The sequence below is a fragment of the Pinus tabuliformis genome, chromosome Q (genome assembly GCF_031772625.1).
Source record: "Pinus tabuliformis cultivar Carrire ecotype Pingquan chromosome Q, CPIR1, whole genome shotgun sequence".
Classification (NCBI taxonomy): domain Eukaryota; kingdom Viridiplantae; phylum Streptophyta; class Pinopsida; order Pinales; family Pinaceae; genus Pinus; species Pinus tabuliformis.
Window position 1 is genome coordinate 821,520,875 of NC_142296.1, and position 72,089 is coordinate 821,592,963.

The 72,089-nt window shown below is 40.2% G+C and overlaps 1 pseudogene; it reads right to left on the bottom strand.

Moving 5' to 3' along the window:
* Positions 1-12,703: 12,703 nt before the first annotated feature.
* Positions 12,704-38,836, bottom strand: LOC149222162 (ras-related protein RABA1f pseudogene; annotated as a pseudogene).
* Between the last annotated feature and the right edge of the window lie 33,253 nt (positions 38,837-72,089).

A 72,089-nucleotide genomic window follows, 5' to 3' on the forward strand; every position in this document is an offset into this window, starting at 1 on the left:
GAAGCCCCTTGACATCACTGGAAACAATTTGTTCAAAAGAGTGTTATAGGTGGAAGTGTGATTGAAGGAAAGGAAGGTGTTAACCTTGAAGAACTATTTATTATGTGTTTGTTGATGGTTCTAGACCCGCCAACATGTCAAGGGATCTCCTCGGTAAGAAGTCCCAACTAGACCTTAAACCGTTTAGTGTAGGAGTCCCATCAGTGGGTAGTACGGTATCGCCTTGATCGCAGTTGTGCGCAGATGTGAGTAAGATGTCCTTGTTGGTGGCAAGGGTGTGACATATGAAGCAAGTCAAGGAAGGTACATGAATGGCTCTAACACACGGAACTGGGGTATGAGTGCACCCCTTAAAAACCTATGGTAGCACGCAGCTTGAAAGGGAACACACGAGCAGCAAGACATCACAAGATAGAAATCAAGTTAACCAACGATCCAAAGTGATGGTTATACCAATAGCACATTTCGATAAGATTCATACAAACATATACAGAAAATTCCATACATATATGCGTAAACAATAGCTACATATATCATTAGAGTAATCAAGATAGTTGAATTACAATGACAACATATGCATGAAATGTGTTGGCTCTGTTATATTAAGAAAGTGAAAGATCCTATCATACATACAACTATGACCAACCACTAGTCCCAACAGCAGAACGTTACAGTCATTGCCGTCTGCTCCTCCAAAGAGATATATTAGCTCTACACTATGGAGAAGCCAAGGCTCGTTACAATACACTCCAAGCTTTCTCTAAGATACATCTCTAGGCAGCTTGGCTCCCAAAATCCAGTACAATGAGTTATGAGGTTCTATAAATAGCAAAGGGTGGGGTGACCCTTGACATTCCCCTTTGTGAATCTTTACCTACCCTCGTGACTCTTCAACTACTACATGATTGTTACACTCTACTATCTACACTTGGTCTTTCAGTTTTACAAGATGTTACATTACAATTTTCACATGTACCCATCTGAGACAAAATAGGCTTGAGTAAGCCATGAAAGACATTACTAAGACTCAGATAGTTGTGGGAAGACCAACTCTTCGACATCCTCGCGATGATCGACGATAGCGAAATGATGCCAAGCTTGGTAGTATGTTATGGTGTCTGCATGCTCAATGGTGACATCCTACTAAAAGTGCACTCTTGCATCTGTTGCATCCGGTACACCGATTTAGCACCTCTATCCAACTCGTATGATAACATGTGTATCATAGTCTTGAGTGTAGTCGGACCAGCAACATACTGATGCATAGTGTCTACTTTTATCTCCAAGTCTGCGCTGGTGGTTATGCGCATCAACTCATAAAAGTACATGTCCAACTCCAGTCGGACTTGGTTCTTTGACTTTGCCTCAGTGAGTGTGCCAATGGATGGGATCGCGTGCATGCGCACAATGATATCCATGCTTCTGAACACCCGTGCATGTGAAGAATGCAAACTTGTGATGAGTTGCGGGAGATCCTCATAGTTCTGGATCAAACTCCGGATGCATGCCTTCAACTCTACCACCTTTGGCTTCATCATCTTTGGAAACTGCAATCGAGCTCCCTTGTACCTCATTGTCCATATTTGCATGTGATCGACAATAGTATGTAGATTTGACAAGATATGTGCTCTCCTAGCACAGCGCTGCTACCAACCATTGAGATGGACAACTAACTTATGCACGGTGACGAATCTGGAGTACAACATCTACATGACTGCCTCGAGAGACAATACTTCATCCAATATTTCTCTTCTCAACTCTGCTCTGGCGGATGTTGTAGCCTATTCTCCTCCTTGCTTGGCCACTTGTAACTCCTTAGCCATATGCTCATTCTTCGCTATCAAGAATCGAACACTCGAGTTGGTGGCTTCGGCATATGCTTTGGTAGCATAGGCCAATGCTACTAGATGCTTGTGCACATCGGATAGATCACTCATTCTTCAAACTGCAAAAGAGATATACGAACATCCAGAGTGGGAACTCTACGTGACTACACAACTCTGTGTTGTGACTCGTCGAAAGATATGTTGTGCATCTCCGCCTCCAGATTGTCTTTAAGGATCTATGTGTCTCCTTGATCACTTGGGACTTTCTCTGCTTCCGAATCTGGTGAAACTAATGGGATGACCTCTTGGTTCTAAGGCAGGAGGTCAATATCCTGATCTGACTCTAGCTGAACCATATCCATATCCATCTGCTCTAGCATTTGTTCAATCTCTTGAGCTAAGTCCTACTCCTGCGATTACTCACCCTGTCTACTCTATGCTAGCTACTCGGATGACTGTATAACCTGTATGGGCATAATTTCTTCAATGTGTGCATGATGCGCCTCCTTTTGTACCTGTTTTTGTCGTGCTTCCTTCTCTCTTATGCACAGCTCCGGTTCTTCCCTTAGTTGTCGCTTCAACTCCTGCAACTCCTTTTCTGTTTCATCCATCCTCTGTTTCTCTCTTATCCTTTGCACAATCCTTGTGTCACATCGTCACCTCTTAGCCTCAATCTTTGATGCTTCTTTCAACACAAGTGGATCCACTTTGAACTTATAGTGTTGCTCTGCCCTTGCGCTATCAACAACTTTTATCTTGCTTTCGTCACATGTAGGTATGCTACCCTTCGTTACTGCTGATGATGATTCTCTCTGAGATGTTGCTTCCCTCTGCTTTGATAACCACTCTATAGCTATGTCGACCAGTTCATTGAGCCTGGAGGAGTGATAATAGTATCTCCATGGGTCTTCCTTCGGCCAATGACATTCCCCATGGATCCAAGGATGTTGTACTCTCGTACAGTGGTCCTTCACTAACCAATGCAGGTCATATGGATTGAAACTTCTAGTGTTGAAGGTGAATCTTTTTAATTCCTCTGTCTCAACCTTAGAATGCTTGAGATTTCATATCTTATACAACCCGATTCGTAAAGGAAGAGCTAGCCAAGGTGCCTTCTTCTTCCTATGCAGTCTCGCTGACAACCCTATTGTGATACCTGCATGCAATCTGTTATAATCCAGACTTGTCAATGTTGACATAGACCCTACAGTCTTCCAGATTTTCCTCAAATGTGTCTGTGAATGTATCATTGATGTCCCATCATTTCATCTTGATATATTTTTCTTTGAATAGCTTGGTGTCTTCGTAGATAGGAAAGCTCATAGACACCTATTCAACTGCATCTCCAGTTGCACTCTTAACGGTGTCCTTTGACCCTGCTCTCCTGGAGGCCATTGTACCTGAAGTGCTAAGAGACGGATGAACACCTACGATACATGGAGACATAACAACACTCATGGCAAGAAATCTTTCAGTTGAAAACCAAAACAACTTTGAGGACTGACATGCAACATACCCGGGTGACTGGCTGGGAATATTGTGCAATTTTAACCACGAGGCTGAGAGACTGACTGCCTAAACTGCGCAAGGCACAGTCCAGGTTTTCAGGCGGCTAAATAACTATTGGAACTATGCAATGCATAGTCTAGCCTGGCTTGTTGAGGACTTAAACTGCGCACTGCGCAGTTTCAGTCAACAATGACATGCAAACCCAGGAACTGCATTGCACAATTTCTGGGGCCAACAAGGCACTTCCTCCCAAAATTGCACAAAGAAAGCCTGGAGGCTAGTGATGGACCATATTTGCACAGTTTTTGGAGGGAAGGCATAGCCTTCACTCTCAGAAATGTGCATTTCTTAGCCGGGCAAGGTAAGGTACAGACCAAGGCAGCCCAGACCCGCCGACAGGCGACTGAAAGCATGAAAAGTTTTGAATGCATGGTGAATCTGAGTGCAAACAAGAGTGAATGATCATGCATGCAAACAGTGAGTGTAGGATTTAGAAGACGGGAAAACAAGCATGTGTGTGAAGCGAGTTCCCGCAACGGTGACCGTCAGTGCAGAAACAGTGTTATACATGCGACAACGTGAGATGCAATGAAAAAATTGAAACAGTGCTTCTACAAGCTAACATGCATTAAAATGATAGCAAGCATTCAATAAAATCGATCAAACAACATTCACAGAAAGCGAAATACAAAAAGTGACAGAAAAGCAGCAAAAGACATGGAAAGAAGACTTACCCGGAAAAAATTGAGTTGAATGTGCCGAATGATCCTAGATGCAATGTGGGATGTCAGAGATCCAAGATCGATGTGAGGAATGAGCTCTAAAGCATCGAATAAATAAGTTTGATAAGATCGAGGCTTATGACACGCATGCCACAAATCTAGTAAAAATCAACACTTAGCGGGAGGTTTTTAAAACAGCTTTTGCATGTAACCTCCAGCTACTAAAAATGGATCCCTAAAATTTAGGGATGCTTTTTGCTTTTCTTTTCTTTTTTTCTTTTTCAAAAAAAGAATCCCATGCATGCAAACCAATATTTCTCAGTCCTAGAGGTGACCGATCAACCTGGGAGCACATACAACAATATGCAAGCTTGGGAAAGACAATTGTGCAGTTTCTGGGCTAAGCAAGACTGGTTGTGCCTCTTGCATTGCACAATTTCTGGACTGAAGCCCTCACTGTCAGTCAAAATTATGCATTTTCTGAGATGAAGCCCAATGTTGTGTTGCATTGCGCAGTTTTCAGAGGGAAGGTTGCCTGACTGGATTGTGCATTTTTGGAGCCTAACAGGCAGCCCATCTAGATTGTGAAATTTCTTGAGGGAAGGTTGGTTCCCCTCCAAAATTGCACAAATTTCTAGGTGAGCACCTCAGCCAGAAAAATGACTAAGTCCGGAATGTTAGCCTACGGGTGGGAGGTAAACAAGTTGACCGATACAGGATGGTAAGCCACTGAAACTCAGTTGAAGCCTATGTACTTGGACAGTGCAAGACATGTTTTTAAGGATGGTTGGTAGGGAGGCTCCAAAACGAAGCTAAGGAAAAATTTTGGAGGTTGGTTGTAGTTGCTACAGCACTTGGCGACACACTGGTAGAACTCCAACTCTCTAAATGGACCTTGTCACGTGAAAAGCAAGTCTAACTCCTACTAAAGTATTGTCTTATTCTCATATCATCTTGGTTTCTGCACTAGCTTGATTGAAATATGTAGCACCTATCATGCTCTTGGTCGGTCAGCACACATTCCAAGCCAAGTCAACACTATTGTTTTGATTGCGGATGAGGGGTATATTGGTGCACAAGCAATATAATAGTCAGAGTTTAAGTTTCATCTCTGGTGTTGCTCCGCTGCCAGCAGGCCTAGACAGTACCCCAGTGAGTCACGTGGGAACACAAGCATCGCTCTACTGCCAGCGAGCTTGGTCAGTACCACAGAGGAGTTACTTGCATCACCTCTCTGCACAAAAATCCTTTCTCTTCTTTCGCCTTATTCATTTTCAAAAAATTTAACATTTTCGTTTTTTCATTTTCAATTTTTTTCAAGAACTGTGCATAGAACTTATTTATTTCAGAGGCGGAAAAGGGATCCCAACTTATTGAGAGCAGAAGAGGTTTTTCCTTCAGAGAAGTATTTTGTATATACCTTTGACATACTTGTTAAGGTTTTCCCCCTCACCTTACTCTACTTGACTAAGCTGACAAGGGTTAACCCAAAAAAACCGACTAGAGTAGGTGATACTAGTTAGCGCTCAAGCATTGTATTTTCACCAAGGTTCACTTCGAACAAAATGTATTTTCCATTAGTGTATCATTCACTGAAGACAACAAGTACTTCATACAAAGACAGGACAACAGATAACCAAGTATTGATAGCTGCACAATTCCTCTTGTATTTCACCTTTCTTGTTTCAAGAGTCGTGCACGGTTTCATGAGAAACTAATCTACAAACGTAAACAAGAAAAAAAACAAACAAAACAAAGAGTAGAAGCAATTGTGAAAGAAAAGCAATCAAGCAAGCAAAAAAGCAACAAATAAAGGAAGCAAACATGCATGCAAGAAAACACTACTCCTACTCCTAAGCTAACTGTGCATGGGTCTACTCACGTAAAGTGATACTTCCAATGCAGCCATCAGTGCATTGGTCAACCCATGTTGGTCAAGGCATGGTTTGTGAACAACATAGCCAGGTGAACCATCAAACATGAAAGATATAACAATGAAGAAAAACACATTTAGAGTTTAAATGCGTCCACAGAAAAGAAAAATGTGAAAGCGCATGACATGCACACTGTGGACTTACCATGGTGTTGTGCTACACTGTGTGTAGATGTTAAGCATATGCAGTCTCTTGACTATGACATGCAAGTGAACGCGAGAAACATAGATAACTTGTGTCACACAAGTGTGCTTGTTGTGTAAGATTCCTCCAATGCATGAGTGATGGGATCATGTAGTTCAAGTGGAGGAAGTGAAATCTATGTGTGGGATTGATATTCAATGCATACAGATGAGTGATGAGGAGCCTTGGGTGTTTCAACAATTTCCTGATCGGAAGTGAAACCAACCTCAGGACAATGAGGGCCTGACATAACCATCAGCTCGGGTTGAAGTGCCTCGACAGTCTGTGGGGTTTCGACTTCGTCGACAGATAGATCATCATAAACAGGTGGCTTTGAAAAATCAACAGTGATAGAATCATCATCATGATCGAATACGGGAGTAAATGGATCATGATAGCTACGATCAAAAAAATTAATGATTTCATTGGCATCCTCGTGGTCAGATAAATCAAACAGAGGGGTAGATGAGAAGCAATAATGTTCACGCTCTGCATTTTCGGAAATAGCAAATGAAAAATCAAGTGGATTTTCAATGAATAATTTATCCTCTCCGTTGTTGAATGAGGGACGGGCATCAGGTGTGTTTTGTGAATGATCAGCAGTGAGTGCATCTGTGGATGGATTAACACAGGGAAAATCAGGGATAGAAAAATCATCACAGATGTTAGGAAAAAGCGGAGGAGGTGCGGACAGAAGGAGGTCATCCTTCGTTGCAGGTTGATAATCAAGTTCCCATTCATACTCATCATAAATTATAGCGCAGGTTGGTTGCACAACACCAACTCCGTCGATGGTTTTATCCTTGTTCACAAGAGGTTTAGAGTCCAACACGGAAGAATACAAGACAGTGCAGTCTGAAGGATCAGTAGAACGCGAAGACGGAGGCTGAGGTAACAAATGCATGTGACAACCCATGGGCTTCATAACCAAATCTACATGAAAAATTAGAGAAGTGATGTTGGGAGGATATGACAGTTGAACAGATGTGTGTGCATGTTCTCCCACATCACTCTGTGGTGGTAAAGTTGTTTTATGGGGGGAAGGTGGATAGTCACTTGTGACAGTGACTGTGTCCACTTGTGATTATGCAACTCCATCACCGAAGTATGTTGAGCGGGGTTTGAACTTCAATTTCATCTTGGGATAGAATGATTTGTGAAGGCAATCTTCAAATCTATCCCAAAGATATTGGAATTTCACCTAGTTTTTCAGGGCTTCAAATTGAAGTACACGGAAGCACTGCCAAAAATCCATAGGCGATTCATGCTAAGTCTTCCGTTGTTTTAACAATTTTTTATCAAGAGGTTCAAGATCAAAATGATGGAAAGTATATTCAAATAGATCACGGAATTCCTTAAGTGAGTGCACGCAATCGTGAGGCATGTTGCAGCACCATCGTTGTGTGGATTCGCAAAGTGTGTGTGAAAGCAGAAAGCTAACCTCGACTTAACCAAACTCATTTGCATCCTTCAAGAATGGAAGGAAGTCATATAAGTACTCAGGCCTGGCCACATCACCTTCACTATTGTACGTAAATTCTGACAAGAGATCATAAAATTACCTCGTGATGTCGATAGGTTGAGAATTGTACAGACATCACGGAAGGAGGAGTCTAACGATATCCATGACAGTTGTGAAAATGTTCAAAACAGGATTGTAGGGCAATTTAATGTTATGTTAAATCCCTTGTCATTTTAATATGTGAACCCGGGTGTTTCGTAAACTTAGAAGCAAACCAAAATATGGGACCTCAGATGAAATTGTTGTAGAAAGTTTGTTTAGGATGGAAAGAAAGAAAAGAAATGCATATTACAAATAACTTCTAAGTTTAAAGAAACTAAAAGGTTTTTTATTCAAGATGAAGCAAGCAAGAGAAGAGGCTCCTAACTTAGGAGGTCCTAGTTTTCCTTCCTCACAGTATTGTCCCTAAGAAGAGAAACTAAAGAGCAATGGTTTGTGATGTGTAGGTAGCAAGAGAAGGGGCTCCTAACTTAGGAGGTCCTGGTTTTCCTTCCTCACAATTCTACTCCAACAACATTACCATTTCATCAAATCATAAACTGGAATTCGAGAAACAATTCAAGAAACAATTAAATCTTCACATAACAAAACACACTTGCGGAAAGTAAATCACACCTGCATGAAAGGAAATAACGGAAATTAAACCATGTTATAGATGTATGTGAATTGTGTTTGATGGGGATCCGTCCATTCCTCAATGAGCACACATGAACAACTATCACACCTTAAGAATCAAACAATGCTCATAACTCATAATATTGGAGAAAATGATATTATTCATGTTGAATGAACAATCATAAATCTGATGCTAATGAATAACTGATAAATGTTCAATTCCTTTGAAGGATGCTCCTCTTATTTATACATGAATTGGGGATATCTACTTAATAAATGTAGATCCCTTAAATATCTGCTAGATCCATACTTGTCTCAACTTATCCCTAAATACTAGATACAAATACTATGACACATCAAGATCTCCATGATCTTTCTCCTTGGAATATGGTCCACCTCTTGAGTTCAAATTCGAATTTGTGCATTGGAGGCCACACAAGGGTGCCTTGGAAGCTTCCAATTGATCTACACATGTCATCAAACTCAAGCCATTTTTAGGTATAGGCAAATACATGTTATTTTTCTAACTTTTAATCATAAATTCATTCTAAATACATGAAATTAATAACTTTGGAAAATGTAAATGTGAACATGTAGTAATGATAATGTAGGGTTATGTAATGATAATGTGATGGAAATGATGTGACAAAATGAGGATAGAGTAAAATTAAATATTAATTTGGCGGACCAACATACCCCCCAACTGAAGTTATTGCATGTCCTCATGCAATCTATTGCATTGATTCACTTAATCGTGATTTAATCTTTTTGAATTGTCTTGCTTGTATATGAGCTTTGGCTGATATCAATTTTTTTTAACTTCGCATAATTTTTTGACAACTTTGTTATTTTTGCAAAGTGTTATTTCTGAAAAATGTACGATTGCAACATATTATTTTGGTTGGTTCTTGTGTGACAACCAAAATTTGATTAGTATTGGTTCTTGTGTAACAATACTTTTGTTGTTTTTTGAAAACATTTAATCAACCATTCATTCTTTGATCATTATTTGCAAAACATGTAACATTTGAATCATAATGCAATAGTAGTTTTTTGGAAAAGTATGTTGGTTAGGATGACATGTGCATAAAGGATATAAATGACATCAATGTCATATGAAAGGTGATAATGGAATATGAATGCGATATATATCGCGAAATGTGAATATGAGGTATGAACATGAATTCCCCCCCTAACTAAAGGTATTTTCAGTTTTTGTTTTATGAAATGAGAAAGGGAACATGGTGAAGAATTTTCCAAAAATTATAATTTCAGTATTAAAGGAAATTTATGATAAAAAGCTAGAAAAGAACATGCCTTTACTTACCTAAGTGGATAAACTGTGCATATGTAGACAGATGTAGATCCTGTTGTTGAATCATGGAATGAAGAATACAAGAATGTGATATGTGTCTTGGTTGCATACATGATGGATGAAGTCGTGAATGTGGGTCCTTTATTACTGCTACTAAATATGTTCCAAGGTATAAAATACTGTTGAATCTGTTACTGAATCATATAATCTTCATGTCGTCCCATATCGTGGCACAATTCTTTCCATGTGAATAAATGTGTCGATGTCGAACATGGAAAGAAGTCATTGGATTACCAGCCACTGATGAATGTCATTAACTAATGTGAGGCACTCACCATTAATGTCAATGAGTGCCAAGGTACATAAGTACATCTTGAGAAGTGCGAATAGATGAGTTGATCTCGAGCCATTTACAAGATCCAACGATCAAGGGACATTGATGTATTCCCATGATTGTCAGCGAAAGAACTTGTCATTGATGCATGCAAGCCTCAAGGTACTAATAATGACTCTAGTATTTATCGCACATCAATCACCTCGAGTTCGTATAAAATGATTGGTAGGACTACAAATAAAATATGTCACGATCAAATAGTTTTTATGGTAAGGAAAACAAGGCAATGTAGAGAGATGGATGGTTTATTCGTGAGCAAAAAGATGAACTGAAAAGAAGGCAAAAATGTATGCGACTCATAAAAGTAGACATGTATAAAGTCATGATGGATAAGGCAATGAATCAGTGGACTCCAAAACGGATGACTGATGAGGCTTTGAAGGATAAGTGTGGGTAAACATATCACGACACAAAAGGTTTATGTATAGCGGCAAATATCATGACATATGTAATGAAGAATTAACTACTTCAAGCTTTCGATGATGCATGTTTTATTGTGATTTCTGGAGATCACAACTGCATGAACTTGAATTCTTTGTGCACCTATAAAAGCTTAACAAATCCTGCATGAAAACTATGAGAGCTTTTGAAAGATATAAAATGAAAGAATGAGTATGAATGCTTAGCAACCAAAATAAAATGATTTTTTTACGTGTTGCCTTTGTGCGCAAGTTCCTTTGAAGTAAATCCAAGAAAGAAACTAGCATAAATCGTTTCCAAACATTATGAAATGTCCATTTGCGAATTATTATTATATTTTATTGTATTTTATTAAGTTTTTTCTTCGTTTTTTTTAATTGTTTTATTTTTAAGTTTTTTTTATTATTTGCTTTGATTTTTATATATTTTTAATTGTTTTGATTTATTTATTTTAATTGTTTTGATTTTTTTAATTCCAAATTCTATAATCCGAAATAAAAATAACTCAATATATTTTTTAACTGAAGCTGAAATCCAAAAGTTAGACCTTGTTCATTGAGAATAGAGTTTAATGCATGGCACAAAAACCATCCATTAAACACAATCCCTTACACTTCAACTGATCTGGAAACAAATTGTATGAACACATAATCCATTAAAATCCTAACTCTTCTGAAAACAAAGTGCAGTGAGCATTGTCCATCGAAATCCATTTTTATTCATCAAACCACGCCTCCATTGACACGAACCACCTGAGAATTAACCCATGCTCCTTCGTTGCTCGCCAAGAACATAACCATCAGAGTCACGTCATCCACCTACCCCAACCTGCTCAAACATACTCCATTTGGCTGCGACCTCCAACTCGACCTCGCTCCTCACGGCAAAGAACATATCAGTAGCAACAGCTTCCGGGGACACACAATTTCCTGAAAGTTCCCAACAGGGTTATTTGCAACAAGATCCCCTTTTGCAGAGACTATGTACCCACAGCCATCTTCTTTAGAAAGAATGCATTGAGAACAGTGTTATGTTTTCATGAGGAGGTATCATAGGAACTACTTTCCCTGAGATATTGTTGCCGAAAAGTAAGAACTCTAATTTCAACAAGACACAATTCCTCCCCCGAACAAACACTAATTTATGGTTGGTTTGACTAAGGAGGTGATTCAATCTGAAGTTATCATAATGACATGTGTGTAAAAGGGTTCTCAGAGTGCCAAATATGATACTCATCTACCTTATCTTGATCCTTCCTTAGCTTCTATAGTTATGCCACCACCCTTAAGTAGTGCAGATCAAGCCCATTCCAGCAAGACCATTATGTAATCAATCCCTGTAATCAAAGTTCGGCAATACATTTCCATGCCCTGGGTTTAAATTGTTCTGGTGCCAGCATCCCCCAGCCTGTGATTTATTTATTGATCGAAGCATCCGTTGGGTGGGTGTCAGGCTTTGGTTAGTACACTCGGAAGTCTGAATGTAATGTCATTACTGAAAAGAGAGGAAATGACTTTTTTCTTTTTTTTATTGGTTTTCCTTTAGAGCTTGTACAATTCTCCGGATGGTGGGATGCATTTTACAAGTCACCTGGATAGCATTCAGACCGCACACATCCCCAATGCCTCTTATAAAATGAGCTCATTTGTACTTAATATGATGCTGCTTGTGGAATATCCGATAGTGTTAATCTAGGGATCTACTGCATGAATAATAGTTTTCGAGACCCATACTTGAGTTATGCTGGACGATTATTTTATTCACCACGTAGGACTTTCAAAATACCTTTGATTTATGTTACAAAACATAGCTCATTGCAGCGAAATTGAGATTCTTCGATCATGCTAGAGGCGTGATCTCTTCCTTAGTCTACAAACAGATGCTTGATTTTCCTCACTGGACAATTTGAATTCTAGATGTATCACTCAATTGAATGAGATCTTAAATCTTTCGAATGAATGATGGACTAGGGCAATCGAGATCCTGGGGAGAGAGATCACAAGAAATTAAGTTGAAGTGAGGATAGCTTTTAATTCAAACGGAGAGGCCGACTTTTCATGGATTTCGAGGATGTTTCTCTAACCAAGTTTAGAAAATTATGAGGGGTGAAGTTTGTTTTAAACTGAGAAAAAATTTATATCGCCTGGATGAGTGGTATCGGTGTACTTTTATCAGTAGCCAGGCCGGCTCCTCTTATTTTGACATTTAAATCAATTCCTCAAAAAGAGTCGCTTTAGAAGCAAAAGCTTCAGATGACAACACTTTACAGCACTGCACAACACCCAATTTTCTTCATTTTTGTCACATCATTCTTATTGACAACATGTATCTTCTATCTTTTACTAAGCATGGTTGTTGGGTTTTCCCCAAGGGATTTCTTACTCACAATCCAGAAAATCTGGCTAATTACATATGTGAATGCATTCTCAACATTTGTTGATTCCAAATATGTATTTTCTCATTCTGCAAATGCTTTTCCATCCTCTATAGAAATAGCTCTAAGATGGTGCAAATCATCTTTGTTACCAACAAGCATTATCATAATATTGGCATCAGTGTGGTCTCTAAGCTCCTCAAGCCATCCCTCCACGTTCTCAAATATTACATGTCTGGTTACATCGTAAACTAGTTAGTGAACCAACTGCTCCTCGATAATATGCACTTGTTATGGCCCGGTATCTTTCTTGAGCAGTTTTGTCCCAAATCCTTATCATCAACTGTTATACTCTGAATTGTGAACTTCAATCTGATGGTAGATTTGGACTCCAAGCTGAACTCGTTCCTCATAAACCTCGACAGCAGATTGGACTTGCTCACACCAGAGTTCCCAATCAGTGTCGCCTTTGATTCGCCTCTCCAATCCCCGCAGGTAGGAGGGATATTAAGTTGTGGTAGTTGAACAAATGTGTTTTTTTAATTATTTTTATTTATTTTGTTTTCTTTTAAACTGTTTTTTTTAATTGATTTATATTGTATCTTATAAAAAACTACAACAAAAAAATTAAATCCTATTCTTAATTTTTTTAATTTTATGTTGTTTTTAAAAATTAAAATCTTTAAAAAGAAATTAATTTTTTTATATTATATTTTTTATTTATTTGTTTCGTATTGTTATTAAGAGCTAAAATTTTAAAAATAAAAATTATTTTGTATTTTAAAAAAAAATGATTTATTTTGTTTTGTTTTTAAAAACTAAAATCTAAAGGGAAATTTAATTGTATCTTATCCCTAAAACAAAATAGAAATTTTTTATTGATTTAGGATGAAATTTTTTAGCAAATGGAGACAAGAATATTGCAAACCCTAAAAACGTTTATAGACATCCTACTTTCTAATCCTCAAGATCGTGCAAAGACGCAGGAGGAGAGCATACTTATTCGAAACTGAAAATAACATCCTACCTACTTTATGCTAATTAGAAATTACAAACCATTATGTGTAATTAAATTTCCAATATAACCATTCACGCAATAGTAGTAAAAATATGTTCATTTTCAATTTCACAATTTTAAATTAAAATATACAAGGATGATTGGATCTAATTGTTGTGACTGCGATTTAGTGAAATAAAAACAAAAATGAAATTGATCTAACCTGGTATTTGCTTGAAACCATCGAAACATTTTTCGATAAGGCTTTCATAGGCTTGAGTTTTACTCTGATTCAGATCATGCTGCAACTTCTCTTTGTCTTCCTCAATCTCTTGTTCGAGAAAAATTTCCTCATCAGATGTACAGGATTCTTTGAATGTTGATTCATGGTTTTCTTCTTGAGGAGTAGTTAAGTTGTTGGCTGCTATCAAGATCTCTTCTTCGTAAGAAGAGGAGATCCTGACTCTTGCTAGGATCTGAGTGAGTTGTTCCAAACTTATACTCATCATTCTTACAGATATACATATGGAGTTTTATTGTGTTTTTGTTTTATTTTTTATTTTTTAGTGAATGAGTGTTTTTAATTTGTGGATGTTTTCTATATGAAAATGCCTAAATGCAGTTAAACCTAAATGGAAATGACCCTAAATGAAAAATGCTTCCTAAGCAATCCTCCTAACTAGATTACATCTAAGTTTGCTTCCCCGGCAACGGCGCCAAAAATGTAGGACGATTTAATGGTATGCTAAATCCCTTGTCATTTTAATATGTCAACCCGGGGGTTTTGTAAAATTAGAAGCAAACCAACATATATGGGACCTCAGATGAAACTGTTGTAGAAAGTTTGTTTAGGATGGAAAGAAAGAAAGGAAATGCATATTACAAATAACTTCTGGTTTAAATAAATTAAAAAGTTTCTAATTCAAGATGCCGCAAGCAAGAGAAGGGGCTCCTAACCTAGGAGGTCCTAGTTGTCCTTCCTCACAGTACTGTCCCCAAGAAGAGAAACTAAAGAGCAGCAGTTTGTGATGTGTAGATAGCAAGAGAAGGGACTCCTAAATTAGGAGGTCCTGGTTGTCCTCCCTCACAGTTCTACTCCAACAACATTACCATTGCATCAAATCATAAACTGGAATTCAAGAAATAATTCAAGAAACAATTAAATCTTCACATAACAAAACACACTTGTGGAAAGTAAATCACACCTGAATGAAAGGAAATAACAGAAATTAAACTATGCTACAGATGTATGTGAATTGCGGTTGATGGGGATTCGTCCATTCCTCAATGAGCTCACATCAACAACTATCACACTTTAAGAATCAAACAACACTCATAACTCATAATTTTGGAGAAAATCATATTATTCATGTTGAATGAACAATCATAAATCTGATGCTAATGAATAACTGATAATTGTTCACTTCCTTTGAAGTATTCTCCTCTTATTTATACATGAATTAGGGATATATACTCAATAAATGTAGATCTCTTAAATATCTACTAGATCCATACTTACCTCAACTTATCCCTAAATACCATATACAAATCCTATGACACATCAAGATCTCCATGATTTCTCCTTGGAATATGGTCCACCTCTTGAGTTCAAATTCGAATTTGTGCATTGGAGGCCACATAAGGGTGCCTTGGAAGCTTCAAAATGATCTACACGTCATCAAACTCAAGCCATTTTTAGGTATAAGCAAATACATGTTATTTTTAGTAATGATAATGTAGGGTTATGTAATGATGTTGTGATGGAATGAGGTGACAAAATGAGGATAAAAGTGAAAAATAAAGTGAAAGTGATTGTTAATTTGGCATGCCAACAAGGATGTGAGGACTTAGCTTGTCATATGGCCCTCCTTCTAGCACCAAAAATGTTGTTAGTGTTGGACCCGCCAACATGTCAGGGGATCTCCCTAGTAAGAAGTCCCTACTAGACCTCAGACCGTTTGGTGTAGGAGTACCAACAGTGGGTAGTACGGTATCGCCTTGATCGCAGTTGCACGTAGAGGAGAGTAAGATGTCCTTGTTGGTATCAAGGGTGTGACATATGCAGCAAGTCAAGGAAGGTGCATGAATGGCTCTAACACACGAAACGGGGGTATGAGTGTGACCCTTAGAAACCTGTGGTAGCACACAGCTTAAAATGGAACACACGAGCAGCAAGACATCACAAGCCGGAAATCAGGTTAGCCAGTGATCCAAAGTGATGGTTATACCAACAGCACATTAATCTCCTCTTAAACAATTGGTGTATCCCCTGAGGATGGACTCACTTGGAATTCTAAAACGTTGGGTTAAATAAACTCTATAAACAGGTTATTCCTCTCTTATTTAAAGATTCATACAAACATATATAGAAAAGACCATACATACATGCATAAATAACAATTACATATATCATTAGAGTAACTAAGACAGTTGAATTACAATGACAACATATGCATGAAATGTGTTGGCTTTGTTATATTAAGAAAGTAAAAGATCCAATCATACATACAACTATGACCAACCACTAGTCCCGACAGTGGAACGTTACAGACACTGTCGCCTGCTCCTCCAAAGAGATATACTAGCTCTGCAATGTGGAGAAGCCAAGGCTCGTTACAATACACTCCAATCTTTCTCTAAGATACACCTATAGGAAGTTTGGCTCCCAAAAGCCTGTACAATGAGTTATGAGGCATGAGGTCAATATCCTGATCTGACTTTGGTTGAACCATATCTGTATCCATCTGTTTGATCCCTTGAGCTAAGTCCTGCTCCTATGAATGTTGTCTACTCTGTGCCAGCTACTCGGATGAGTCTATAACCTATATGGGCACAGTTTCTTCAATCTATGCATGATGCGCCTCCTATTGTACCTATTTTTTTTGTGCTTCCTTCTCTCTTCTGCGCAGCTCCTATTCTTCCCTGAGTTGCCACTTCAACTCCTGTAACTCATTTTCTATTTCCTCCATCCTATGTTTCTCTCTTAGCCTTTTCATGCTCCTCTTGTCGCATTGTCGCCTCTTAGCCTCAATCTCTAAAGTTGCTTTCAACACAAGTGGATTTGCTTTGAACTTGCAACTTTACTCTGCCTATGCACTGTCAGCAATCTTTCTCTTTCCTTTGTCATGCACAGGTCTACTACCCTCTATTGTTGTTGATGATGTTGTTCTCTGAGATGCTACTTCCTTCTGCTTTGCTGACCACTATACAACTATGTCGACTGGTTCATACAGCCTGGAGGAGTGATAATAGTATCTCTATGGGTCTTCCTCGGGCCAATGACATGCCCCATGGATCCAAGGATGCTGTACTCTTGTACAGTGGTCCTTCACTAAGCAATGTGGGTCATACGGATTGAAACTTCTGGTGCCAAAGGTGAATCTTTTGAATTCCTTTGTCTCGGCCTCAACATTCTTGAGATTTTGTATCTCATATGACCTGATCCACAAAGGAAGAGCAGACCAAGGTGTCTTCTTCTTCATGTGCAGTCTCACTGACAACCTTGTTGAGATGTAATATGACACCTCTTGAATGACGATCTTGTCAACGGAAAACTTCGGTAAAACATGCGGAGCCTTCTTCGCGATGTACATCGGTATGAATGTGCCAAGGGGTGAGGCATACCAATATGTTTTGTCGATCAATGCCTCCATCACTGCCTATGACATGCAAGGTGGATCCTGCTCAAATATCATTTTGTACACCAGGGTGACAAAGTGGTCTGACAACTTTATGATAAATCCACGAAAGTTGCATTCAAAGAAGAATCTACAATAAGTGTGCACTAAAGTTTTCGAAGGTGTCCATGCCCAACCCAAGCATGGGAACTGCTGATGGGCACAGACTGCATCCAGAATGTAAGCAGACATGTATATCTTTGCTTCCTAACCCCTGGGTGGATGTCAGGCTTCTGTCACCTATTCCTTCGACCTGAGAGCCAGCATGTTGGACCAGTTGCAAGGTCTTCCTTCGCTGGCCAGTTGGTCCAACGGGATCAACCAACTTTGCAGGAAGGTCTCTGTGCTCTCTTAGCATGCAAAGATGACAAGTACTGATATGTCTTCCATAGTATCTTCGTCTTGTAAACTTGGCTAGGCGTTGTTCTGAAATTGGCTGGATCTTTAACCCAACTCTTCAAAATATCTCTTGAGTTTGCACTGTTGTTGGGTCTACTGAAGGGTTTCTCCATTGTGATCATCGACTGTGGCAAGTGATATATCTCCTAAAATTCCTTTCACCCTAAAGGTAGAAATTTGTGTTCCATTGGCACTGCTCAATGCCATTATCTCGGGATCAGTGTGCAAGACAATCTAGTGGATCTTGTCCACGCATGGAAACACGGGATACCTGCATGCAATCAGGTATAAGCCAGACTTGTGAATGTTGACATAGACCTTGCGGTCTTCTAGATTTTCCTCAAATGTGCCTGAGAATGTATCATTGATGTCCTGCCATTTCATCTTGATATCTTTGTCTATGAACAACTTGGTTTCTTAAATTTATTATTTTTTCCATAAAATATTTATTCGAAAGAAACCTTGAAACACTTCCCCTCATTTGAGAATGGTACACATGGTAGAGTAGGTCCTTCAAAACTTAAAACCATGGTCCTTATCAACAATTATCTCATGAAGAGCCAGAGCCATATCAACAATTACCTCATTAAAAAGTGCAAACTTGTTACTACAAAGAAGCAAACATAGATGGGTACGATAACAATGTTTCATCCCAATTGGGGCAACAGGCGTGGGTAGGGTTCTCTTTAACTCTTATCAAACCTAAAAATAACATTCTCTTAGACTCTAGGCTTGGCTACTAACAATCAAATGAAAACTTTTGCTCTATTACAAGAGATCAAAATAACCTCTTCACATAAGATTCAGAAGCTCATATTTGCTGGAGACTCTAAAAACACAATTCGTCATCCACATTTGACTTCAAATCCCTCCATTATAAGGTTGAACTCAATTTTTCAACACATTAGATTTGTCTCACCTTTCCATTATGTGGGTGGATATTTATCACATACATAGCTTGAACGATGTGCCTACTGACCTTCAAGCTAACAAAGCACTTCAGGAAATCACACAAAATTTAATTCAATCACACAAAATCTTATTTAAGGGTCTTTGTCATTAACGCATCCCAGAATTTGTAACCTTGCACTGATTCGACGAGCATAGAAACCACCCTCTTATTTAGTTCCCATGTTCTCCATTGGATTCTGGTGGAATTCATCCATTCATGGAATATATGTTCATCCGCTTGAGACATTATGGTGCAACATGGAGCTAATGGAGTTATGGAATGGATGGAAAATGAGCATTCTATGGTTTCGTTTAGTGCGGGCAGCCTCCTCACTTAGTCAATTGTTTGTCACAGCCTCTGTTTCTACCTTGAACCTCCTCACTCACTCAATTTTTTTGATTATGCTTTGTGGTTTTCAGAGACTTTTCCTTATTGGACGGTGGTAAACTTGAAGGCTCATAGAAACTGATTGACTTCGGGATGGCTCTCGGGCAACAAGAGGGGGTAATTGGGGGAGGAGATTAATCAAATTCCAATTGCAATTTGGCAGCTCACTTTGAAACATCCACGACCATTTTAATCCACCGCAGAAAATCACTTCATCAAATTCAATGTGAGCTTGGGGGAGGGGGGTTCTTGGGACTTAGATCACATATTTTCATGTACTGAATCACCGCCTTTGAAATCCAATTCCCCTTCCATCATTTCACTTTGGAATGGTATCCTCATCCTTCCACATCTCAAGTGGCCAGTTTCAAGGAAGGATCACGCAAACAATGACGTTGTTGGCCCTTCTCATCTCGCATCTTCCCCTTAATGCAAGGTTGTTTTCTCTTAATATTTACTCTGTCAAGTTTGTTGTTGAACATCTGCATGTTTCTTGTTTAATGCCATTTAGCTATCTTTCCTTTGGTTTGGAATCTCTTACTGCTCTTTTATTTTTGTTCTTTCATTACTTTGCCTTTTTTGTTGTGGATTTTACGAGTATAAAAATCTTATCTTTTAATTCTAGCGAATTTTTTTATCCTCCCAACCAACTAAGCTAGTTTCAATTAACAAAATGTAAAGAAACAATTGCTAGAAGAATATTCAGTTGAAGCATATTAACATAATTTAAATCTTTGCAATAATTGTTTTGCATTGTACGTGTAGAATCCACTTCTAACCAAGTAAGTGATTTTACTTAATGGTGCACAACAACTATAAATATAAAAGAATGCCGAGCAAGGAGTGAGTTAGTGCGCTAGTGGATTCTAAGGAGCCACTGATAGGGAATTGAATGATAGATGGACAATGTAACGAGGTGATAAACAAATTACAAAAATTATTTGGACTATATTGTAGTAAAGCCTTTGAACAATGAAAATTGCTTATCGATGTAAAACAAAAATAAGAGTGTGTTTTAGCACAAAACTTTGACAAAAACATACTCATATTCCAACCTCGAGGATTCACTTAGTACATCTATGGTGTAGCACATGTGTTTACACGTTCACTTAGTACATCAATGGTATAGCACATGTGTTTGCACAACAATAAAGAATATATTTATTTATGTTTTTATCTCCAAACTTATATTTTCTTGAACTCCCTCCTATTACACCTTTCCAATTAAAATACCTTCCTACTTTTAGTAGATATCTGAGCTCATATCCATTTTTTGTGTGATTTGTTTATGCCTCTTTTTTTCTTTTCTTTTCTTTTTTTCACCACCAATATGTTTTCTTTTTTGTTAGTAAGAGTGATTCTATTTGTTATCATATACAATGGAACAAAATCTGACATACAGATTAAACATGTGAAACTTCATCAACCTTTTAGATACTTTACATGAAAAACATATACTTAAATGTTTGATTATTCTTAGCAAGATCATTAAACAAATTTAGCAATCAAACAAGAATTGTGACCTCAAAACGAGAACTCTAGCCAAAAAACCCCCAAAAAATATGAAAAAACAACCCAAAAATGAAAAGTGTTGATGGTGGAACAACATTTTTTGGGTAAATTTTCAACATCTTTTAAAATAGCAATAAAAACCATTTTTTTGCACAAAAAAAACATGAAAAAACAAACTGAAAATTAATAATAATAATAAAGTTTTGATGTTGGAACAACATTTTTTTGGCTAAATTTTCAACTTTTTTTAGCAATGACATGAAATATCAAATATTATAACGCTGAAAAACTTCAAAATCCCAACAATTTTGAAACATGGCTGTTACACAGTAATTTGTCACCATTTGTCATCGTCCTTGTTATCCCTTCCCCGCACTTTGGAGGACTCATTCCGGGACCTGTGAGAACTGACATAACTTGAAAACACTTGCATTATGTTCCCCTAAGTATGGACTTCATATGCCTTGAAGACATCTCCTGCAGAATATCCTTAAAAAGTCCCCTTTTTCCATTAGCGCGGATCCACAGTGTATCACCCACGCCAATGGGGGAAATTCTCCAAAGAGGGCGCACCAGTTGGCGCTCTGTCTCAAAGTCTTATCCGCGCCAACCAAGTTTGGCAAAGATTTTTAACAACGCACGCCCGAAAGTTTTTTCCTTTCGACTCATGAGGCTTTTCAAGGATAATGCCAATCTCATGGATGTCGAGATTCATTGTATCTCTATCCATAATAGCTTTTCGAGGATAATGTCAATCCCATGGATGTCTGGATTCATTGTATCTCTTCCTCCTCCTCCATCTATAAAAGCTTGTTCTGTTGCATTTGACAAGCTAGTTTTTGAACATAGGGAGAATGTTAGGATATTCCGACACATAGGAAATAGTTAAGTACAACTTGGTCTAGTGTAGAGTTAGGTATAGAGTTAGGTAAAGTGTGTTTCTTTACCGTTGTACATTTTGTAACTTACAATCCGACGGTCACGATATGTAGTGATCCGACGGTTCATTCTCTCCTCGGTATTACCGACACTTGATCCGTGGCTTGACACCCGATTGGTCCATGAATTCTATTTAAAGCGCATGGAGGGTCATTTGTAGGGTAATCTATGCATGAGAGAAGCTTATGTAAATTTTCATTCTTTGATTAATAAATTGCCTGAAGTGGCCACGTTGGCTCAGGCCGTGCACTGTTTCCCTCTTTGAGGGTTTTAACCACGTCAAAAATATTGGTGTATTGATCTGTGATCTGGTTGTGAGCGGTGTCCTTTTGGTGTTCTTTCTGAGGAACTTACCCTGTAAATTCCTACATGGTATCAGAGCAATTTGAGGGTCGCGTCCGTTGGTGATCCAAATCTGAAGCCGGTAGAACTGCATCCGACTGTCGTTTCCTAGATCTGTTGTTTCTAACTACTTTCGGGCCGAGAGGACTACTCTGTTGTGTTCGGAGCATCTGTTCCAGTGAGGAACCCCTTTCGTTTCACGCGAAAAGGTTTCCGGTAGCCCTAGCTGCGTCATTTTTAAGATCTGGAGGTATACAGTGTTTATTTGCAGTTTACTATTATTTTCTCTCTGCTTATTTCGGTTTCAGTTTATTTAGCTTTTTTTTAACCGGATCTATACCTTTCATTTCTGCATATGCTATTTGCCCTGCAACTCTGTGCGATCTGGGCAAATCAGAAACAGAAAGGAAGGATTTTTCTCATGCATATGCTCTTTTCCCTGCACCTTAGTGTGATCTCGGAAAATCAGAAACATTGAGAAAAATATTTAGTTTTTCGGCTAAAGCTAACTTTGAGCCGCAAGGTTCAATTTTTGAAAATATTTAGTTTTTTGGGTAAAGCTAACTTCGAGCCGCAAGGTTCGTTTTCTTTGCATGTCCGTGTTGGGTTTTGTGTTTTTTGTTTTGTAGGGAAAAAGAGCTTTCTCAAAGCAAGCACGCAACCCAAAGCCCCCCCCCCCCCCCCCTCTCTCTCTCTCTCTCTCAAATTTTTTGTATAGATCAATTGGTTCAAAGCTATTTTAAGAGAGTAGAGGTCTTGGGTTCAAGTCTCCATTTTGTGGGGGCGGACTTTTTCATTTCCGCACATTCCCGCACTTCGTCGGCAACTTCAACAACTTTTTTTCAAAAAGCCATAACTTCTTCATCCGGAAGCCTTTTTCAGAGCCGTTTTTTTTAAACCAGCCTAATTTTTCGAGATCTATCCATTGGAACACTTACTTTCAGCATCTTCCTGTTGAAATGGAAAGTCAATACCAAGTTACCCTTGACAGCACCAACTACTTCCAATGGTTGTCCTACATGGAGGATTTACTTAGAAGTAAAGGTCTCTACCGAATCGCCACAGGCCAAGAAAAGAAACCGAAAGATGAAGACAAGGCTGCTAAATGGGAAAATAGACAAGATCAAGCACGTGGTTTGATAGGGATGTCTATTTATCCAGATCTTAGATTCCATATTGCAGAACTTGAAACTCCTCATGAAGCAATGGAACAAATCAATAAAGTTTTTGGGATTAAAAATGAAATTAGAGCCCATCAACTTGAAAATGAGTTGTTTACATTGGACCCTAATAATTTTTCTTGCATTGAAGATTTCTTGTCTAAATTCAAGACCCTTAGATATCTTTTGGAAGGTGTTAAGGTTAAGAAAGAAGATAGTAACCTTATTTATTCCATCCTTACTAAGTTGGGACCAGCCTACTCTGTATTTGTTTCCACCTTCCATTCTACAAGAGAAGCCTTCATTTCTCAAGGAAAAGACTACAAGCCCCCTTCCTTTGACTCTTTTTGTGATTCTTTAATAAGAGAACAAGAAAAACTCTTACACCTTGGTCTTCTTAATCTTGGAAACTCTTCCAAGAAAGCGTTAGCTGCCCAGCAGCAACCAAATTCAAAGAATCCTAAGAAGTCATATCCTAAAAAGAATGGTCCTAAACCAAACAAGGGTCCTAAGCAAACTCAACCTCAAAATGAAAGATCATTTCAGCAAAATGATAAGACCAATAAAAACAAATGGAAGTATACTGACAGACATTGCAATTTTTGTAATCGAGATGGCCACTTAGAATCAAAATGCTTTAAAAAGATGGAAGCCTTGGAAGCAGCAATGAAGAAGCATAACATCCATTTGGGGCAATCTTCAACTTCAACTTCATCTTCAGGAATGGCACTTTCTACATGTGGTTGTCAAGCATCTCGGTCTGGCTATGCATTAAATGTATCTTCTTCTTCACATTCTCATGAGTGGCTCATTGATTATAGAGCTTCTTATCACATGGCCAAAAACAAAGCCATTTTTTCTTCTTTAAATGATTGTAACACCAAAAATATATATATTGGTGATGATAGATCTCTTAATGTTGTAGGGACTGGAACTGTTCATCTAGACAATGGTCAGTTTAATGATGTATTATGTGTTCCAACCTTATCCTGCAACCTTCTATCTGTATATCAGATAACTCATTCAGGTGAAGGTAAAATCGTTGAATTTTCACCTCATGATGTGGTAATCAAGGACTTAAAAGATCCTAAACAGATTTTGGCTACTGGCATTGCTGATGATTCTACAAGGTTGTATAAGTTTCACAACTTTGGGTCATCAAATCTTCCCTCAGTATTTGTTGCTCATAACGATGAAGTGAGCAAACTTTGGCATGAGCGATTTGGTCACTTAAACTATCGCTCCCTTCAGCATCTATGTAAAGAAAATATGGTGACAGGTCTTCCTATGGTATCTTGCAGAGATGGTGTTTGTTCCGGATGTGTACTCGGAAAACATCATCGGGACAGTTTTGAAAAACGTGCCTCTTGGCACGCTTCAGCCCCTTTACAGCTTGTGCATAGTGATTTATGTGGTCCACTTCCAGTTGTGTCATTCCCTGGTTGCAAGTATTTCTTAACTTTGATTGATGATTTCTCCAGACGCACTTGGGTATACTTCTTAAAACTCAAGAGTGAAGTATTTAACACTTTTTTGGCCTTCAAGGCCTTTGTTGAAAAACAATCTGGACATCAAATTCTTAAGTTAAGATCTGATAATGGCGGAGAATATGTTAAAAACACATTCATCAACTATTGCACTGAGAATGGAATTCAAATGCAACATACTGTTCCATATACTCCACAACAAAATGGTGTAGCTGAAAGGAAGAATCGCACCTTAAAGGAAATGGCTAATTGTATGCTACAATCTAAAGGACTTGGTCTTAGTTTTTGGGCAGAAGCAATTAACTGTGCAAATTACATAATAAATCGCACTCCTACTAAGGCTTTAAAGAATATCACTCCAGAAGAAGCATGGAGCTCAATCAAACCAGATGTAAGTCACTTTCCTGTTTTTGGAAGTGAAGCGTGGGCCCATATTCCAGATGAAAAGCATAAAGCTTTAGAACCTAAGAGTGAAAAATGTACTTTTGTTGGATATTCTGAAGATGTCAAAGGCTATAGACTTATTCCATTTAAGTCCAAAAATGTTATCATTAGAAGAGATGTAAAATTTGATGAAAATATATCGACCTGCGAGCCTAGTCCGGCGGATGTGCCACCTCTCCCTATCTCTTCTACCTTTGAAAACATTTCTTCTTCAGATGATGAAAGTGAGGATGACAATCCTCCCCCACCATCTCAGGATCCTCCTTCAGCTCCTGAGCTTCCAAAATGGGTTCGTGCTACTCGAGATGCAGCAGGTGATCTTGCCGGTGATCCTACAGATCAGCGACGCACACGTTCTTAGTTCGAGAGAGCCTCTTCTTTACTGGCTCAAGCTCCAGTAAATTATGATCATGACAACTTTGCAGAAGCTTCAGGGCATCCAGATTGGGAAGCAGCTATGAATGAAGAATATCATTCATTATTGGCAAATGATACATGGGATCTTGTTCCTTTACCAAAGGGACGAAAACTTGTTAGATGCAAATGGGTTTACAGAACCAAGTATGGACCAGATGGGAAAGTTGATAAACATAAAGCTCGTCTTGTTGCTAAGGGCTTTTCACAGGTTGAAGGCATTGACTACACTGAAACCTTCTCCCCTGTTGCCAAAATGAACTCTATCCACCTTGTTCTTTCCCTTGCTGCCTCTTTCAAAGGGAAGTCCATCAGATGGATGTTAAATCTGCCTTCTTGCATGGGGACTTGCATGAAGAAATCTATATGGAACAACCCATTGGCTTCATACAAACAGACTCCAGCCTTGTTTTTCGACTTAAGAAATCCCTTTATGGTCTCAAGCAAGCTCCTCGGGCTTGGTATGCCAAAATGGATAGCTTTCTTTTAGAATCTGGCTTTTCTAGGTGTCATTCTGACAATACTGTCTACACCAAGAAAGTGGGCGACTCTCTTATCATCCTTGTTCTTTATGTTGATGATCTTATCCTTACTGGTAGTGATCCCAACCTTATAAACCATGTGAAGTCTAGCCTCAAAAGGAAATTTGAAATGACAGACTTAGGACACTTACACTATTTCCTCGGTCTTCAAGTCTTGCAATCCAAGGAGGGTATTTCCCTTTCCCAGTCCAAGTATGCTTGTGATATTCTACGTCATTTTCACATGGAAGACTGTAAGCCAGCCCCTTCTCCCTTTCAGTCTGGATTCAAATTCTCAGTCACTTGTACTTCTCCTGAAGTTGATGCTACCTTATACCGTCAACTTGTAGGAAAACTTTTGTATCTAACCCATACTCGTCCTGACCTTTCCTTTGCTGTTGGCCTTGTTGCTCGGTTCATGCAAAACCCCCGTGAAAGTCATTGGAAAGCAGCTAAAAGAATACTTCGTTATGTTCGAGGTACAGTTCAGTTTGGGATTCATTACAGTTCCAAAGCATCTCCTCTATTGGTTGGTTTCACTGATTCTGATTGGGCTGGTGACCCTGATGATCGGAAGTCTACTGCCGGTTATGTGTTCACTCTTGGTTCAGGACCTATTACATGGGCTTGTAAGAAACAAGCTGCCATTTCTCTTTCATCAGCAGAAGCAGAGTATCGTGGTGCCGTAGAAGCTAGTAAGGAAGCCTTGTGGCTTCGTCAGATCTTGTCAGAATTTGGCCTTCAGCAGCAGCATCCGACTACACTTTTGTGTGATAATCAAAGTGCCATTCAGCTATGCAAAGATCCAGTCCAACATCAGCGCAGCAAACACATTGAACTGCACATGCACTTCATCAGAAAGCTCATTCACGACCATGTTCTTGAAGTGCAATATTGTTCAACAGATGATCAAGTTGCAGACATCTTCACAAAGGCTCTCACAGAGGCGAAGTTCACTAAACTTCGATTTATGGTTGGAGTTCAGGAAGTTGTCACTAAGGGGGGATAGGCTCTAGTGCCTCCTTCCTTCTCCTATTGTGTCATATTTGTAAATCCTTCAATGCTATCCCAAGTTGTTCTTAAGGGGGGATGTTAGGATATTCCAACACATAGGAAATAGTTAAGTACAACTTGGTCTAGTGTAGAGTTAGGTATAGAGTTAGGTAAAGTGTGTTTCTTTACCGTTGTACATTTTGTAACTTACAATCCGACGGTCACGATATGTAGTGATCCGACGGTTCATTCTCTCCTCGGTATTACTGACACTTGATCCGTGGCTTGACACCCGATTGGTCCATGAATTCTATTTAAAGCGCATGGAGGGTCATTTGTAGGGTAATTCGTGCATGAGAGAAGCTTATGTAAATTTTCATTATTTGATTAATAAATTGCCTGAAGTGGCCGTGTTGGCTCAAGCCGTGGACTGTTTCCCTCTTTGAGGGTTTTAACCACGTCAAAAATACTGGTGTATTGATCTGTGATCTGGTTGTGAGCGGTGTCCTTTTGGTGTTCTTTCTGAGGAACTTACCCTGTAAATTCCTACAGAGAATTATACTGTCAGAAGTCTGAGAGATTGTTGTAAGAGTCTTCTTTGCATTCATAATCAAAGAGAGAGAGGCTTGTTCCCAATCCCGACAAGCTTTGCAAGACATATGTAGCTGATCATCCAGCCAAAGGAGGATTTGACGTCAGAACTATGGTTGTATTCTCCTTTGTTGATTATCAATAATAGATGACTATCATTATGGTTCCATTCTTGTTGTTCATTGTGATGATGTTTGAGTTATATCTTTTCTGACCGATATATAATTGCATCTATTGGATTTTATGCTTGTATTCGTGTCGTTCTTTGCATGTGCAGGTGTCCATTCACGGAGATCGTGAGGATCGTGACCGGCTGGAGCAAAGGAATGGGAGTGTCAACTCTTCTACAACACTAGCGTTGGAATCCAAGTAGGCTCTTATAATCCACCTTTAATTTGCAATTAGGAACTTGCGTGATAGCATTGTTTGATTGTTGCTAGACCCATTTTGGGCTAGTGGGATCGCCTCTATCCGCAGAGGGGATTTACCTCTCCAACAATTTGGCGACTCCACTGGGGAAGCTATTTGTTGTTTGATTCGTAAACTTTGGACGGAGCCTGAAGTACGGCCAGGTAGCCTTCGAAACGCTATTGCTCTGCATTAGCGAAGTAGATCAACACCACTTCAGTCAATCTCGGTTTGGTTTACAAACCGAACAGCTTGGAGTTTGTCTTGCACCTTGGTTTTCTCTTGTTTTGATTGCTTAGATAAGCTTTCTGGGTTGAATTTTTAAGTTGTCTCTTGCTGCCTGGTCTGTCTGGATACTGTTGATCAAGTCATGGACTGCTTGTTTTTATTTTTAAGCTAGAAAACTTGATTAGCGCGTTTTTTTCCCTGACAGTCGCACCAGTGGGCGCATGTTGCACAAAAGAAACTCGCGCTAATCCCTTAAAAGCACGAGTTACAGCCTGACAGTCGCGCCAGGCCTGTGAATTTTTCCAGTTTGCTTGTTTGGAAGCCTTCTGAGCTTGGATTTCTGTCTTGTCATATCTTTTTCAACTACTGGAGTGTGTCAGAGCTTTGTTTCACTGGTTTTTGACCTTCATCCTTCCGGTGTTTGCCTCTTTCCATCGATTTCATATTCCAGCTCTAGAGCATCTAGTGGCTTTGTACATCGAGCCTTCCGTGGGAGTTTTTGGTTCTTTGATTGTCCAGTTGACTTCTGGGCTACTTTTTGCACTTGTCTAGTGGTTGTCAAAACTTTTTATTGTGTTCTTTGAGAAATTCACCTCTTTTTCGTTTAGATTTTGCTTGTCTTCGTTTGGGCTTAGATTACATAGCTCATTGAGGTTTTTGTGATTTTTCTTGGTTTGAAAAATTGTCTTGGTGTTTCAGACTTGATTCTGTTTTCATTGAGTGAAATTTGTCTTTTTACTCTTTGTTATTATCTCTCAAAATTTGTTTAGTGCATTTTGCCAACAAAAATAAAACGAACAATCTCTTGTGCATTGCATTAGTTAATGGAAATTAGAGCTTTTCATTGTTATTAAGCGATTAGTCACTTTAAAAAAAAAAAAAAAAATTTCGTTTATTGCCATTAGCTGCATTAGAGTCATTGTTGATTGTTTTATGATCATTTTGTTTGATTGAAATATCTCAACTCTCGCGTAGTTAGCATTCATCGAATGAAATGATATATTTTGGCATATAGCTTGCATTTAGGAAATTGTGAGAGATTACATACGGTAGGACCTGGAAACTGAAACCTAATCAAAGATCAACCGTAAAATGAACTGAATGAATCTAAAAACGCATTGGAACTTAACGCATACATCTAGAGGTCTAGGCTAGAGACGTGTTCCGGTGTCGTTAAACCTAGTCAATATTGTTTCACATCATGGTTGGGTGATTCCTCCTTTTGTGACTTGATAGTGGTCTAGCACGGATTTGTGCTCCCACGTACCATCGAGTATATGTGGAGACCCCACTAGGTTATCATCCTTTATCCACAAGAAGCCGTGTCTACTGCCTTACAAGGGGTAATGCACTGAACACAGCATTTGGGAAGATTGACTGCCGTACAGGAAGTCCTTGGTTTTCATATGATTGCCAAGGTGTATTTGCAGTTTTACGGATTGTCTGGTAAACCCTTTGCCTAGTTCTCCAGAGTAGTCACTTTTGATCCTTTTCGGACTCCCTAAAAGAAAAGGCTCACCTGAGCATTTGTCACTTCGGGCTCATTAAACATTCGAAGGAGACTAGAGTCATCTTTTTGTCCTTTTCTCGACTCTTAAAACATGAAAAGGTCAAGTTCAGTTCCTTTGTCTTAAAATTTATTTGGCCGCGATTCACATTTACCCAGTTAGATCTTGTTTGCGTTAGTTTGAGTAGGGTCCTTTCTCGTTAGATTCCCTAGGATTTTGTGAAGTTTTCATCCTGGCAGAATTACCAATTTCGTCCCCTATTCCAAGTGACCAAAGGTCTTCATCCTTTGCTGCTCCCGAGATACCGGTTGTGAGTGACACTCTTCCTGTTATTCCGAGTATCCAACCGATTAACTCTCGTGCTCCAGGCGACGAGGCTTACGAGTTTCATTGGAACACCGTTTGGGAACCTTTTGAAGACGGTATCCATTTTTGGGAATACACTTCCCCTCGTGTTTTGGCCCCACTATTTTCTTCCGATATGGAGGAAGTATCCCCTACTTCGACTGAAGAATCCGTTGCGACGAGCGGTGAAATTCCCACCGCAATGGAACCTATACTTGTTAGTAGCACCCCTACTACTGGGAGACTACCTCCAGGCTATAAAGCATTAAAGGATGTTATGTCTTCTAGGACTCCCTCCACGAGTTCTATTTGGTCACAACTCGCCTTTCCCACCACGGAGCCTTTTACTCCACAAAGTCGCAGTACGTCTGTTACCTCAATCCCAACCATTCCAACGGTATGTGTAGCTTCTTCGACTCCCGTTTTCAGTGGTCCTTCGGCCTCTATATTCAGAGTCTTTGATCCTACGTCAAACGTCCCAGCAGAGGGGCCATACGACCAGTATTTACGACATCTTGGTAGGCCTTTGTCGTCTCAACCGACTGTTGAGATTTCAGTCCCGTTGTCAATTGATTGGGGCCCCACCTATTATCATGGTGGCCAAGTATCGTCTGCGCAATCCCAAGGACCACCTAATCAAGACCAACAGTCTTACACAGGGAAACCTGGGAGCCAACAAGGACAACCCTTCCAGGGACAACCTTTGGCCTCTGGTGGTCCGTCTTTCACCTCTTATGCTCAACCTTCTGGTAACTCAGGTCAATCTTCTGTTCAACAAGGCCAGCCTGGTATCCAGCAAGGTTATCCTACTGGACAAATTGGTCAATCGTATGTTCACCCAAACCAACCTAATGTCCAGTATGGTCCAGCATCTGGACAAGCTGGTCAACCGTATGGTCAACCCACCGTCCAGTATAGTCAAGCACCTGGGCAAGTCAGCCAGCCTCAAATCCAATCAGGCCAACCAACTGCCCAGCCCACTCGGCCATCTGGTCCGTCAGGACAACCCTCAGTTGTGCAACAACAACTCCACCCCCAGCAAGTACAACCTTCTGGGCAGGTGGGCCAACCTCAATATCAACTAGGTCATCCTTCCGGCCAGATAGCCCAACCTACAGGACATCCTTCTGGCGCTGCTCAACCCGATTTTTTGCCCCAGGATAGACCCCAGGCCCCATTCGGTCTTCAAATGAAAGTTGGAATTCAATCCCAACCAGTCTATCAAACTCAGCCTGGTTCTCAAACTCAGTTTGGAGTCCATCCACCTTATGGTTACCAGCAACCCCAAGGGCAACCTTCGTTTGCCCCATATCAAAATTATCAACAACTGCAGGCAAATCCTTATCAGAATTATCCGCAACCGTATGGTGCTCCTACAGGACAGTTTGGTAATCCATGGAACCTGGGGGGAAGAACCAAAATCCCTACGGACAAAACCCTATGGGGCCAAATCCGTCCGGACAAAGCCCATGGAGGCAACCGCCAATTGGTTGGAACCCTGGTGTTCCATCCTACCCGCAGCCCCAAATGTCCTTCAATCCTCAGTTACCTTTCTTAGCAACCTTAGAATTACCGGATGTGTCCAAACTGACCAAAGATCCCATTCTCCATAATTCGTATTAGTCTCCGGTTCCGAGAAAATTCCCGGTGATTGTCCCAAATTCGATGGTAAAGCTAATGAAGATCCTCAAGCTCATGTCATGACCTATCACTTGTGGTGTTCATCCAATTCGTGGCTTGATGATTCGATTCGACTTCGCCTTTTTCAAAGGACTCTCACTGGCTCTGCAGCTAAGTGGTATATTGAGCTCACTCGCGGATCCTTTCAGGATTTTAACTCGTTGGCTATGGCATTTCTCACTCATTTTCAGTTGCCCATTCGATATGAAATGGGTACACACCTCCTGACATCCTTAAGACAGACAACGGCTATGCATATCTCTGATCATATCCATGAATGGAGACGGCGTCGACGTATGATCAAGTTTTGGATTCCCGACCAACTTCTTACCGACTGGTTTACGACTTCGTTCGTTCCTCCAATAGCACGGGACATTGCCATGGGGGCATGTGTCACTGAAGAGCAAGCTATCGCACGCGCTCAGTACCTTGACTTTGTTTATTCCCAGTCTGGTACATTGTATGATTATTTGCCTGATGCCCCGAGACTAGGAACATCCAAAGCCCCGCCAACACCAACTATTGACGGTATTATTGGTTCTGTTAACTCATCCTCGAAGAAAAATTCCGCGAACCCTGGGAAGCAAAAATCAAATGCTTCGAATGAACACACTTCTCAGGCTACACCCAATTCGAATATTACTTCCAAGGTCAATGTCGTCCAGTCCACCACGGCAGACAAAGCCTCGAAAGGAAAAAAGAAAGGAAAAGGGAAGAATAAGCTAGCTCAACCTAAACATGACTCCCCTAAACCTTCGCCCGAGGAAGGTGCCAATCACAAACCCAAGTATCCTTGTCTTATCTGTGATGACGATCACTATACCAAAGACTGCCCTAGACGGTCCGAAGTTAGTCGTTTGTTGAAAGGCGCCCCTGGGACTCCTACGGTGCTCAAAGAGCCCTTTCCCTTGCAACAAACTCAAATGGTGGCTGACCCCTCTCGACCTCCATCTTCCTTCGATTCTCAAGTATTTATGGCTGGAACGATACCTGTCCACATCAGTACTCGAACAAAAGAATATCTGTCATCTGCCGGGAAAGAGCCTGAAGTCCCCTCTAGTGCTCCTCCGTCTAGTTTAGGCCCACTCCACATCGAGAGACCTAGCACTGAGACGCCTATTCGACCCCCTCCAAAAGGAGTACTCCGGAAATCTTCTTACAACCCAAATGCTCGTGCTGCACAGCACTACAATATTATTGAGGACTTAGCTCAGACTCCGTCGGCTATGTCTGCTTTAGAAGTTCTCCAGAACTGCCCTTCTGAGAGGAAGTCCTTGCTATCGGCTATCGGTGGCATAGACCCGGCCGACTCGGATTTGATTACTTTTGACTTGGAACACCATACGCCGAGACTGCCTCACCAAATCGCATTCCTCATACAGGTTATTATTAATTCCAAAACAATTCATCGTACAGTCATTGATGAAGGTGCTTCAACTTGCATCATGTCTGTTGCCTGTTGGAAAGCTATTGGTTCTCTGACACTGAGCCAGTCTCCCACAACCTTGCAAGCTTTTGATGGAAGAGCATCCTGTCCCTATGGTATACTCCAATGTTTGCCCATCTCTTTGGAAGGGAAGACGGTCGAGATGGAAGCTGAAGTTGTTGATGCTAATCTTACCTACAACCTCATTCTCGGACGTAGTTGGACATACGCAATGCAAGTTGTAGCTTCGTCTTTGTTTCGTATCATCCGTTTCCCTCATCAAGGGAAGATTGTTACCGTAGACCAGCTTTCATTCTTCGCTTCCTCTTCTGAAGGCAACATCCCTTTTGTGGAGCATACCTCCAAATCATATGAGAGTCTGGGAGCCGGGCTTTTTAAAGATCCTGCCCTCATGGGTGTTTTTCCGCTCCCACCTCCTAACGTCGCTTCCGTCAATATGATTACTACTCGTTCTGATCCGTGGATCCTCCCTCCCACTGATCAAGTAGAATCTTGGGGCGATGAGATGCCATTGAGTCCTGCCGAGCTCAACTACGTTGAAATCGTTGCAGCATCGGCTCCCTCTTCTGAACCTGCTCCTTCGAGCAAGGTTCCCGACTCGTTTGCTCCATCCTCATGGCTTGGAGATGAGACTTCTTTGGACCCTTTAAAAGAAAAATTCCCTTCTGACGAAGCCATTATTGAGACTATGTCTCCCGAGGAACCTCCTTGGCATGATTCTCACCATCATTCCTCGTTTCTCCCTGCCCATCAGGATATGCTTACTTGTCTCGAGCGGTTTGCTCCTTGTCTCCCATTTCAAACCCTTCAAACACCTATCCAAGTTTATCAAGTGTCCTCTGAAGGAAATATGGCGAACATCACGCAAACCCAGCCTATCGACATCTCTACAAAACCAAGGATTGTCGAACATCTTCACATTGGAGTCACTTGTACTCCGGAGGAGATTCAACTCTATACCAATCATTTTCGTGAATTTCGTGACGTCTTTGCATGGTCCTACGAAGAAATGTCCGGCATTGATCCTAGCATAGTGGTGCATGAGATACTCACGTACCCGGGTGCTAAGCCTGTTCTTAAACGTTTACGCCCTATACACCCTCGCAAGGCTGCAGCTATTAAGGCGGAAGTGGAAAAGCTTCTTAAAGCTGGTTTTATTTACCCTATCCCACTCACAGATTGGGTCTCCAACATCGTGCCTGTGAATAAAAAACAGGGTACCATCCGTGTTTGTGTCGATTATCGTGATATTAATCGGGCCTGTCCTAAAGATAATTTCCCCACACCATTCATTGATCAAATTATTGACGAGTGTGCCGGAAGCGAAATGTACTCTTTTATGGACGGTTTTTCTGGGTATAACCAGATCAATATTGCCCCCGCTGATCAACACAAGACCGCTTTTATCTGTCCATGGGGCACTTTTGCCTATAAGAAGCTCCCTTTCAGTCTCAAAAATTCCGGTGCTACCTTCCAACGTGCAATGTCTTACGCTTTTCATGACATTCGCCACATTGTACAGCCATACCTGGATGATCTACCAGCTCATTCAGCCAAATGTCAAGACCACCCTACTCACCTTCGCGATATCTTTCTTCGCTGCCGACACTACCGTATCAGACTCAATCCTCACAAATGTGTCTTCTGCATTGAATCCGGCCGACTTCTCGGGTTCATCGTCTCCCGAGAGGGCATCCGTTTGGATCCCCTTAAAGTCGAGGCTATTGTGAATCTTCCTCCCCCTGCTTCTTTACAGCAATTGCAAAGCTTGCAGGGTAAAGCAAACTTTCTGAGACGATTCGTTCCAAACTATGTCGAGGTGGCTAAAGGTTTCACACAGTTGCTAAAGCGAGATGTCCCTTTCCATTGGGATACCGTCGCTCAGGAATCTTTTGAGCGTCTCAAGGGTCTCCTTGTTTCCGCTCCATTGCTGCGTCCTCCGAACTATCATCGCGACTACACTCTGTATCTGGCTGTCGCCGACACCACTATCGGCATGGTTCTCGTTCAAAATGACGATGATGACAATGAGCATGTTGTATATTATCTCAGCCGCAACCTTTTAGACACGAAAACTCGATATGCCTATGTCGAGAAATTGGCTTTGGTCGTCGTTTGTGTTGTCCAACGCTTCCGTCACTACATTCTGCTGCGCACTACCACCGTGATTTCTGATTGCAACCCCATGACATACATTTTGTCACGCCAGTTGCTGGGAGGCAAGTACTCAAAGTGGATTTTCATCCTCCAAGAGTTCGACTTGGAATTTACCACTGCCAAGTCCAAGAAATCCCTTGTATTCGCTGAGTTACTTTGCTCTTTGCCATCTTCTTCCCCGCCCTCTCACTCAGAGGATCATATTCCGGATGAGACTTTGTTTCTCATTAGCACCCTCGATCCCTGGTACGGGGATATCATCATATATCTGCAAACGTCCTCCTTTCACCTCGGCGTGTCCAAAGATGCTCGGCGAAGGATTCATCATCAGTCTCAACCATACCGTATCATTGGGGATACACTATACCGCCTCGGCGCCGACTCTGTTCTCCGCCAATGTCTAACTCTCGAGGAAGCTGAGTGTGTTTTGAATGACTGCCACTCTGGCGCCTGTGGTGGTCACATGTCCGGATATGCCACTGCCCAAAAAATCCTCTGTGCTGGCTACTTTTGGCCCTCTATCTTTAAGGATTGCATTCTTGTCGTCCGCTCTTGTCATGAGTGCCAGATATACCAGCGGAAGATGCGAGCGCCTCCCGCTCCATTGCACCCTGTTGTCACCGTTGGCCCTTTTGCAAAATGGGGCATTGATTATACGACCTGTAACCCTCGCTCGGCCGGGGGGCATGGGTTTATTATCGTTGCCGTCGATTACTTCACTAAATGGGCCAAGGCGATGCCCACATTAACTGAAGATGGTCACACAGCGGCGCAATTCTTGTTCAACCATGTTATCTCGCGATTCGGCGTCCCTCAAGCCATCGTCACTGATCACGGGAAGCATTTCCGTAATCATATGATGACGGAACTAACAACCCAGTTGGGCTTACGGCACGATAGTTCGACTCCTTACTACCCTCAGGCTAATGGCCAAGTTGAAGCTATCAACAAGATTTTGGTTACAATGCTTCAGCGTACCGTTGGCATGCATAAGTCTAACTGGCATTTGATGTTGTTCCCTGCCTTGTGGGCCTACCGAACCTCCGTGAAGGATGCCACCAGTTTCACTCCATTTCAACTAGTTTATGGATTGGAGGCTACCCTTCCAATCGAGTGCGAAATCCCTTCATTAAAATTGGTCGTCGAACTACTTCCCAACACTACTCCGCTAGAAGAACGCCTTCTTTACCTGGAACAGCTAGATGAGACCCGTCGCCTAGCCTCTCTGGCCATTGAAGCACAAAAGAAGCGAGTCAAGACTCACTTCGATCAGACTGTCCATACACGTTCTTTTGTTGAGGGAGATTTAGTCCTGCTATACGATCAGGCAAACGATAAGTTGGGAGCAGGAAAACTCGAGCCTATGTGGTTAGGTCCTTACATTGTCAAGAAAGTTTTGCAAAAAGGGGCCTACGAGCTAATCGACTATGAAGGGAACCCTCTCGGGAAGCCCCGAAACGGGCTGTACTTGAAAAAGTACTATGCGTGATGCTTATACGCTTTGTTTTGTACATACATGTACTTTAGCATGTGTGTTGTGTGTGTGTGTGTTTTAGTTTTGAAGGCATAACTGCCACTTATTGTGTCTTTCGCTTCTTGTGCAGATGTCTGATACACCTTATGTTGGTTTCGCTGATGGTTCCTGCCGCAGTACTCGTAACTTGTCCTCTGCAGCATGGGTGATCTATGATCCTCATGGCGAGTTGATAGATCTTCAAGGTGTGTGTTTGGGCCATACCACTAACAATGTCGCCGAATATTGTGTTGTAATTGAACTACTTGCTGAAGCAATTAATCTCGGCATTCGTGCATTGGTAGTGAACCTAGACTCTCAACTTGTCGTCCACCAGCTCAACGGGCAATATTCCGTCAGAGACCATCGCATTCTAAGGTTGTATTTACGTGTCAGATTGTTAGAAAGGAACTTTGATTTCATCACATATCAGCATATTCCAAGACAATTGAACACATTAACTGATGCATTGGCTAGCCATGTATTAGATAGACATTTGCGTAATAGATAAAACATCATACAAGAAAGCATATAAACCGCAATAATAAAACCATAGAAATAGGCATATGTATATATATATGTGTGTCGCAATGTTTGCACCACATCCATCATATAGTTCAAAAAATAATACATGTTCCTATCAAATACATCCGGAGACGACATGTCTCTCAAAAAATATGCAGGAAAAAGAAACCTAGGAGTCTAGTCCCGGTGGTGCTCATGATAGCACAACACCGCATGCACCAAGCGTCTCAACAGACGATGGACACGATTAGGCACCCCCACTGTGTGCCTCTGGTATGCTAGTGGCATATCTCCCAGTCTAGCGTAATCAGGAATCCCTTGGGCGAGTCCCTCGAGATTCTGAATCAGTTCATCCCCCTCGGCACCCTCTTCCTGAGGGTCGGCTGCGGGCTGGTTCCTCCGAGCGATGGGAGACATGCCAACTGGTCGCTCTAGGCCAACATCTGCATGTATATACAATTGTTGTTAGGACAAACATGTATTAACAAAAAGAAAAAAAACATATAAAACATCAAAAACAAAAAGAGATCTTACCCAGCTCCTCGTCCCACTCCTCTCCCTCGGGCAGTGGGAGATCTGGGTCTCCGGTGAAGTCAGTCCCTGCATATGGCCAATCCTCCACCACAATCAGCTGACGGCGGAGCCATATAAAGAACTCGGGCCTCCAGGACATCTACTGGCCCCCTCCTCCCCTGGGCATCAGTGCTGCCCAGCGAGCCATCCTAGGCTCTCGTGGCAAAGGATCAGCCACTATAGCTCCCTGTCCCTGAAAAATTGGTAATCGTTCCAAGAAGAACGATACCACGATCGAGCCATACCCAAACTGCTTTACCTTTCCTCGCTTGCACTTTGTAAGCTACCTCTTGATGTTAGTAGTCACTGCGGTGGCCCAGTCAAAGATGGTAGGATTTAGGCATTCTGTGGCCAACAAAAGATGGTTCTTGCTTGCCTCATGGGGCGCCTGCACTCCTGCAGCTCGAGTAATGGTGAATAGTATCACCCTGAGAATCAAGTCCGGAACGGTGGGAATATCCACCTTTGCACTGTTCCTTCCAAATTTCTCCCCTGGGCACACTCGGTCTCGAACTTCAGTCATCTTCTCCCCGGAAGGTCTACTCCCGGTCAAAATAGGCCTCACCCCTCTCCGTGATAACCCCGTGATGAAATAGACATCAGACACATCGAGCCCCAGCACTTGGTCCCATAAACGGAACACTTGGTCATCAACATCCCACAGATCAATTATGAATTGTAGTAGCTCGGGCTGAGCGCGCAAGTAAGGCGTAAGAAAGAATTTCTTAAGCCCGCAGTCCCTTAGGGCATTCATGCACCCTTCATCCTCAAGGGCCAAAGCATCCTCGGCATCATGTTCTCGTTCCTTCCATTCTACTACCATTTTGCCTGCTTCTCTGCATCCACAAGAACATATAAACCACAATTAGATCACTGGTAAACTTGTAATCCAGTTAAATTCAAAATGCATTGGGAAATTTTAAGCGAAAAATTGAGTTGCGCGGTTGGCGCGACTGTTTCTAAAACAGTCGCGCCAATGAGCACGACCCTTTTAGAAAAATCGCCCCATTAGCGCGGGTCCGTGCCGGATACCCGCGCTAATGGGCAAAGCCCTAAATTTTTTAATACCCCTTTGCAGAGGTCAATCAGGAAGCAAAAGCATAAAAAAATGTATGGAAATGGAGCTAAGGGAAGCGCCTCTTACCTAGAACCGACGAAATCCTGAATGGTTGCACGGATTGGCCGTAAACACCGTCCGAAGTTCACTCCCCAAATAGACCACTGCTACTCTTCAGAGGGGTAAAAAGTAAAAGTAATTCTATTTTTACCATTTTCACCATATTTATAAACTTTTTGACTTATACTTAGGTTTAAAAAGTTACTTTTTGAATATTTTAATATATCTTTGGTCGAAAATGGATTTTACGCTTGCTTTTTGTGCAGCAACAGGTCTTTTACGCAACCTCGATGGTGAAACGAGTTGTATTTTATACTTTTTCGGACTCGGTAAATACACGAAAAAGTCACTGTGGAGTCATCTTTCAGCTCTTTTCTGACTCGCTAAACATGAAAAGATCGCCAAGTTATCCCTCTTGACTTGTTAAACGTAAATAAGAGGCGGTCGTCTTTAAACTTTTTTCCGACCGTGTAAAAACGAAAAGATCGTCGGACCCTTGTCGTTTCAGGTTCGTTAACGGTTACGAAGCGACGTGGTTTCGATCGCTTTTTTACTTTTTCAGGTCGAAATCACTATTCATGAAAAGTACTCCTCGATCGTAATGGTCGGGAGGTTCTTTCGAGCATTGTTTTATACTTTTTCGGGCTCGAGAGACACAACTTTACGAAAAAGGACACCCTTGGAGTTTTCTTTTCTGCTGTCTTTTCAAACTCTCTAAACATGAAAAGACGCCGAGTTCTTCCTCTGTCAGACTCGTTAAAACTTGATGACATTGGAGTCCGTCGAAATGATGTTACAAGCATATGCTATCCCCGTCAAGCTTGTTAATAAAAATAACTGGGGTACTCGCCAGAAATGGTGGGGGAAAATGGAACCATAATTATTGTCGTGTCGGCAGTATGTCACTCTTGAACATGGCACGTGTCTGCTTTCGTGTCTGGGTGGGGACATCTCATCTCGTTTTTCACTTACCTCCGTGGATTTAGGTAATCCTGTTTGACCTCTCATCTGCTCATTGCCTCGTCACCATGACCTTTGATCCATTGATGTCAAATACTGCCAAGTCCACTGTCGTGCCGCCGATATGTTCAAGAGAAGTTGACCTCTGCAGAATAACAACCTCCCTCTGATAGCTCACATAATTCTGATCCACCACAACATTCTTTCTCTGTCTCGTGTTGATGATGTGGGAAACACTATGGCCCACCTTTGATCAAGGTCACTTCCTGTCGACTTCAGCTCATTATCCAGGAAGTTGATCTAGAGACTCCCTTCCGGTGCCTTGGAGCCTGCATGCCTCAATGGCAGGTTCTTCGTGTTCGACGTGAGGTTTTCATCATTGGCCTCCGATCGAATGATTCTACGGGTGTTCGACGCCAGCTCACTGATTCACACGCCGTAGATTGTACCTATAGTACCTTGAGGGCCATTGTCATTATTGGTGGTACCTCTCGCGTCTCTTAACAGTTTTCATTATTGACTGGTAATCAGACGATGTTCATGCACGTTCGACTTCAACTCATGTATATGCATGCTTGAACTTGTACTTTTGTTCGGGTCGAGATGGAGCGCAAGACCCTGGGTTTTGTCTGTTGGAATCCAGGCTGCGATTTTGTGGATTATTGTTACATGACTCATTCACTGGATTGCTGCGACCATGCCTGAGTCTATTCATCGATCCTCACCGGATGGCTGCGCCCATACCATGGATCTAGATTATTATGTACTCTGTTATGGATGGTTGGCCCATACCACATATATCATGTACTGGAGCTATATGTTGTATCTCTTTATGCAGATTCTCCGGCGGCAACTGCATGTGTTCTTGTAAAGCATTTCACCCCTCTCTCTCTCTCGGGCCTCATGCTTTAGGGGGCATCTGTTACACAGTAATTTGTCACCATTTGTCACCGTCCCTGTTATCCCTTCCCCGCACTTTGGAGGACTCATTCCGGGACCTGTGATAAGTGACATAACTTGAAAACACTTGCATTATGTTCCCCTAAGTATGGACTTCATATGCCTTGAAGACATCTCCTGCAGAATATCCTTAAAAAGTCCCCTTTTTCCATTAGCGCAGATCCACAGTGTATCACCCGTGCCAATGGGGGAAATTCTCCAAAGAGGGCGCGCCAGTTGGCGCTCTGTCTCAGAGTCTCACCCGCACCAACCAAGTTTGGGAAAGCTTTTTAATAAACGCACGCCCGAAAGTTTTTTCCTTTCGACTCATGAGGCTTTTCAAGGATAATGCCAATCTCATGGATGTCGAGATTCATTGTATCTCTATCCATAATAGCTTTTCGAGCATAATGTCAATCCCATGGATGTCTGGATTCATTGTATCTCTTCCTCCTCCTCCATCTATAAAAGCTTGTTATGTTGCATTTGACAAGCTAGTTTTTGAACATAGGGAGAATTATACTGTCAGAAGTCTGAGAGATTGTTGTAAGAGTCTTCTTTGCATTCATAATCAAAGAAAGAGAGGCTTGTTCCCAATCCCGACAAGCTTTGCAAGACATATGTAGCTGATCATCCAGCCAAAGGAGGATTTGACGTCAGAACTATGGTTGTATTCTCCTTTGTTGATTATCAATAATAGATGACTATCATTATGGTTTCATTCTTGTTGTTCATTGTGATGATGGTTGAGTTATATCTTTTCTGACCGATATATAATTGCATCTATTGGATTTTATGCTTGTATTCGTGTCGTTCTTTGCATGTGCAGGTATCCATTCACGGAGATCGTGACCGGCTGGAGCAAAGGAACGGGAGTGTCAACTCTTCTACAACACTAGCGTTGGAATCCAAGTAGGCTCTTATAATCCACCTTTAATTTGCAATTAGGAACTTGCGTGATAGCATTGTTTGATTGTTGCTAGAACCATTTTGGGCTAGTGGGATCGCCTATGTCCGCAGAGGGGATTTACCTCTCCAACAATGGCGTTAAAGATAAAATATCATGTCTCTAAAAAGCCTTAAAATTCCAACAATTAGTAGCAGCCCTTGGTTATATTTCCATGTAAAAAGACAAAAACCAACCAAGGTCATGGGACACATATTCCAAGTTGAATGAAGGGGGAAACATCACATTGGGGGTCGATTGTGGTTAATTAATGACTATAGAAAATGACAAAGACATCGACAAAGGAAAAGAGGCAATAAATGGCAATTTAATATGAGAAATAACATAAATATGAGAAAAGGAAGATGAAGAGACACAAATATGATGCAAGGGAAATTAGAGAGAAAATGAGGGAAAATGAAAGAAAAAGGAAAAGGAAAGGAAGAGACATGAGACATCAATGATAAAAAGGCATCAAAGAAACAATTGACAACCTCTGGCAGTTTTTGGCTCAGTTCTTGTTCATTTTAGCTCTCTTACACTCTTGCACACTTAAAGCATTCTTAGAACATCATAGAATTCACTTGGACTTGGAGAGAAGCAAGCAAAAGACAAGCTAAAGAATTGTGGGTAGCAGAAAAGAAGTTTGGATCAGTAGCTACAGTCAAAGTTCATTCCAGGTAACAGGTTGCATGTGTGATTTCCTTGTTGAGATTTGGATTGGTTGCATGTGTGATTTCCTTGTTGAGATTTGGATTCATTATAAATATTATATTAATAAAAACATTTAATTCTATTGTTCATTTTTTGTTCTAAATATAAGTGATCTAACTCATAAAAGTAACAATTGAAAAGAAATATTGATTCACCCCCCTCTCAGTATTTCCAACAATTGGTATTAGAGCGAGTACCTTCAAACAAAGCCTAATAGCTTGAAGGTTGATCATTAGAACACAAATGGCGAAGCCAAGAAAGAAAGTCTTCAATCCTCCTAAAGATGTGTCTCCTTCAACCACTGAAATTGAAGTCAGCCAATTTGTGAAGGCTCCATTGTTCAATGGAAAATTTGATATATGGGAGGTAAGAATGAGGAATTTCTTAAAGACTCAAGGCATTGAAGTCTGGAAATCGGTGATTGTTGATAGCATGATGGATGGAGAATCCAAGGAACATAATACAAGAGCAATGAAAGCAATCTTGAATGGGCTATCTGATTATATGAAGGCCAATTTTGAAAATGTTCGTCGGCAAAAGGCATATGGGATAAACTTCATGATATTTTCTCAAAAGGAGCATTAACAATGATCTCTAGTCAAGAAAATGATGGAAAACAAGAAAGAAATCCAGAGCCCGTCAAGGAAGCTGAAGATAAGAGTAATAACATTAAGGCTAAAGAAGACCTAGAAGATGAAGAGAACGAAGAAGATTTTGAAGAATATCTCCTCACTAAACTTATGTCTGCCATGGAAGAGATTAAAAATTTGAAAAAGGAAAATGAGGAACTTAAGAAGAAAGTGCAAGTTGGTGACTAGGACAAGACAAGGAAAGAATTTGACCTTGTCAAGATTCAAGTACAAGAAAGAGATGAGGAGCTCATTAAGATTAAGGAAGAATTTCATAAAAACAAGAGAAATCATCATGAAGAAGTCATATACATGACAAATCAATTGGATAAGGCAGAGAAATGGGAAGATACCTTGTCAAATCACCTTGAACAAAAGCACAAGAGCTTGAACAAACATGAAGCAGAGATTGGTCAATACAAGGAGGATGTCTCCTCCCTTAAATATCAACTAAAAGAAGCAAGGAAACAAGCACAAGGAGCTGAGAAGGTGGTGGAAGCTTTGACATTCATAAAAAGACAAGTCAATGAAGTAGAAAAGGAGAGAAACACCATGATATACCAACTAAAAGAAAAGGATGATGACATCACCAAGTTAAAATCAGAAATCACTTCTCTTAAGGCCAAATTGTGTGAAGCAACCAAGATGAGGGAAGAAATGGAGATCATTCTATCAAAGAAGGATGAAGAATGCAAGAAAATGAAGGAATAAATTGTCTTTCTTAAAAATAAAGTTGACTTGATGAATAAGAACTTGAAAAGTTATCAAACCCTATATGGCATCCTAAGTCATCAAAGGTCTCCCCTCGATAAATCAGGTCTTGGTTATGCAGGTGAATCCTCAAGCAAGAATGATGCAAACCCTAATGCTTCAAACAATAAGTATGTGAGGAAGCCTGGAAGAAATGTTGATGCTCCTAGTTCCAGCAAAGGCAAGGAGAAGAGTCAAGAGAACTATGTAAGAAGCCCTCCTCCAAGAAGAAATTCAGATGGTGTCTGTTAGCCTCTACAATTTCTTAAGCTGAAGAGGAGATCGAAAGAGGTAACCTCGAACCACTTTTAGCTCAGTAGCTAGCCCTACTGATCCCGAGAGGGATCTCTCAAAGTTTTTATCAATGAATAGCTTTAAAGAACAAAGTTTTTAGGCTAGATATGTATGTTTGTTTGTGTGTTTGTGAATTTGAGATTTTAGAGTTTGTTGGACTAGGGTTTAGAGCTAGTGATTAGGTCTAGGCTTTAGGAATGCATAGACAAATATAGAAAGGAGATAGGCATTTGAAGGCTATTATGTACTTGAAACATTGTCAATGTAGTATAGATTAGAAAGTTTTGAAGATACTAATGAGCATATGTAAGTATGAGTTCATTAGCTTTTAGAAGAAATAAACACAACTATGAACACCACATAAATAGAGCTTGAAATCAAAAATCCTGTCTATTTAACTGCCAGGTAATTCATACAGAGAAGAAAAAAGATGTGAAGAAAGATAATTTAGCCATTAGAAACTAATAGAAATACTAAACAAACACCATATACTCACGGAACTAGAGTTCCTGAAAAATAGTTGCAACTGCTCCTGTATTAGCTGAAAAGATCATAACATCTAAGCCTCCTCCACAAAATTCCAACCCTTCTATCTGAATGAGAAATAGTACATATAGACTCAATTGAACCACTTCCCCACCTTCAGGATTCTAATTCCTAGGTGGTGGAACTGATTGCAAGATTCTCTCAACCAACAGGTGAGAGTGCGAAGGTCAAATACAAACGCTGCTTATAGACTTTCTTTTGGACTATACTTCCTCAATGAGGCCTATTAAACATCAAAAAAAACCTATCATGTTCATTTATTCATGCCTACATCATCTAACTTCAAACCATTAAGATTTTTTACTTTGACCAAGTCAAACTGAAAACTAGCAAATTTACATAGTGAAATTTAAAATAAAAAACATAGGAAATTGTAGAAGCGCGGCGCCAACTTTGAACCCTGTAAGGTGCCTTTCGTAGGTCCAAATGAATATCTGAAAGAACGGTGAACTAGATTTTCAAGTCTAGTTTCCCGAACACCTTGAACTTTTGAAAATGACGCATGGGAAGGCCTTCAACAATCCAATTTCCCAAGGTCGCTCCAGAAGTGCAGCGCCTGTCAAAAAGAGGTCCAAAAAGTTGATTTTTGGCCACTTTTTCCCTTTTTTATCAAAATTTAGGCCACCTATGGAAAATCTGAAGAAATGGGTTTTGAGAGGATGCCCAGTTCTTTCCAAAAATACAATCCATTCCTGATTTGGGTGCCTGAGGAAAAAGCGCAGCACCAAGGCGCTACGCTTCTGTGACTCGCCAAATTTCTGCATAAGGTACTAAAATTTCCAAAAAACCAAAAATTATCGGAATTTCTTCAAAATTTGTCAAGAGTTGTAAAATGATGTATATTAAGCCCTCATGGATGCTTCAGCAAGCATCTCCAAGTTTCCTTTATCTTTTGGTCTTTTAGGGCTTCTTTGAGCTTGTTTTCAAGTTGTTTGACCTTGACATTGCAAATCATGTTTTGGGCCTGGTAGTGATGTGCCAGGTGCCTTATAGCTAATTGTCTCTATTGGCCTTGTCTAGAAGCTTCTCCAAGTGGTCATTTACCTTGTCTAACCAGTACTCTCTATGTTGATTGACTTCTAAGGCAATTCTGTCTTATAACTCTAGTTCCTCATCCAGTAAGATGTGTTTTTCCTCTTCTTTTAATGCCTTCTTAAGACCTTTGGTTCTTGGCCTCTTTCTCTTACCTTGTTCTTCAGTTCCTTTAGGCTCATTGATTTCCAAGGCTTTTTTCCCTTTCCTTCTTGCTGCAATATTTTAGCTTGCTCCTTTTCCATGATTAGTTGTTTTGCCTTCAGTTAATGTTTTCTTGTTCTAAGAATGAAATGACAAATCTTACCCTTGCCATGTTATCCAAGAGTTCTCTGATCTTATAATCCTTTTCTTTGATGATATGTTGCATGTTTGAAGGCTCATTTTTTGCTTCTAAGTCAACCAACTCAAACTCATGCTCAACCAAATCTTTATCCTGCACTGGTGGTCCCTGTTTTGCTGATGTAGAAGGCTTGGCCCCTTTCTCACCATGAGAAGGAAACACAAGCCACTTTCCTATTTTGTACATCCTAGTCACCTCAGGTTTAGGTGCTTTAGAAATTTCCACTGACCTGCTCGAGGACCCAATCTCCATTTTTTGTGTTGGCATGTTAGAATGTTGAACTGCCACATTGGATTCATGCCATTTCAAAGTTGTCTCCAAGAAAGATTTCTATTTCATATTCTTCTCTGTGAGTTTATGAAGCACTACAATCTTGATCAGACTATGATGAAAGAGACTAGGATAGTGTTCTCTTCTCTTGACCTATACCTTCTCTGACATCTTGGAAAGGTTCCTGCATAAATAGTTGCACATGTTTAGAGGTTTCTGAGCTGTAAAGTGCATTAGAAGCTAGATGTGATAGGCATATAGTCTGGAGAACCTTCCTTCACATGTGAAGAATTTCATGATAAATTTCATCGACGGAGCATACTTCTCCAACAGGTACTTGAAATTCATGATATGAGTATGGGTTTCCTTGTATGGTGTTCTCAAGAAAGATCTATAATGTACAAGATCTAGGTTCATCCCCTTGAACTAGTATTCACCATGATCTAGTATCCCTGTAGTAAGTGAAATAGAAGCCACTAAAGATGTGAACTCAACACCAACAATAATGGCACTTTCACCTTTCAAATGAGTAGCAACCCAATCTATCAACTGCTCATGGAATCCTACTTCACACACCCTTTTGAAAAAATCTAGACAATTCACATCTTCAAAGTATTGTTTAATAAAGGGTGATGAGTTGATATCATTGCAGTTGGATATTTCATATATGAGAATTTTACCTCCCTTGTGGTGTTTCTTCCTTTCTGGTGAAGTGTCTCCTTCCATCTTGACAAAAACCCTAGCAGCAAGAAAATGAGAAAAAGCAGCGAGGGATGAGTGAAAAATGAAATGATGGGTAGGTGGAGTGGAAAAAATGGCAAGGGGAGCTTGTAGGAGGTGGATATGGAGTATGAAAAACTTATGAAGATGAAAGGAGGTGAAATGAACAAATGGTAGATTTGTGAAAAAGGGAAAAACATGGCTTCTATGAAAAATGTCCAAATTCCATAAGAATGAGCTAGGGTTTCATTTTTGGTGAAGTAATTTAGTAGTTTGTAGTTGGTTTAGTGGTTCATGATGTATATTAAACATGTGTAGAGGTGTAGGATGAGGTTTTACATGTTTAAACTTATGAAAACTAGATGACCATCATCAACCCTAGCATTATTTCATGACAAATTCACTAGAAACCCTAAATGAAGAAATCTTTAGCTTTGAATTCATCTTGCAAAATAAAAAGGTGAGTAAGATGATGTACTTACTTGTAGATAAGTCTAGGTTTGCAAGAAAAACAATTTGCAAGCTTTAAATTTTGATTTGGGTGAGTTCTGGGCAATTTTGAGTTGCTCTGGCACAAGCGCAGTGCAGTCTCTCGAAGTGCAGCGTAGTGTCTAGAAGTGCAGTGTCGGCCTTAGAAGCACAGTGCAGTATCTGGAAGCATAGCACCTGGAGTTTTTTGGATAATTTTGCCTAAAAACTCGAGCTTTTCTCACCAATGAGAGGGAGAGCTCGATACACAAGCAAGAATAAGAGGCAAATAAAATGAGTTTGGGGTTTTTTGGTTTATATAGGCAAGTTAATTTCCTCTTTGAAAAGAAATGGGCCCCACAAACCTTTTGAAAAATTGATTTTTCACCTTCAAAATGAGTCATTGTAGAAAGCTAAAACTTGGGCTGTATTTTCACTTGAACACTGGAATTTCTTGTCCTGGAGCCTTTCAAACTGAAATCATGATGAACTTGTGAAAACTCAACAAGTTAATGTCAAAGAGTTGCTTGTCATGCATTATTCAATGGTGGATTTACACATGATAATGATGGACCTTGAAAACCCTAATGACCTAATGAAAAAAACCTTAAACTGAATGAAATGATGATGACGATTGATATAAGGAAAACTTGCTTTTATTATGACACCTTCATCTGAATGAGATAGGTGACCATCATATGTGACTTTCCCAAAAGACTAAACTCATTCCTAGACCAACTTGAAAGTAACCAAATTTTACTCTGCAAACCTAGTGACATGGTAAAATTTTGATTTTGAGACCCCCTGACAGACTTGGTAAAAGTATATTTGATCACTAGTGATAGGCAAACAAGACTGTCACTAACAGTGTCAAGGATGCAAGAAGCAATGGTTATCATCAAAGGGTCCCAAGGCAAAAAGACTTCAGAAGTACATCAAGGAAACCTTCTTCTCCCAGGTACCAAAGTATATTTCTTGGTTATTGTTATTCTTGTACGAACTTTGGGCACATGGCAAAAAATTGTAGGGCATATCACAAAGATAAATATAATGGTCCCCGTCAATTTCCGAGAAACAATTTTGCAAGAAGAAGTCACGAATTCCTATTCATGAACAACATAGAGTGCTTCAAGTGTCATAACATTGGACATATGACACGTGATTCTAACTTGAATTGGGCACCTACTCAAGCTAGAACTATCCCAGAGAAGAAATTTACACTAGTATGGAGAAAGAAGCAGATTCAATCAAAAATATCTTCAACTCTCAAGCCAACAACACATGTTGTTAACTTGATCCTTGATAATCTAGGTATTTGATGGGGAGACTCTACCAAAAGGAAGACCATGCATACAGTTAGGGGGAGCTTATGATGATTAAGCATTCTTGCAGAAGCCATCCATGAATGAGCCTTATGAAATCCTTGATGAGCTATATTGATAATCATTCTTTGATAGATCATTTTCTCAGGAACACTCAATTGAAGAACATGATCGTGTATTTATCCAATGGACTGTTGTTGAATATGTCTTCCACTCGATCACTAAATAGGTGATCTTTCCCAAGCTAGAGGAGGTTGTGAAGATAGGGGGAGTTAGTTCATCACATAAAGGAATGTAAGAACATCTATCATGAACCACATTGCCATAAAGAAGAGGATTGTGATAGGGGGAGTAACATACCTATAAAGAACTACTATTCGTGAAGAAAAGAAGTAGCTTAACAGGGGGAGTTCTTGGACACCCCGTTTTCCATTGATGTCAAAGGGGGAGAGAATATTTGAAAGGGAAAGAATATTTCCATCAATGACAAAGGGGGAGATTGTTAATCAAGGTTGTTATTGATATCAATATGGCATTGGCCGTGATGGAAAATATTTTTGAAATGCCTAATGAACATCATGAAACCCTAGAATGTGATGATAAGTTTGAAGAAAATAGATGCCTTGTCCCAGATGATGATGTCATAAGGTATATGTTGAACAAACTCTTGTTTAAGGATGCCATCAATGAATATGTCAAGATGTCAAGCCACTGGTGAAGGAGTCTTGCCCTAAGAAGTCCTTGAACTAACTATGATGTTGCTAAGTACCAATCATGTGCCTTGATTGATGATCTAGACCAATGATGTATTTTATCTACAAGCCTTTGATGACATATGGAGGACTATACTTGATGATACTTGATGATGGTCTTGATGACATGGTTGGGAGACTTTATGATGACATGAAGGATCTCATTTGAGATTAGAAGACTACTTGATGAGCTCTCCTAAAGGAAAATTAATGGATGTTGCACTATGACATATCACTACACTAGTATATAATGACATTGATACGTAATGCTATTACAATGACATGAATGAAACATGATGACACTATGATCCTACAATAAAACAATGGAGAAATCATGTTGTCCCAAACATTTCATGCACAGAAATTTATTGGCTAGCCACATAAAACACATTTATCACTCTTTAGAGGCAGCAAATAAACATGATGCCTATGCCATCTTTTAGAGCATATTTTTAGCTTTCTAATGAGCTATCACATGCCTCGAAACTCCAAATACTCTAGGAGATAGTGAATTTTTAAGTTGGAAAAAATATTTTTAATTGTAAGCCAACCTAAACTACTTTCCCATGTCGGCCTCCTCTAAGGAGACATGTCTATTCATCTCATAAAGAAACTTGGCGTATAAATAGAAGCTCGTACATCCATTTATATTGCACATCAAGAGAAACAACTACAAGAATTCGATCAACAATTTCATATATATCTACAGGAGGCCGAGGAGAAGGAAAATATTATTTTTTGGCTTCATTTTATTGAACAGCAAATTTGTAACAGCTCTGTGGTAATAATACTCGGACACAGGAGATGATACTCGAATTCTGGTAATACATCTGGACAGGCTCGTTTTTTTGTAGCAACATACTTAGGAAGCTCAGATCACTTGCTTGGGAATAGAACAAAACCACATAAGCTACAATGGAAGGCTCAGATAGTGATACATCTTTGGTTCTATGCAGCAACAAACTTAAGAGGCTCGGACCCTTGAACAGTGGATGACTTTATTTGGTGACAACTCAGAATTTTGGAATGTCACAACTTGGATAGAGTATAGCCTTGCTGTGGTGCAGCTCGCATTCTTGACAGTAGATCATCATTGGTGCAGCAATCTATCATACAATAGCTCTTACATCTTTGCTCAGACAGGTGGATAAGCTGGACTATGACATCTAAACAGTAGCCCGGATTCCTCTAAGGTAAATAAACACTAGCTTCGTCTCTAGGATCTTCATGTGTCTTTGGATTTGTATAGAGCTTGGACAGTTACTCAGGCTTTGTGATAGAGAACAGTCACAAGGCTAGGACCTGTAGGTGAATACACATGTGTGACAATTCATTTGAAGACTCAGTGTGAGGGCTAAGATTAGCCTTGTGAAGTTATCTTTTGGAGCAGGTTTAGTAGTGCATTTGAAAGAAATCCTTTTAGATATTATCCTTGAGATTGGTATCTCTTGGAAGGTATTTTGGAAGCAGTAAAGATATTTGTGCAGACATTGGAGAAAAGCTTTTGAAATTTCTTGACTTGAAGATCCCTTAGCAGACTTGCAGAAATTGTTCTTAAAGATATTCTTGGAGATCTTAAGGACATTGTTGAAGTCCTGATGGAATGACCTTATGAAGAATATCTTGGGGAGCCCTATTAAGCCATCATTGTTGAAATTGGTTGAAGACCCTTTTTGGAGCACCTTTGAAGTACTTTTTGGAGCTTATCTCTCATACATGCAAGTAGCATCTTCAAGCATATCTGATGTGTTTTTGAGCAACCATTGAAGAAACCTTTGAAGAGGCTTAGAGCAGATGATATCATCATGAGGTGATTTGGATATATTTGATTTAGTACCATGAAGAACAGCAGAGACACATTCATGTGAAGAACAAGGTTGTCATTGATGATATGACGTGATGATTAAGTGAAGGGATTGCTAAAGATTGACATGGCTCGTTGAAGAATACTTTAGGAGCCATGAAGATAAACCTAACATATCTTAACAAAGAAAAGCTAAATGAGTGGTGTCCTTGGAGTTGGTGCTCCTAAACTCAAGGTTGGTGCCTTGGATAAGATATGGTCGAAGCCCTAGAGGTCAAATCCTCACTAAAGTCCAAGTAGGTGCTTGGCACATCCCAGGTTGAAGCTTAGGTGTCTTAATCAAGGGTTGGAACCTTACCCATATTGTACTTGATTCATTATAAATATTACATTAATAAAAATATTTACTTCTATTATTCATTTTTGTGTTCTAAATATAAGTGATCTAATTGGTAAAAGTAACAATTGAAAAGAAATATTGATTCACCCCCATCTCGATATTTCCAACAATTGGTATGAGAGCCAGTACCTTCACTCAAAGCCTAACAGCTTGAAGCTTGATCATTAGGACACAAATGGCAAAGTCAAGTAAGAAATTCTCCAATCCTCCTAAAGATGTGTCTCTCTCAACCACCGAAATTGAAGTCAGTCAATTTGTGAAGGCTCCATTGTTCAATGGAAACTTTGATATATGGGAGGTAAGAATGAGGAATTTCTTAAATACTCAAGGCATTGAAGTCTAGCAATTGGTGATTGTTGACAACATGATGGATGGAGAATCCAAGGAACATAATACAAGAGCAATGCAAGCAATCTTGAATGGGCTACCTGATTATATGAAGGCCAATTTTGAAAAATGTTCATCAGCAAAAGGCATATGGATAAACTCCATGATATTCACTCAAAAGGAGCGTTGACAATGATCTCTAGTCAAGAACATGATGGAAAGCAAGAAGGAAATCTAGAGCCCATCAAGGAAGCTGAAGATAAGAATAATAACATCAAGGCTAAATAAGACCTAGAAGATGAAGAGAATGAAGAAGATTTTGAAGAAGATCTCCTCACTAAACTTATGGCTGCCATGGAAGAGATTAACAATTTGAAAAAGGAAAATGAGAAACTTAAGAAGAAAGCACAAGTTGGTGACTAGGACAAGACAAGGAAGGAAGTTGACTTTGTCAAGCTTCAAGTACAAGAAAGAGATGAGGACCTCACTAAGATTAAGGAAGAATTTCATCAAAAAAAGAGAAAGCATCATGAAGAAGTCATATCCAAGACAAATCAATTGGATAAGGCAAATAAATGAGAAGATACCTTGTCAAGTCACCTTTAACAAAAGCACAAGAGCTTGAATAAACTTGAAGCAGAGATTGGTCAATACAAGGAGGAGGTCTCCTCCCTTAGATCTCAACTAGAAGAAGCAAGGAAACAAGCACAAGGAGCTGAGAAGGTGATAGAAGCTTTGACATTCATAGAAGGACAAGTTGATGAAGCAGAAAAGGAGAGAAACACCATGATATACCAACTAGAAGAAAAAGATGCTGACATCACCAAGTTAAAATCAGAAATCACTTATTTTAAGGCCCAAAAGTGTGAAGCAACCAAGATGATGGAAGAAGTGGAGATCATTCTATCAAAGAAGGATGAAGAATGCAAGAAAATGAAGGAAGAAATTGTCTTTCTTGAAAAGGAAGTTGACTTGTTGAATAAGAACTTTAAAAGTTATCAAACCCTAGATGACATCCTAAGTCATCAAAGGTCTCCCATTGATAAACCAGGTCTTGGTTATGCAGGTGAATCCTTAAGCAAGAATGATGCAAACACTAATGCTTCAAACAACAAGGATGTGAGGGAGCCTGGAAGAAATGTTGATGCTCCTAGTTCCAGAAAAGGCAAGGAGAAGAGTAAAGACAACTATGTAAGAAACACTCCTCCAAGAAGAAATCTAGATGGTGTCAAGGATGCAAGAAGTAATGGTTATCATCAAAGGGTCCCAAGGCAAAAAGACTTCAGAAGTACATCAAGGAGACCTTCTTCTCCCAGGTACCAAAGTATATTTCTTGGTTATTTTTATTCTTGTATGAACTTTGGGCACATACAAAAAGATTATAGGTCATATCACAAAGATAAATATAATGGTCCCCGTCAATATCCGAGACGCAATTTTGCAAGAAGAAGTCATGAATTCTTATTCACGAACAACATAGAGTGCTTCAAGTGTCATAAAATTGGACATATGGCACGTGATTGTAACTTGGATTAGGCACCTACTCAAGCTAGAACTATGCGAGAGAAAAAAGTTACACTAGTATGGAGAAAGAAGCAAATTCAATCCGAAAATATCTTGAACTCTCCAGCCAACAACACATGTTGTTGACTTGATCCTTGATAATCTAGGTATTTGATGGGGAGACTTTGCCAAAAGGAAGACCATGCATACAGTTAGGGGGAGTTTATGATGATTAAGCATTCTTGCAGAATCCATCCGTGAATGAGCCTTATGAAATCCCTAATGAGCTATATTGACAATCATTCTTTGATAGATCATTTTCTCAGGAACGCTCCATTGAAGAACATGATCTCTTATCTATCCAATGGACTATTGTTGAAGATGTCTTCCACTCGATCATTAAGCAGGTGATCCTTCCCGAGCTAGAGGAGGTTGTGCAGATAGGGGGAGTTGGTTCATCACATAAATGAATGTAAGCACATCTATCATGAACCACATTGCCAGAGAGAAGAGCATTGTGACAGGGTGAGTAACATACCTATAAAGAACTACTATTCGTGAAGAAAAGAAGCAGCTTGATAGGGGGAGTTCTTGGACACCTCGTTTTCCATTGATGTCAAAGGGGGAGAGAATATTTGAAAGGGCAAGAATATTGTCATCAATGACAAAGGGGGAGATTGTTAATCAAGGTTGTCATTGATGTCAATATGGCATTGGTCGAGATGGAAAATATTTTTTAAATTCCTAATAAACATCATGAAACCCTAGAATGTGATGATAAGTTTGAATATAATAGATGTCTAGTCCTAGATGATGATTTCATAAGGTATATGTTGAACAAACTCTTTTTTAAGGATGCCATCAGTGAATATGTCAAGATGTCAAGCCACTGATGAAGGAGTCTTGCCCTAAGAAGTCCTTCAACTAACTATGATGTTTCCAAGTACCAATCATGTGCCTTGATTGATGATCTAGACCAATGATGTATCTAATATACAAGCCCTTGATGACATATGGAGGATGATACTTAATGATACTTGATGGTGGTATTGATGACATGGTTGGAAGAATTTATGATGACATGGAAGATCTCATTTGATGATTGGAAGACTACTTGATGAGCTCTCCTAAAGGAAAATTAATGGATGTTGCATTATGACATATCGTTGCACTAGTAATATAATGACATTGATATGTAATGCTATTACAATGACATGAATGCTACATGATGGCGCTATGATCCTATGATTCATGACACTATGATCCTACAATAAAAGAATGGAGAAATCATGTTGTCCCAAACATTTCATGCACAAAAATTTATTGGCCAGCCACATAAAAACATATTTCTCACACTTTAGAGGCAGCATCTGAACATGACACCTATGCCATCTTTTAGAGCATATTTTTATCTTTCTAATGAGCTATCACGTGCCCGAAACTCCAAATTTTCTAGGAGATAATGAATTTTTAAGTTAGAAAATTTATTTTTAATTGTAAGCCAACCTAAACTACTTTCCCATGTCAACCTGCTCTAAGGAGACATGTCTATTCGTCTCATAAAGAAACTTAGCGTATAAATAGAAGCTCGAACATCCATTTCTAATGCACAGTAAGAGGAAAAACTATAGGAATTCGGTCAACAATTTCAGAGATATATAAAGGAGGCCAAGGAGCAAGAAAATATTGTTTTTGGGCTTGATTTTATTTAACAGCAGATTTGTAGCAGCTCTGTGGTAATAATACTTGGACTGTAGGAGATGATACTTGAATTCTGGTAATACATCTGGACAGGCTCATTTTTTTTGTAGAAACATACTTAGGAAGCTCAGATCACTTACTTGGGAATAGAACAAAACCACAAAAGCTACAGTGGAAGGCGTAGACAATGATACATCTTTGGTTTTGTGCAACAACAAACATAAGAGGCTCGGATCCCTTAACAGTGGATGGCTTTATTTGGTGACAATTCAGAATTTCGGATTGTCACAACTTGGACAGAGTATAGCCTTACTGTGTTGCAGCTTGCATTCTTGACAGTGGATCATCATTGATGCAGGAATCTATCATACAATAGCTCAGACATCTTTGCTCGAACACGTGGATAAGCTAGATTGTGACATCTAAATAGTAGCTTGGATCCCTCTGAGGTAAATAAATAGCAGCTTCATCTTAGGACCCTCTTGTGTCTTTGGATTTGTATAGAGCTCAGGCAGTCACTCAGACTTTGTGATAGAGAACAGTCACAAGGCTAGGACCTGTAGGTGAATACACATGTGTGACAATTCATTTGAAGACTCAGTGTGAGGGCTCAGATCAACCTTGTGAAGTTATATTTTGGAGCAGGTTTAATAGTGCTTTGTAAAGCAATCCTTTTAGAGATTATCTTTGAGATTGGGGTCTCTTTGAAGGTATTTTGGAAGCAGTCAAGATCTTTGTGCAGATATTGGAGAAAATCTTTTGAAAGTTGTTGACTTGAAGATCTCTTAGCAGACTTGCAGAAATTGTTCATGGAGATCTTAAGGACATTATTGAAGTCTTGATGGAATGACCTTATGAAGAATATCTTGGGGAGACCTATTAAGCCATCATTGTTGAAATTGGTTGAAGACCCTTTTTGGAGCACCTTTGAAAGTATTTTTTGGAGCTTATCTCTCATACATGCAAGTAGCATCTTTAAGCATATCTGATGTGTTTTTGAGCAACCATTGAAGAAACCTTTGAAGAGGCTTAGAGAAGATGATATCATCATGAGGTGATTTGGAGATCTTTGATTGGGTACCATGAAGAACAGCAGAGACACCTTCATGTGAAGAACAATGTTGTCATTGATGATATGACGTGATGATTAAGTGAAGGGATTGTTGAAGATTGATAGGGCTCATTGAAGAAGACTTTGGGAGTTGTGAAGAACAAACTAACATATCTTGACAAAGAAAATCTAAAGGATTGGTTTCCCTAGAGTTGGTGCTCCTAAAATCAAGGTTGGTGCCTTGGATAAGATAGGGTCGAAGCCCTAGAGGTCGGAGCCTCACTAAAGTCCAAGTAGTTGCTTGACACATCCCTGGTTGGAGCCTAGGTGTCTTCATCAAGGGTTGGAACCCTACCCATATTGTACTTGATTCATTATAAAGATTATGTTAATAAAAACATTTACTTCTATTGTTCATTTTTTTGTTCTAAATATAAGTGATCTAACTAGTAAAAGTAACAATTGAAAAGAAATATTGATTCACCCCCCTCTCAGGATTTCTAACATGTACCCTCTGAACTAGAGAATTTTAGTTATAATTGCATGGAGGAAAGCTTATGCATGTGATTGAAGCCTTCCAACTGCATACACAGTGGGTCAAGCCTAGAGTTGGGGTGTAAAGCTTGAGAAGATAAAGTTCCATCTTTGGGATTGATCACCAGTGGCTGTTGTCAATCACCTGGGTAATCTAGTGTCCTTGAGGGATGCCAGTATGTTTCCAGTTAATAAACACCACTTCCATAACTAGAACTTGGAGGTCGGGTCACGTCATAATAACACACAACTCATGTTTACCGTAGAGAGATTTTAAAAGAGGATAAATGTGGGATGGGGTGGTTACAGAATGGTATCAAAGCGAGGTTGCAGCACTCGATCTCATGGTAAATGCATATTATTATTCATGCATGTCAATTGTTTTTATGTTTATCATGCTTGCATGTTAGTTATTTACTGCTATGGTTATGATATCCATGTATGATCTGGTATGCTTGTGATGTTGTATCGTGCTAATCTAGATTGGCTTATGCAGATGCAATAACCTCCCCTGAGATACCTTGAGGTGTGCTTTTTATTATGTTTTACATAGGTAACAGTGGCATATTTCAAGAAATAGAAGGCCAAGATATGAAGAGAATAATAGTTGAGTATAGTTCATATGACTCTCCATAATGGCCGGAAGATACCTTGTTAGGATGGGAGAGATCAGATGAGAAGTAGGGAGATGGACATTCTCCTGGTTTGGTAGACACATTGAGAAGCTTGAAGGCAAAAATTGTGATTTGAAAGTCAGACAATGAGAGGTAGATTGAGGCACGGGAAATGCTTTCCAGAGCTCGGGAAAAGATTCTTTAAAGCCTTACATATTTGCAAAAGCTCGGACAACTGGGGACCTGTTATGGACAAGAAGAAAAGACTAATGGTGCAAATGGAAGTAGGTCTCATAATGGGTACGGGATGGACAAAGATGATACAATTGAGTTGATAGATCCTTGGATACACCTAAGAGGAGGACTAGTACTCCGTTGTAGCTACTGCAACACCCTCCAAAATTTTGGCTTACACTCAATTTCAGAACCTTCCTTGGTCTTGTACATTGTTGTCGCAAACACTGAAGCTTATTTCATGAACATTCTTGAAGTGTTTTGTTCCCTTTTGCACGTTGACTAAATTGTCGTCTTTCAACATGTTTGGTGGTTGCGTAATGTGTACAAGCCTATTCTAATGGTTTCAAAGGTTTTTCTTTGTGTATATGAGTTGTTCTAACTATGTAAAATATTTGTCACACTCATTCACAAAGTTTTGAGCACTATCGCACGAGTGTCATCACGGTCATCCCAAAGTCTATACTAAGTGTCAAACTTTTCATAAATTTTTGCAACAGAGGGAAATGTTTTGTTCATGTGTTCAGATGATCTATCTTGTCATGTCGTCAAAATATTCGAAGTGTGTGATCACAATGAAAGTTCATCACTAATCTCACACTTAGCCATTTTCGAAAAAACTTCCCGACCAAGAAACGTAGCCTCACCGGGCCTCTCCTGAGTTGTGCATTATGCAGTCTCAGTCCTCTAGCTATGACCTTGCTGCTTGGCACTGCGTAATGCACAGTTCTTGTCTCCCAGGACTGCTGCACTGCGTAGTTTATGTGCCCAAGCCTCGACCTTCACCTCTAGAATTGCGCAGCCACATCCCCAGCTCGGCTTAAATTATGCACTTCGCATCCTCAAGCCTCAAGCTCATCCCCTGAGCACTTTAACTTCACAGTAGCCCAACCTCCCTTGACTCCCAAAACTATGTAGTTAGTTCTCCTAGTGCCCCTTCCCTTAGCTTGTCCCACTGGCTCTAGAAACTATGCAGTCTTGTCCCTCAAACCTGCCTGAGTTGTGCACTACACATTGTGCAATCTTAGAACTCAAGATTTTCCCCTGGATGCTAGAACTGTGCACTATGCAGTCAATGAGTCCCTCTTCCCATCTTGTCACTTGTTTCGGGCTCAATTGGTGGATTAGAATGCATCATCTTAGACTAGGGAGTTTTCAAACTAATGTCATCGCGTCATGAGTGAATTGCATGAATAGGTACCCTATCATGTCATGGGAATATGATTGAGAAGGAAAAGAAGGAGGGAAGCATGCTTAAAGACTCTCCTACAGTTGAACTTACAAGTTGATGGATCAAGAGAAATCGAAGGGACACTAGTTTGCGACCACTATCCAAGACTTGAGACCATTGAAGGTTCGTTATCACCAATCCATGTGGAGGTGAAGAGAAAGCATCTTCAAGAAGACATCCAACACTTAGCAAAAATAGTGACTTGACATTTCCACATCATCAAGTAATCCATGTCAGCAGTGTCTTGTCACGTCATGTCATGAGTGGTCATATGCCACATCACTATTATGGATCATGTATATTGTATTCAAAATGTATTATAAAGTGGAAGTCCAAAGGACACATATGGAATGTAAAGAGTCATGTAAGTTGAAAAGCCATAGGAATTCAAACAGTCATGAGGGTAGTCAAAGAGTCACCCATGGTTATATATGTACCCCCCACATTGTATGAGCAAAGGACTTTTCACCTTGGCTCCTCTCGCAAGGCATTAGAGAGATAAGGTAGTTCTTTGAGTAGCAAGGTGTGGCTCCAATGCTAAACTACTTGAGATAGTGATGTACATTGTAAACATGTGTCTCGGAACTTTTACTTAATAATAGAAGCCTTTAAGGCCAGCACGTTCTTCATGCATGGATTATGAATGTTTGTAATATTATTCTGCAGATATTTATATTTCATGTTTGCTTTCATATGTGCTAAGATAGTTGAACTATTTTGGTTATTTTAGTACTTATCTTATTGAGAATGTGTTGTAATGGTTTTTATTGTTGTCCCATCCTTGTGGACTACTTTGTAGGCTATTAGGTAGATATTTCTTCATTTGTTAGTTATAATGATCATCGCATCCTCTGTGGACTATTCTGTTGGATGTTAGACGGATCCTTTCGATTCATGTGTGTTTCTTCTTGGGTGGTACTATTACCTCTCACTTAGAGGCTCATTTTTCTCCCCTATCCGCAATAGAAGAACCTTGACACATTTGCAACTGAACACTCACCAAGCACACCTTATTTCTTTTCGAAGACACCATTGCATCCCTCTCTCTTGTTGACAGTTACAACCAAGGAAAATCTTTAAGGATTTGGTAACAGGTTCTTTATACTGGATGGTACTCCTACACCAAACGATGTGAGGTCTAATTGGGCCTTCACATCGGTGAGATCTCTTGAATGTTGGCAGGTCCAACACCGTCAACATTTATGGTGCTAGAAGGAGGGAAGCCAGTGTTTTATGGCTGATAACCCCACCGACCCCAACATCTCATCTTCTGGTCAAGGCAACAACATTCATTGCACCTCCCCTACTCATGTTTTTGAAGTTGGTGACTATTCTAATCCCAATCATGAACGGACTTGTAAAATCCCATACAATCAGATTTGGGCCATCCTTCATATAACCCATCAGTTTACAAAAGTTGTTGGATTGACCTCGGGAGTACTCAGTCTTCCATATTCTCCAAAGAAGAACAAAACCACCCCCATAAGGACAATGGTTTCTACTCTTGAAGATTTAGTTCTTGCCACCCTTGAAGAATTAGCAGACTCTATGGAGAACGCAGAAGAGCCTCCACTCTTTCACAGTGGTGATGAAGATAATGTTGTACTCTTAGACACAACTTTCTGTGGGTTAAGCAAAGAAGAGGAAGAGGAAGAAGAGCCATCAGATTCTGACAAAGAAGAGGAGGAGAGCGAAGAAGAATACATGGCGGACCAATATTTGGATTGGATGACTCACACCCCACTTGCACTTCTAGGTGTTTTACACAAGTCGCCAAAGCATTCAAAGAAGCTCTTAATGAAGTATGACCCTAAAAAAAGAGTGAAGGTTGAAGACAATCTGGACAAATTTTAACTACATTTGTAGACACTTGAGGTACGTTATGATGATGTTGCATGTATACCTTTTCCATGTACCTTGGATGGTTAAGCAGTTGTATGGTATCACAGCCTTCCCCTGAACTCCATCCATAATTAGAGGGGGTTTAAAAAAAATATTCCTTGAAAATTTTGCTAATAATAAGACCCCCACCATGTTATTCAAAGAGTTGGGTAATCTTAAGATGGAGAAAAAGGAGAAAGTGAAATATTTCAACCAGAGGTTCAACTGCATCTTGAATAAATTTCCAGAAAACATGAAACCTCATGACTCCATCACAAAATATTACTATACTTCTGCCTTGCCAGCAAGCTTTGCTCAATTTGTGAAGTGAATTGCTAAACAAACATTAATGGAAAGTTATGAATATGTTGTCACGGTTGAGAAGTACTTGTGCATAATTGGATTCATCACGGACGATAAACCAACAAAAAACTCCAAAGACATGGGTAAAAGGTCACAAGCCTCCGTGAGCAAGGCCAAAGAGAAAGAACCGTCTGATCTTTAATGCTTGACCTGTATTATCAAGACTATATCAACTTATATGGTAGATATCAAACAAAGTTCAAGTAAGACCATTGTGAGTAGCAAGCCTCCCAAAATCAACTGGCTCAGAAGGACTACGAACTCAGGTACCAGCGGTAACCAACTGGCAAAGACTACGCAAAGCTCGAACATCGTGTTGAATTACGACAATTTGGGCATGGACACATATTGTTCATATCATCACGCCTATCATTCTGAGAAAACTTGCCCACCATGGAATCACGCCATGAGCATTCTTGCTACTCATCTTTAATATGTGGTGCTTTCTAATTAGCAAACCGAGCCTGAAGAAGAAAAGGAAGAAGTTGTTTCACCCTATGAAACTCCATGTGTCGAGCATGCAGTAAACATGTTCAATTGCATACTCACAGCCCAATAGAGCACGACCAAGGAACAATCTCTGAGTGATCTTCCAGCCTAGAAGCAGACCAACTGGTATAATCTAAGAAGCCAAGGGTCGGCCACTACAATAGAGTTAATGAAGTAGAAACTTAAAGAAAAATTGTTGAGGAAAATCAGTCCACCCATTAGCTTTGCGCATAACACTCAAAGCAAGTCTAGGAAAGCAGTCTCAATGAAAAGTAATTCCGCAAGCAGTAAGGACAAAATCATCACTCCGGAAGTCAAAAACCAAGTCAAGCTCCCAAACACTTTGGCCATTCTTTCCGATGTGGACTACAACATAGTTGACGACATGAAGAAGGTTTGTGCGAACATTTCAATGTTTGAGCTAACAAAGATCATGAGCCAACAGGACATTCTCTTACGAGCACTTGGGTAGTCCTCCATAGGTAACGATGCCTATTCAGACAAGGGATATGGTATGTCTTATGGTTCTCTCAAGTTTGTACTTAATGCTTTAACAATGCACGCAAATACTCTCTACCCTCATTTTCTATTAACTTTTGAAATCTCTAATTTTAATGTACACAATTTCTTGGTTGTTTCTGGTGCATCGTTGAATGTAATGTCCTTATCTCTTGCCAATAAAATCAACGCAAAATGGAACAAAACAGATGCACATATTATTCAACTGGACAGAACTCATGTCCATGCAATTGGTGAACTTAGAGATGTAATCATATGTTTATCATCTGATGAGTGAATCCACAAAAGTATCGACATAGTGATTGTGGACATTCCATAAGCATACAGAGTGTTGTTGAGCAGAGATTGGTCGAAAAAGCTATAAGGGTACTTTGCTATGGACTAGTCACATTTATGGCTTCTATATAAGGGTAGAAATAATCAGATCGGGGTGTATTTATAAAGATACATGAAACACATTGTCACTCCCTTGAATGGACAAAATGAACCAGTGGCTTTTGCAAAACTTATCTTCGGCAATTGCTTCCTGGAAACCAAATTGGGGTTTTATCCTGCACAGCCATCCCCTGCCCCACTAGATACATAATTGGAGCTCCTTGTAGGTTTTAACCCCGTATAGTAATTACCTGCATACGAATTCTAAAACATAGAAAAATAAACAATGCGAGAGCATAACACATAAAACACATATACAAAGAGATTTTCCCACTGGATCCCAAAACCGAGGCTACCAGCTTGATTTTTCATTATATTCCTTTCAATGTTACAATACATATTTATACATGCCGAAGCATCCAATACCATGGACCGAAAACCATCACGTCCAAAACCATGGACCGAAAACCATAGGTAGGTTCGCCCAACCTAATATAGGGTCCAAAAAAAATTTCCCGGGGCGCTGCCCCGGACCCCGTAGAGGGGGGCTACCCACCCCCTCTAACCCCCTGGTTCATTACGTGGGTTAGTCGTGGAAAGAATATAACACAACCCAACAATCTCCCACTTGTTGTTTTATTTCCACAGGAGAGCTTAGTCATTTTTCCAGCCCTAAAATGCCCATTATTTCTCTACACCAAGAGAACTTCTCAGAGCTCACAGATTTTTTCAATGCATCTGCAATATTCTTCAAAGTGTCCACCTTTACCAGCAACACCTTTTTGTCCTCTATCATATCCCTCACAAAGTGATACTGAACATCAATGTGCTTTGTCTTTGAATGATAAGCAGGGTTCTTTGTCAAGAAAATTTCACTTTGGCTGTCACAATCTATTCTTATAGCTCCCTGTACTAACCCCATATTTGAACACAATCTCTGCAACCAAATTGCTTCCTTGCTTGCATGAGTGGCTGCCATGTATTCTGCCTCTGTAGTTGATAGTGCCACTACAGATTGTTTCTTACTCATCCAAATGACTGCACCTCCAAATAGGTTAAACACATAACCACTTGTAGATCTTCTCTGACCCAGATCTCCAGCCCAGTTTGCATCAACAAAGCCACGAATATCCAACACTCTGTCCAATCCTGGTCTTCCTTGGTAGCACAAACCGTAATCACTAGTGCCATGCAAATACTTGAAAACCCGCTTCACTGCTGACCAGTGCTCCTTCTCTGGTTTTGACATAAACCTGCTCAATACTCCCACTGCATGTGCAATGTCTGGTCTAGTACAGACCATTGCATACATCAGGCTACTGACTGCACTTGCATATGGAACACGGGACATGTCCTCTTCCTCTTCTTGTATCTTGGGACATTGTTCAGCAGATAACCTCACACCTACAGGAATAGGAACCTTCACCAGTTTATTATCCTGCATACTAAACCTCTGCAATATTGTCTCGACATACTTCCTCTGGTTTAACCAGAGCTTCCTCTTTGCCTGATCTCTTTTACTTTCCATGCCCAAAATATAGTTTGCAGCACCAAGATCTTTCATGTCAAATTTGGAGGACAATTGGGTCTTCAAATCCTGGATAATTTCTTTGTCATTTCCAATCAGCAACATATCATCCACATACAAGACTAGATAAATAACACGGTCACCAATTAATTTAAAATACACATAGTGATCTGCTTTGCTTTTGGTGAAGCCAAGTCCCCGTATAAATGTATCAAATTTCTAATACCACATCCTTGGTGATTGTTTTAACCCATACAGAGACTTCTTTAACTTGCATACCAGTTCTTTCTTACCCTTCACCATAAAGCCTTCAGGTTGCTTCATGTAGATTTCCTCTTCCAAATCCCTGTGAAGAAATTTTGTCTTCACATCCATCTATTCTACCTCAAAATCAAAAGCAGCAGCAACAGATAAAAGTAACCTAATAGAAGTTACCTTGGCAACAGGAGAAAAAATATCACCAAAATCAATTCCCAGCACCTGGGAATAACCTTTTGCTACCAACCGAGCTTTGTATTTCTCCACCTTCCCTTCTGCATGTGTCTTCTTTTTGAACACCCATTTGCTGCCAATGGGTTTCCTTCCAACCGGCAACTCCACCAGATCCCAAGCCTCATTTTTGTGCAAAGATGCCATTTCATCAACCATGGCCTCTTTCCAGAGTTTTCCATCCTTTGAATCTACTGCTTCCTTCACAGTTCTGGGATCATCATCAGTAATAGACAAAGCAAAATTTGAACAGAAAGCAGAAGGACTATACCTTTCTGGTTGCCTTCTTTCTCAAACTAATCTTCTCACAGCCGGAGTTTGTGGCTCTTCATCTTCTGATTCCTCCTCTGCTGCAGAGTCTAATTCTTCCTCCTTTAGCTCAAACTCTATCTTCTCAGGTTCCTTTAGTTGGACTTCATGTTTAATAACATCTTTTACCTCTCTGAACACCACATCTCGGTTGTACACAACCTTCCGTGTGACTGGGTTCCAAAGCTTATAACCCTCTAAACCATCCTTATACCCAATAAAGATGCACTTTTCAGATTTACTCTCCAACTTGGTTCGTTTCTCCTTTGGAACATGTACATATGCATCACATCCAAATACCCTCAGATGTGAAAGAGAGGGTTTCTTACCAGTCCATACTTCTTGTGGAGTCTTATCCTCCAACGCTGATGAAGGTGACCTGTTGACCAGGTAACATGCAGTATCCACCGCTTCTGCCCAGAATTCTTGTCCTAACCCGGCACCACTGAGCATGCTTCTTACCCTTTCCATTAATGTCTTGTTCATTCTTTCTACAACTCCATTTTGCTGAGGTGTATATGGAGTAGTCTTCTGTCGTGCTATACCACACTTCTTACAGAATTCTTCAAATTCCTTACTGCAAAACTCTCCACCATTATCTGTCCTCTGCACCTTTATCTTCTTCTCTGTCTGATTTTCCACCAGAGCCTTAAATTCTTTAAACCTGTCAAAAACTTCAGATTTCTTTTTAAGGAAATATATCCATGTATTCCTTGAGAAGTCATCTATAAATGATACATAGTACACAAACTTACCCAGTGATGGAACCTTCACAAGTCCAAACACATCACTGTGCACAAGCTCTAATATCTGTTTCGCCCTCTTAGCACAAGAGGGGAAACTCACCCGATTCTGCTTCCCATATACACAATTTTCACAGAAATCAAAATCTAGAGGGCTATTACTCATACCTTCTACCATACCTTTACCATGAAGTATTCGAAGGCCCTTCTCTCCAATATTTCCAAGCCTTTGATGCCACAGCATGGTCTTCTCTCCAGAGACCACTAGATTTTCAACTCCACTTTCAGGAACCATAGAACTATTGCACCCATCAACAACAGTGCTACCTTGCAGCTTGTACAGAGTTCCAGTCCGAACTCCCAGCATCAATACCAGTGCTCCCTGAACCATATTGTAGGTATCCTTCTCGAACACTGTTTTTACACCTGTATCATCCAACTTGCTTGCAGAAATCAAATTTCTAGCCAATGCAGGAATATGCAGAACACCCGAAAGTGTTCTAACCCTTCCACCTTGCAACTTCAACTTTACTTTTCCGCGACCAATGATTTTAGCCTTCCTATCATCTCCTAAGAATACATCACCACCGTCATATTTCTCATACTCGCAGAACCACTCTCTATGGGGAGTGAAGTGAAAGGATACACCTGAGTCAATCAACCATGCCTCATGATCTACATGTGTACTTGAAGAAGCCAAGTACACACCCCCACCTTCATCTGAGGTGGTTTTCGCCTCTGTAGAAGGAGCATCATCAGATCCCTTTCCTTTATCAGGAGCTTTAGATTTACAGTCCCTTTTGAAGTGCCCTTCCTTTCCACATTTCGAGCACACCACCTTTACAGGTTTTCCTGGAGATTTAGATCTCCCTCTAGATTTAGATCTCCCACTCGATGACTTATTTTTGTTTCTATTCTTGGATCGTCCTCGTACAGACAAGGCATCACCATTTTGGCTCTCCATATTTTTCCGTCTCATCTCCTCCGTCAGCAAGGCTGAGACTATTTCATCAAACTGCAAAGCAGTTGCATTGCTACCTATTGCAATAACCAGACTATCCCACGAATCTGGTAGAGAACATAACAAACTGATGCACTTATCTTCATCATAAATTTTAATATCAACAGGCGCTAACTGACTTACCACAGTATTAAATGCGTTCAGATGCTCTGTCACCGAGTCTCCATCTTTCATCCTTAGGTTATACAGCTTTTTCCGCAGGAACAGTTTATTCACCAGAGACTTAGATTGGTACAAAGTCCCTAACTTGTCCCACAAATCCTTCGCCGTAGCTTCCCCTGATACATTCAGCAATACTGAATCTGAGACACACAATCGTATTGTGCTCTTTGCCTTCCGATCCAACTTCTTCCATTCTTCATCGGTCACTCCCGTTGGTTTAGTACATGGATCTACCGCGATCCACTGATCTTTATCCACCAACAGATCCTCCATCTTGAGTTTCCACAGCTCAAAACTCTGACCATTGAACTTCTCGATCTTATCTTTCCGCTGCTCGCCATCTTCTTTCACCACCAGAATTGATCTCGCATATCTCCCACTGAACAGGGTCTACCACAAGCCCGAGCGAAACCCCTCAGTAACAAAGGCATCCCCTTGAAGCCAAAACAGCTCTGACACCAAATGTAGGTTTTAACCCCGTACAGTAATTACCTGCATACGAATTCTAAAACATAGAAAATAAACAATGCGAGAGCATAACACATAAAACACATATACACAGAGATTTTCCCACTGGATCCCAAAACCGGGACTACCAGCTTGATTCTTCATTATATTCCTTTCAATGTTACAACACAGATTTATACATGCCGAAGCATCCAATACCATGGACAGAAAACCATCGCGTCCAAAACCATGGACCGAAAACCACAGGTAGGTTCGCCCAACCTAATATAGGGTCCAAAATAAAATTCCCGGGGTGCTGCCCCGGACCCCGTAGAGGGGGGCTACCCGCCCCCCTCTAACCCCCCGGTTCAGTACGTGGGTTAGTCATGGAAAGAATATAACACAACCCAACACTCCTTCCTAGTCCAATTGGTGAAAATGACATGTGTATAGTTAGTAATAGTAATAATAGTACTAGTGTAGTTCTCAGTCCTTGTACATATGATATGTGGACTTTATACTTCGATGGTTCCAAAACACAGGAGGGCTCTAGAGCTAGTTGCGTTTTAATAGACCTGCTACATAGAAAGAATTTGATCTCTAGTTTCTTGGAATTTGAGTGCACGAACAACATTGTATAATATGAAACACTCATCTTGGGCTTGCAAAGAGCCATTGACCTCAATGTTTCCATCCTGAAAGCAGTAGGTGACTCAGAAATTGTGGTGCGACAGGTACGCAATACCATACATTGTGTGTCACCTCATCTTAGAAGCTATCAACAAGAGGTATGGCATCTGATTTCACATTTCCAAGCTTTTAATATCATTTATGTTCCAAGAATGTGTAACACAGATGCGGATGCATTAGCAAATGTCGCTGCTAGGTTGTCACCATTGCGGGATGGTTTTTCTATTGAAATTCTTTATAATTCATTCGTCCCTGATAATATCACTAATTGATGTGTTTTTTATGATGACCAATACATACTATGCTTCATGGCAAACGCTAATGTGTTTAAAGATGAGCGATCGATGAGGATGAGCACAAAAAGGAATTACAGGATGCATCCAATGCAAGTAAAGGAAATCTTGTCCCAAAGGGTGTGGTATCATTGGAAATGTTGTATGACCTGCGGAATCACTTTTGAGGACCTGTTAATGCTAAAACCCATAGTTCCACGTTGTCGCACAAGCATATTAACTTGGGAACAAAAAAAGATCTGAAGTATGTCACCACAATAATGGCAAGCCTTTATTTGCCTATTCAAGTAATGTCGAGATGTGTTCATGTGGACGTACGATGAGCTTAAAACTTATGACACGCAAAACATCTAACATGTAATACCAATAAAAGAAGGGGCCAATCCATTCCAATGGAAATTGAGAAAAGTACACCAGGCACTTGAGCCTCTTATTCAGAAACAGTTAAGGAAATTGTTGGACACCTGGATCATATATAGAGTGCGGCACCCATCTTGGGTGTCAAATTCAGTCCCAGTGACAAAGAAGTTCCGGGAAATCCGCTTGTGTGCCGATTTATGAAATCTCAATCGCACCTCAGACAAGTACAACTACCTCATGTCATCCATGGAACAAATATTGCAAACAATATCAGGGTCATAAATGTTATCTTTGTTAGACGGTTGCTTAGGATACAACCAAGTTCTGGTTTCAGAGCCTGATCGACTTAAGACCACCTTCCACATGAAGTGGGGCACATTCGCCTTTAGGTGAATGCCATTTGGGTCAATCAATGTCGGTGCAACATTTCAACGTGCTATGGACATCGCTTTCCATGGGCTAATTGAACAGAGGGTAGTGATCTATCTTAACGACGTAACAGTGTTTTACAAATAGAGGTCAGACCACATACACCACTTAAAGAAAAATTTTGAGTGATGTCGCAAGTATGGGATATCCTTAAATCCCAAGAAAAGTATCATCGCAGTGTCTAAGGGTAATATATTGGGCCACATTATTGCCAAAAGTGGGATTAATGTAGACCCAGACAGGGTCAAAACAATCATGCAGATTCCCTTCTCAGTGAACAAAAAGGTCAAGTTGTCCTTCTTGGGGAAAATCAATTTCCTCCGCAAGTTCATCTACGACTACACTCAAATTGTTAAGCCGATATAGGAGATGGTGAAGAAGGATGAAAATTATAAATGGGATAAAAGGGAAAAGGATGTGTTTTCCTGTATTAAATAGGCTATTGCAAAAGCACCCACATTGTACAACCCAAACTTCAAAAAATATTTCTTTCTCTACACCTTTGTTTTTGACACTTCTCTCGTCGTTGTACTCACCCAAAAGGATGAACTGAATAACTAGCAGCCTATATCCTTCATGAGCGTGAGTTTGCAAGGACCATAACTTAACTACCCCTTCATGGATAAACAAGTTTATGTGGTATATAAGGCGGTAAAGCACTTTCAAACCTATCTATTGAAGAATTATTGTATTATCTTTATTCTGCACCTAACAGTCAGATCATTGCTCGTTCAACAAGAGATGGGTGAAAGGAGAGCGAACTGGATCACTGGGTTGCAAGAATATGATCTAGAGATAAATCCAGTTCACACAATCAAGGGCCATGGTCTTTCTTGAATAGCGGCAGAAGCAGTGAATGCAAAATAAGAAGAAGACCTTTTAGGATGGGAACAATAAATTGAGATGTACAACTTCGAGCAAGCCTCCCCCACTACTAGAACAAACTCTTGGTATGTTGATGTGCACCAATTCCTTGAGCACGACACCATGCCCTCCCACTTTTTTGTGCGGCAGAAGAGGGCACTCAAACTTAAAGCATTATCATATCAATTGGTGCATGAGGTACTTTTTAGGAAGCACCACGAAGTACTACTCAGGTGTTTGGAAGCACATGATTCAAAAAAGGTATTGCATGATCTCCACAACGGACCAGTCGAGGGACTTTTGTCGGCAGAACAATGGTGCATAAGGTTATGCGGGCCAACTTTTACTGGCCTACATTTTCATAGATGCTCATGCTTACGCCCGCAAGTATCTAGTCTGTCAGAGGCGTTTCGAAAAAAACAAGAATTCAACCACCCCATTACAGTGGAATAACCTTTTCAATAGTGGGGCTTAGATATTATTGGGGAAATATTTCCGCATTCATCAAAGCAACACCACTACATTCTTACTTCCACATATTACTTCACACAGCGGACAGATGCAATACCACTCAAATAGGTGAATGATGAGGAAGTCATTATCTTTCTGTAACCTAACATCATTTCCAGGTTCGACATTCCTACTTCACTTGTTTTCGACAATGCAACATACTTCTCATCGCTAAAAATTTACGATTTGCATTAGAAAATGGCATTGTATTGAAACATTTAGCTAATTATTATCCGCAAGGGAATGGTCTTGTTCTATACATGAATAAGAACCTAATCTGAATTATAAAAAAGACTATATTCTTTGAGCAGCGAAACTAGCACTCCGCTTTGGTAAATGCCTTATGGGCTAACCGAGTCACATTGAAGCCTTCCCTAAACACCTCCCCTTACTTCCTGGTGTACGGAAAAGAAGCCATCCTCCCGCCCAACATCTACTTTCCTTCCCTCCAACTCTCACAAGAATCCCAAGGCAAGCCATGTATGTTAGTGCAGCATAGGATGGACACCCTTCGCAAGCTACAGGAAGAAAGGTTGAAAGCAAAAGAAAAAATTTCACTTCACGAGAATCGTGTGGCTCTATGAGAAGTCTGCAAGGAAGAAAAACTTCAGTGTGCGTGACTTAGTCTTGAAGTGGGATAAAGCCCATGAGGACAAAGGAAAACGCACTAAGTTTCATTCCATGTGGATTGGTCCATTCACAGTGCACCAAAGGCTTGGCCAGCACACTTATCATCTTCAATCACTTGACAGGAAGATTGACTCTCTCCCTGTTAATGGCCAAGACTTAAAGCATTACTTCCGATGAAGATTTAGGGTTGTTCCCTACACTGTGTACATATTATTTTCTTTCATGTTTGCTTGAGCTTTTTTTTTTGTTTTCATCATGTGAATAAGTGTTATGCATGTACATGTTGTGGCTTCTAATTATGTGTGTGGCCGAACTCTAAAGAGTCTTGTGACACTTCAAAATCTAGCTAGCCTTCTGTCTGCATTCCTTGTGTTGGTTATATCTTTTGGTCAATGAATTTCAGATGGAAAATATGATCCATCCTTAAGGAGAGTTTTGGTCCAACCATGAACCCAATTCTATTTCGGAAACCTCATGCTTTCACTCGGCCTTTCTGTTTTGGTGTCTTCACACTTATCCAACTAGTAGAAGCAAAGAAGGGGAAAAATATAAAAGAGAAAACCTAAATTAGAGGTATTTATATGCTTCTCTGAAGGAACAGCCTCTTATTCTCTCAATAAGTCAGGATCCTCTTCTACCCAAAATAAATAAGTGTCGATGCATAGTTATATTTAATAAATAAATGAAGGCGAAAGAAGAGAAAGGCTTCCTGCGCAGAGAGGTGAAGAAAGCAACTTTGTCATGTTACTATCCAGGATCGCTGGTAGTGGAGC